Here is a 72,089-nt window from a genome sequence, read left to right as displayed (position 1 = left end):
TTGCTGCACACCAATTAATGTCAGTAATCTAGTGCCAACATTCCTATACTTTTCTGGTTTAGTAAGAAATTCACATACATTGGAATCCATCAATATCCCAGAATATAATTTATACTTCAATTTGCTACTATTTTATTATGACACACATATCAAGAGTAGTTCTAATTCCTAAAAAGTTTCCATATACATTATACTTGTTAGAGAAATTTTTCAGGTGATTACTGAGGTTCTGTTGTTCATGAGGAAGAACATAAGACCCCTTTTGTTGCTGCCTTTTTGGTCTTATTTACTGTATAGCAGATGCAGAGATGTGCTGTTCAGATTCCCATGGACTTGCTGGCTAGGCACAGTGGCTCACACCTATAATCTCAGTACTTTGGGAGACCTAGATGGGAGGATTGCTTCAGCCCAGGAGTTCAGGACCAGAATGGGCAACACAGTGAGATAGCTAAATTTTAAAATTAGCTGGGCATGGTGGCTTACACTTGTAGTCCCAGCTACTTAGGAGGCTGAGGTGGGAGGATTACTTGAGCCCCGGAAGTTGCGGCTGCAGTGAGCTATGATTGCGCCATTATACTCTAGCCTGGTGACAGAGCAAAATCTCAAATAAAAAGAAAGAAAGAAAAGGACTTGCTTCCTGAGGCACAGAGTGTGGCTAACTCATAGCCTCCAGCTGCAGCTGCTTGGAGGTTTGCCTCAGCTTTGCTGAGTCATGCTGTTCTCAGGGCGGCCCTACCCGTTGCCCCTGCAAAGTTGTGGTAACAAGAAAGAACTGACTCTGCCCCACATGGGACTTCTCAAAGACGACCTTAGCTCTGGATCTCCCTGGCAGAGACTTTGTTTCATCATTTGTCATTGCTCTCTGCCAGCTCCCCTGCCCAATCCTGTGTCCTCCCTTTTTTTCTTAATAGGTGTCAGTCTCTAACAGAGTGAATCGGCTCTCAGCCTCCATCTGGGCATCTGCTTCCTGGAGAATCCAATCTGCAACCACCATCAAGTAAAGATAAATTAGGAATAGCTCAGAGGATGTTTATTTTATTGAATTATTTCAGACCCAAGGCTTCTCTCCAAAAACTGTTTTCAAGGAAATCTATTTTTCTGTGAGATTCTATAAGAATTGCCTCTTTTCTATTGCTTTGTTTTTATTCTTTTTTCTCACCACCAATATCAAGGGATAGGATGTGTAAAATGATTTAAAGAATGCATGTTAGTTTAGAACCTAAATTTCAAAGGATTTAAGTTTCTACTTCAATAATAATTATTACTATTTATAGAGATTAACTCCTCCACACATTTCTAAGTGAAATAAAAGTCAGCTCTAAAGAAGTACTACAAGTTGGAAGAGACATGTTACCTTTACGTTATCACATCATCAAAGCAATGTGGCTTTCATTTTATAAACCTTATTAAGTTTGCGTGCCTTTTCATATTAGCATTTATTACAATGCTGGGTAATGTTACTTGGCGAAACTTGTACTTTCTGTCTGCCAAAATCTACATTACAAGATCTACATAAGCACCATTGTACGTAGTGTTTTCACACTCCCAAGAAGTATTAATATTTGGGACTTGAGAATAAGAAGCTGGAATTCCTGAGAATTCTAGGGAATCCCTGAAATTGTAAGTTAGTCTTTATTTTTTAGTAATATTTTATATAAATATTTTAAATTATGAGTGATCATACTAATAAATAGTAAATCATTTTTAATAGTGCAATAATAAAACTTTCAGAAACTTTCTGCAAACAAAATATATAATAGCAAATGCATGGTTTATTATGATTATGAAGTGATGTACTGCTGACAAGATGAAATATTTTCATAACTGCAAGAATGATCTCTTTTTGATAGAACCATTCAATAATAGAAAACATTAAGAGAACTTTAACACAAAATATACACCAAATAAAAAATATTTAAAAGTGGAAAGATATTATGAAAATATTAAATATCTAAAAGTTGCCATTCTTAAAAATAACATTTTAAAACACTCAAAACATCAATTGCCATGTGCAATAGTTTTGATCCATGTTTTGTAACAAATACCCAAGATGCACACCGTTTTTTTCTATTTCATGTCGAGTTGGTCGAATTATAAATGTACCTCCAAAAGCACCCTCAATTTGGTTATTCGGGGGCATGTTGCTTGTCTCCTATTTTAACAGTGAAAATATTTTGTCTGCTGGTCTTCGTTTTGGTTTTGCCTTCAAAAGCCATCTTACTTTTGCTAATTTGAATTTTATATCAATTTCTGATTTCATGTAGAAGTATTCCACATTGATGTTCTATCTTTGCATTTCTCCTATTAAAGTATTCACAAAGAACTGTAGCCTCTAGTAAATATTCAAACATTGGAAAATGCTAGAGAATATCTTGGGGTATTATTCCCATAATGTAACACTTGGATCTCCCAGCATTTTTAACAGAACTACACAGAATCATGGCAGTGTTGCCAATTTAAGGATTTATTTTGCTTCCAAAATTTGTTATTTCTTGGAACGCCAGTCATAGGATTTGTGTAAAGTGTACTCTGTGTATAAAGGTATTAATATTTATTTTGTTTGAAACAATGACACACCATTTGCAGCAGACAGGGCCAGAACACACTCTTACAGTAACAGCTATGAGCAAAACCAACTGATTACATTACCCTGCTTCTCAGTTCTTTGCCCCGACCTGATTTCCAGAAAGTTTGACCCTAATGTTGGACTCTACATAAGACATTTTCTGCTCTTGTTTTTTAACTTGAATCAGTGGCTTCCTCTGAACCAATAATGTCTTGATTGCTAACTCTATTTCTTGTAGGAACATGATGGTAGTTCCTCCAGTTTTCCTGTTTTCACAACTTATTTTTCTTAGCACTTGGGATTCAGAAATACATACATTCCCTGAGAAAAGCAGGAAAGGAATCCTGCACAGAAACATCGATGGTTATCTTTTGTTGAGTGATGGAGTCTGTTGGGAATTCCAGCAGGAGAAGAAGACTGGGTTTTTCTCCCTTGATGCTCTGCAATGATGGGAAAGTGCTCCTGCAGAAATCGGAAGTATTTACCGACGGGGGAAATGGTGTCTCTGCACCTCTTTGCACCTCAGTTGGGCTTGTGGCAATCACAATTAATGCTACCTTATGATGCCAAAGCAGCTAAGATTAAATTCTTGTTCTTTTTTGGTCAACCAAACTAATTAAAAAACAATCAAAAGGGTTGAGCTAGAAAGGGGAGTGGGATGATTAGCAAATTGACAGTATCAAGGAGAATTGCTCTGACAGAGGAAGCATTCAGTAGAAACTCTTGTCAGTGCTGTAGGGAAGAGAGGAAGAATTTGGCAATTTGGTGAGACGGGGTGGCAAGGACTGTTAGGGGAGGCTCAAACCCTAGGCATTTGCCCTTTCACGGTCCAAGCTTTTCCTGAACCAACACAGTGTCCTCCCAGCACAAGAGGAAAAAGGAAGATGATGAGTGAGTCCACACTGGAAACTACTTCCTGAGGTGAGAGCTACAAGGTACGGGACACTCCTTATCCAAGGCATGGCTCACTTAACCTCATCCCACACAAACAAGAGCTTGCCCAGCAAGGCCCTCCTGAAGGGTTGAGAAAATATTCTCCTTTGATATAACATACATGTGTCAATAAAAGAAAAGGCAACTTCTTCTGAGCTCCACAGACGCTGTCTTATTGTAGTTCAAGTGTGACCTCATAGTCATGTGCTTGCCTACCAGGCAGACCTTCCAGAAAGGTTCTGATTGCCCACATGTGTGTGCACGATTCTTATATGTTAGAAAATTGAATTTTTGAAACCCAGTATCTCAAAAGATACTCAGGAAAATGTCTCTGTGAGTTGGACGAATGGCGCTCTGGAACGGATGTATTCTTTTTTCTACTTGGGTCTTGGAGCTTTTCCTCATCATTCTGAAACCAAATGTCATTGGAATTTTCTGATAGGTAAATGTATTTTTGCACATTTAGATCACATCCTACAGTCACACATTTATAAAATCAACATGTATATATGAGGTAAGGCTGATATTCATTTTAAAGTGGTTTGTTGGCCCATTAGTATGAAGTTATTTGAGTCAATACACTGTAATTACGAGTCACATACATGGGTTGGTAGAATATATATTAGACAGTTGATTAAATTACCCCAAATATAACAGGCTAATTTGCCATATACTGTATTATAGTGATGCAGTATTGGAGGTGATGATATGTTTGTGAACATGTAGAAAGCACATTTTTTGCTTGCAACTAGTAATTTACTGCTCACTCAAATGCCATAAATACTGGTTTTAGCAAGGGAGAAATCATGGACTTCATCTCTGGTCTAAACTGTGACTTGAATTTTAGACCAGAAGGCATTTTTCTATCTTTGCGAATTATAGTCAAACTGGTTACTCTCATGAGTCCACCCAGGCTGTAACTTTCCTGAGTGACAGTGCCAGAAGAACTGGACCCTGGTTCTGGCTTTGGGATGACTTTGCCCTGTGGCTTTGAGCCCAGCACTTGGCCTTCCTGGGCCTCTGCTTCATCTGCTGGTGTTCAGAAGATCTCCGTGTTCCTTCCATTTCATCAATTTTGCAGTTCTCTGATCTGAATTCTATCTTGGAGCAAACATCTCATTCCCCAGAAGATGAGCTTCTGCGATCCCAAGCCTTACCCCACACAATGTTTAAGAGGAAAGGAGGCTAACTGTAAATAAGCCACAGCAGCCGGCCCCGGGGTCGTTTTGTATCTGAGGCATATTCATGTAAATTATCTAACCAGACATTTACAAGCGTGTTTTCCAAACAACCTGTAACACACCGGGTAGCTCGCTTTGCACCTTTGTTTTTCCCAGCTCATGGGAATACTAATAAACACAGAAGCCCCTGGAACAGACACCTGCAGGGGCTTCCTCTTAGCCTTGGCTGTTTCCTGAGGCAGAAGAGCAGGGGCTAGTTTCTTGGCAGGAGTCGAGTGTCTCCTGCCTTTTCCTATCCTGGCCTCCAGAGAATGGTGTTCTCTGCAACGTGGTGTGAGCCAGGCCTGGGAGGGGCAGCTGGCCTGGACTGTGGATGCTGCCGACCTCTGGGGTCCAAAGAGGAAGACTTGAAATAGAACACATGCTTTATTCCAAAAGTCCATTCGTTTCGTGCCAAACCAGTTAAAAGTGGATTTTTAAAACAGATTATCTCTGACATATGATAGTTTCTCTCTAAGTGATTATATAGAACCACAAATCCATCCATCCGTTCATTTATTTGACAAATATTTATTGAGCACCTGCTAATGTCAGGTCCTCTGCTCAGCGATAGCCACAGAGGTTAAGAAGGGAGGGCCAACCCCTGCTGCAAGGGTTAATTTCATGTGTCAACATGACTGGGCCCATCTCACCCAGATGCTTGGCCAAATACCAGTCCAGATGCTGCTGTGAAGGTATTTTTAGATAAGATTAACATTTAGATCAGTAGACTTTGAGGAAAGCAGATGACCCTCTGCAGTGTGGGTGGGCCTCATCCAATCAGTTGAAGACTTTAAAAGAAAAAAAAAAAAACCTTGAGGTCTTCAGAGGAAGGGGGAATTCTGCCCCTAGAAGGCCTTTAGACTCAAGCTGTGACGTCAGCACTTCCCTGGGCCTGTCTTGCAGATCTTACCAGCCTCCAAATCACATGAGCCAATTCCTTAAAACCTCTCTCTCTCTCTTTTTTTTCCCCCTCTCTCTCTCTCCCATCCTATTTGCCCTGCTTTTCTGGAGAACTAATACACCTGCCCTCACAGAGCTTACTATCCGGAGAGGGAACAGAGAACTGAAGGCAGGCGTAGCAGGGATGGCGAGGTTTAGACACTCACACAGGTGTCCTGGATGAGTGACACCTCGGAAGAACCAGCAGAAATTGGCCACGCCCCACAGAGGGGACCAGTTTCCAGACAGAGGGAACAACACGGGGAAGATCTGGAAGACCAAGGAGAGCAGGGTGCCCAGCAAAGCAAGAAGCAGAGGAGGGAGGAGCGAGCAGTTCTGGAATCCCGAGCTCAAGGCCGCACTCCCTGGGTTTCTCCCTTTGAATGTGCGCCTGGGCTTCTGAGGGTTATAAATAACTGGTCCCTCTCAATAATAATGAAAACCACCGTACTAATAACAATAGCTCCTGTTAACGGAACAAATGACCCTCTGCCAAGCTGTTCCAGGGCCTTTACAAGCATTGCCTCATTTAATCCTAGGAAGTGTAGGGAGTCTCTTTTTAATGAGTGAGGAAACAGGTCTAGCGAGGTAACGTGACCTCTCCAAGCCAGTAACTGGCTGAGCTGAGGTAAGAATGCAGGGGGTCTCTCCGGCTGCAGAGCTGGAGCTTTGATGGATGGGTGCACGTTGCTGCTCTGTTTCTTCCGCTGCTGTTGCCGTGCTGAGTGGTGCCAGCCCTGCTGCCACAGAGCACCTGAGGTCCCACCCCTCTGTTACATCCATTTTCTCATCTGATTCTTGCAAGGACCCCAGCAAGTAGGAGGGACTGCTGGCATCATTCCCCATCTCATAAGTGAAGAAACTGAGGCCCAGAGAATGGAACGTGGCCGGTGCCAGGTCTCAGGGCGGATGCTCACTGCGCCTGCGCCGGCTGTGTTTCCCGCCCCCCAGGCTGCTGCCGTACCTACCAAACCTTGCTGTGTGCGTTGAGATCAGAAAATGGGCAATTTTCACAGCTCCTCAGGCTCCAAGGTGCTGGCAACACGCGAAGGAGGTCAAATCGCCACCAATGGAATGAACACCCTTTTCACAGTTCTGCGTGAAGGAGGTCAAATCGCCACCAACGGAATGAACACACTTGTCACAGTTCTGCGTGAAGGAGGTCAAATCGCCACCAATAGAATGAACACACTTGTCACAGTTCTGCGTGAAGGAGGTCAAATCGCCACCAATAGAATGAACACACTTGTCACAGTTCTGCGCGAAGGAGGTCAAATCGCCACCAGTGGAATGAACACACTTGTCACCGTTCTGCGTGAAGGAGGTCGAATCGCCACCAGTGGAATGAACACACTTGTCACAGTTCTGCGTGAAGGAGGTTGAATCGCCACCAGTGGAATGAACACACTTGTCACAGTTCTGCGTGAAGGAGGTCGAATCGCCACCAGTGGAATGAACACACTTGTCACAGTTCTGTCTCTTCCAGCCAGCTGAGGATGTGGCTGCCAGGTCTGTTTTGGGGAATTTTCTTCCCTCTCGCTGTGCAGTTTCCCTCGTTGTGGGTTCAGCTTCACCATCCTTCTGGAGCCGTCCCTGCTGGTCCCTCCCTCTGGTCTTTCCTTCACATCAGCTTTTCTTAGTTGGAAGTCCCCTTTGACACAATGCTCATGTGGTTTGATGCTTTAAAAATTCTCAGCTATGGTGAGTTTCTTCTCCCTCCAAGAAGACTTCAGGGCTTTTTGAGGGCTCCCCAGAGTCTAGCTCAGAGCCTGGCACACGGAGGGAGGTGGAGTTTGTGTTTGTGGATTTAATGTGATTAATATGATTGAAAACATGGGTCAGTCAAATTTGGAAATGCCTTAGTCTCCTAATAGTGTTTCAAAGGGAGGTGGGCAGGGAGGCCCTTGGGGCCTGGTAAAGTACCCCAGTGGAATCCTTCCAGGCCCCTGCTGTGCACGTCCCTGATTCTTGTCCAGAGCACAATAGGGATTTTAGTGGGTGTGATAATGGCCCTGTGATTCAGAGGCTCAGCTTGAACACAAGCAATTTCCTCTATTCAGTTCCCCACCAGGGATGTTTCCTGGTGAGAACGTGGAGTTTGTTTGATCACACCTATCTTGATTTAGTACCTTTTTATTTAAACCCTGTGCAGGGAGTCTGAGCTCACAACTCCTCTCTTCTGGAAAGACTGCTGAAGCGCACCTGGATTTCTTTTGCAGCATTTGTAGAAAGGGGCCTAGCCATGGTCATTGCTATGTGGAATTGTGCGCTAGGGTAGGAAAGAAGGACTGATTGGTGTGCTTTGATGGCTGTGCATGGAGGAAAGGACAGCTGGGGGCTGGTCACTGCTGTGGACTGAGATGCGTCCCTTTTAAGTTATACGTTGAAGTCCCCGCCCCCAACATGGCTGTGTTTGGAGATAGGGCCTATAGGAGGTAATAAAGCTTAAATGAAGAGTTAAGGGTAGGACCTTCATCCTCCGGGACTGGTGTTCCTATAAGAGGAGACGCCAGCGTTCTCTTTCCATGCATGCACAGAGGAAAGGCCACATGAGGCCACAGGGAGAAGGTGGCTGTCTATAAGACAAGGCATCAGACCTTACCAGAAACTAAACTTGATCAGGGACTTCCAGCCTTCAGAATGGTGGCAAAGTAAATTTCTGCTGTTGAAGCCACCCATTTGTGGTATTTTGTTATGGCAGCCAGGACAAACAAACATGGTCGGTTAATCGTTGTTCTTGGGACAGTTGGACAGAACTTGTGAAACTAGAGGAGCAGTGAGAAAAGAAAGAAGCTATCAGTGTCGCTGGCCTATGTATTTGTGGCAGCACTGAGACCCTGGGATTCTCATCCTGGAGCTTTTAGAACAGGGGATTGGTAATCTGGAGATGGTCCATGAACTCTCAGGCCAGGCCTTCATGAGAGACGGGGAGATGGAGGCACAGGGCATGGACGAGGCTCCAGGCAGCCCCGGGCACTACCTGCCAGGGCCAGCTCCTTCCACTGCCCCCATGAAGGGCCAGCCCTTGAGTCATTGTTTGGCCTCCGATGAGCCAACTCTGAGTGCAGATTCAGAAAACCATCTGTAGTTTCTGCCCTCAATGACCTGAAGCCACACAGAAAGGAGAAATAATGATTCTACAGCTCACGTTTGTCGGGATTTTAGCTCACATTTACAGAGTGCTTTAGAATGTACTGAATGCCTTTCTTACACACTATCCATTTAGCCCTCCCAGAATCCTCTGTAGCTAGATAGGGGTGGACGATGCAGTCACTCAGGTCTGTCCTGCTCCCAAGGACATTGCCACTCACATTGCCTCCCACTTGGCACTAGGCTTTGTTAGACACACTCTCCTCTCCTATGAGGCCAAATCCTCATGTCTCAGTGAAACAACCTTCTAACCTGTCCTTTGGTCACTGGCTGCATCCATTGGCCCCGGAGTTTAGTTCAGTTACTCCTGCGGACTTTCCTGCATCATCTGTTGTGCCTCAGGGACCAGGTGGGAAGGTGCTTCCGGAGCCACAGTGCTGAGCCAGGTGCCTTTTCCCTCAGGGAGCTAAAAGGGCCCGCATAGCGCAATGGGAAATGGATTCCAGCTGCTGGGAGCTGGGAGCTTCTCAGGGAAGAGGCAGCGCAGGAATTGGTCCTTGATGAATAGCAGAATCTGAACGGCAATGGAGGAGAGACCAGAAGGTGAGAGTCCAGGAGGGGCACAGCATGGGCTGTGCACAGAGGCAAGGGACCCCTTGGGGTCCTGACTTGCCTGCTCCTCTTGGGTTGGTTCATGGGGTGAAGGGCTTGGGGCCTGGGCTCTCCTGTTGAACTGCAAAGAGGTTGAGCAGCATGGCAGCACTACAGGCCCTTCGCCTCTCCCAGCCCCCTCCAGTCATGCTCTCCCCTCTGCCCACAGTACCTCTCTCCTGCTCATCCTGTTTCAATGTTTTTTTGTTTTTGTTTTTGTTCTTTAATTTTAGTTTTGTTTTTAGAGACAGGGTCTTGCTCTCTTCCAGGCTGGAGTGCAGTGACGTGATCACAGCTCATTGCAGCCATGACTTCCATGGGCTTAAGCAATCCTCCTGCCTCAGCCTCCAGAGTAGCTGTGACCTCAGGTGTGTAGCAGTAAACTTGGCAACTTTTTTTTTTTTTTTTTGGTACAGACGGGGTCTTTTCATGTTGCCCAGGCTGGTCTCAAACTCCTGGCCTTGAGTGAGCCTCCCACCTTGGCCTCCCAAAGTGTAAGCCACCATGCCTGGTCTCTGTTTCAATCTTAATCCCAAAGCCCGGTCCGTCCTCTGTAGCCAGGAGCTCTTCTCTGCACCTTCAAGTTGGGATAAATAAATGCCACTGCTGTGCACTCACATCCACTGAGCACTTCCTACATTTCTGATATGGCAAATGCCAATTAGATAGTCAGGGTGCATGGGCCAAACAAGCTCGGCTGAACAGAACCTGTTTAAGTAGAGACTGGGTATAAAAAGTAACTTGAAGGAACTGTAATTCTGGCATCTTACGGGTACTGAATCCCAAAATGGATTTAAGGGCAACAGCAGTGTATGAAACAGTTGGGGTGAATGAATAAAACACAGCAAAGCAAATCGCCCCATGGCCTTAGTGTCAGACAGAACTGAGTGCACAGTCGGGTTCTTCTGCTTATTAACAAGAAGACTGTGAGAAACTTCTTTTTGTAGCCTTAGTTTTTTTTTACTTCATGGAATTCTTGGGTGTAGAGTGCCCGGCCACGGCTCCCTAAATGGATCTATTCCTACACGTATGGGCTGCTGTCTGTTTCTGCAGTGCCAGGATGCCTTCTTTCTGGCGCCTCCAGACGGTGACCTAAACCAGCCTGTGAACTGTGCTCAGTTATGTGGGGAACGTCCTGGAGCCAGTTATGTCTGGTGCACCGGCTGCTGGCCCAACTGTGATGAGGTTAAATATAACACTGATGACTTCACGGGAGCCTGCTGGAGCGGCTGTGCCTCCTGGCACGGCGCCTCTTCTGCCCACTGTCCTGTCCACTGGGCACAGAGCAGCCGGCCCGCGGGTGCAGCTCCTCATCTGCGGAGCCTGTAAAGGACCTTCCGGCTCTGAGATACCAGGACTCCCTCACAGGCTAACGGGAGAAGGCAGACATCAGAACCGCGGTTGCCATTTCTTCCCTTATTTCAGGCCCAAGTGTGTGGGCATCATGTCACATATGTTCCAAAGAGTGGTGTGGGCCTTCTGTGAGGGTTAGAAATGGCCGGTCCAGGGCAGTTCTGGAGCTTGGATATGGTGGTGGATGGCAGGGCTGGAACCAGAACCGGGTTTCCAGCCTCCTGGTCCTGTGCTGGCCAAGGCACAGTGCCAGGGCAATCCCACCTTGAGGGCACCATTTCTCACCCCTAGAGTTCACAGCACCAGCTCAGGGCTTCATCGTTGTTGCTGCCAGCATTCTGTGCCAGGAGGAGGGACACGGAATAGGCTCATGGGCAACTTCCTTCCTGGGAGACAGTTTTTTGAACAAGCTCAGCTGACCAGGAAGAGTCCCCCATGTGGTTCTTGGGGCTGAAATAAGTAAAATAATCCCCACCACTGGCCCCAGGAAAAACAAACAAACAAACAAAAAACAGGCAAAATACCCATTACAAAATCTAAAACCCTCCTTTCTTGAAAACGACACTCCTGCTCTTGCTGTTCAAGGACCACCTGTGTGCCCCTTGGGGCCCACGGAGCACCTGCCTTCATTCTCTCCTTCATTTACGGACTCGGTCCACCCACACAGCTCACAAACCCAGGTCGCCCAGGGCCCTGGATGATGGAGTCCACAGAATAAACCCCACATTCTCCTAGTTGCCACCACTCACCGCACCCTCCTGTCCTTATCTTTATTTGACTCAAGAGACCAGCAGTTACCGGGCAAGGTGCAGAGGTTGGTACCGTTGGCTTTTGGGCTTCTGTAATGTGTTAGTCTGGGTTCTGCAATTAGAGTCTAACTTCCGAGAGGATGGAGACTTCTTTCTGTATCCACATCCCACAGCTTCCCAATGAAGAGGGGTTTTATGAAATCTTTATTTAATGTTTTGATAACAATTACATAATAAACAAGAAACCTAAAAAAATTAAAAAACAGTGGTGCTGTATACATGATGCAAAGTTTTACCTGAGGAAAAGAAGCTTTATTTCTAGTGAAGAAAATAGTGTAATAGCCACAGCTACCATTTAATGTGACACACTCGTGACCTCTAATAATCTCAACAGTCCTGCAATATATGGATGATTATCCCATTTTAAAGATGAGGTATCTGAATTTCACACAGAGTAGCAAATACAGTGAGTTGTTGCACGTCTTCAGACCCCAAAGCCTGTGCTCTTTCCCTGAAGCCATGCTACTTATTATTTCGTTCTTTGTGTTCATCCACATTTAGATTTAACGTAAAAGATCAATGCACACATAATTATGGTGCGTACAGAAGCACAGATAGAAAAGCTAGATCTTATTCTCATGGGAAGGACACACACTCAGGGAGGGTGGTTAGCAAGTCAAGAGAGTAAATGACAAGCACTAAATGAGAAGGACAGAGAATGCGTGTTGTATAGAATCATTTTGTTGAATACTTGTGCTTTTTTTTTTTTTTTTGAGAGAGAGGATCTCACTTTGTTGCCCAGACTGGTTTTGAACTCTTGGCGTCAATCAATCCTCCCACCTCAGTCTCCCAAAGTGCTTGGATTACAGGTGTGAACCACTGCGCCTGGCATCTGTGCTTCTTTCTAAAACTAGTGGTGCAGCTAGAAACTGGTGCCAGGACTGTTTGCCAGAAGTGGATTTTCACGTTCCCTCTCTCTTGCAGGCAATTTTGACCTAGTGATCTTATAGTTTTATCTCAGAAATATGGCTATTATAATTTGCCCCACCCCATTCAGCTTGATTGTTTCAATTTTAGCTAATAGAACAAATCATTTTGAGAGAACTGATCTATACAGCTCTTGCTTTGGGAGTGGTGGGGTGCAGACGCTTGACCCAGGCTAAGCCAAGCCAGCATAATGAGAGACAACACTCATTAGATTTGCTGCTTTTCCTGAACTCTGATTCTAACAAAAAGGCAGGATAACATTAATGATTAGGGCATCCACTTTTACTAAATGAAATAGCCTCCCTAAGAGCTCTACGCATCAAAATCTTGGGAGTCGGAGGTCACACACCTGCACATCCTAATGAGATTCATTAACGCCAGGAGACCAAGGCGGTTTGCAAAGGGACGTTATTGTGGCTATTCTCTCCCTTGACAAAGGGGTGGCTTTGTCAATTTGCCTTCCTTCTGTCCATGCCTATCATTAAAATAGAAGTGGGGGCAGGGGCTGGAGGGAGAAACCCTCCACTAACTGCTTCCTGGAACTTGAAGAGGCTCAGCTGTTCCATGGACAAAAATGAATTCAGCACGTGGCACATGGCTGGATGGATATTCCTCACGACTTGGAGAGACTGCCAATTCAAGTGGAGTCTGCATCCTTCTAGAGGCACAGAACACTCAGGGAATGGTGGTGGCTGTTCTGACAGCATGTTCCTCTTTAGTGTGAAGCCTTCGTGTGAGTCTTTGAGAAGAGTGCACGCTCCCCGCAGCTGGTGTGAATGTGCTTCAAACATTGCTCTCTACCCATGAGGATGCATGGGACCCACTAGGGCATGTGACTGTGACCACGTCACACATGGCCAAAGAATGTAAGCCATTGGAACAAGCTGGGTGGTTTGCAGGCAAGGAGTATATGGTTTGTGTCTGTCTATGTTGAGGCTGTGACAGCACACCTCCATCTACCCAGCACTGTTAGAAAGTGTTCAGCCAAAGCGACCTATCCTGCCTTTGTGGATCTGATTGAGTTTGCCAAGTTAATATGGGAATGTCCTGACATTACTGTGTATGGGATTCCCGTAATATCAAAGATTTTCAGTTCCAGGGATGGCAGTGGAGTGGAACAAACAGACAACGCTGTTACTCACACTTTGTGTTTAAAAAGCTTTCAGGAGCTATTAGTCTTTTGACTGCTGTTATTTTTCTCTCCTATTTGTTTCTTTTTGTAATAAAAAAATCTTAAAAGTAATACATGCTCATGGCATATATTACTGTGAAAAGTTCAGAAAACTATGAAAAAATCCAAGAAAAAGTTATTTATGATCCCACCATCAAGAAAGGAACAACCATAATGAATGTTTTGGTTTATTTATTTCTAGTCTCTTGAAGAGGGAGTTGACGAAGCTGTGTATGTGTGAGTGTGTGTAAATCATTTTTACTATGGGTACAATTGTATTATTGATTTGAGTCCTGTTTTTGAGTAAGCCTTCCTATATTATTAAACAACTTTGCCAACATATTTTTTTTCTGGTTTAAAACATATATATTTTTTTCTGGTTTAAAATACCACTTTCCCTGCCACATGTTTATTTTGAGAGGAATTAAAAAGCAAACCTGCCTACCTTGATGGAAGCTTTAGTTTGAATGTAAACTAGCAAACTAGCATAGTTATTTTAAAGCAACTATTTTTTTTTTTTTTGGCCTAGGGAGAGGCTATTTGTTTTTGCTTACACGACATAAAATGTGTTATCCTTTTTTTGGCAGGGGAGCAGGGAGATGCAAGATTGTGAAATCCTAGTTTTATTTCATTCGATGATCCTTGTGGATGAAATTTTTAAATCAGTCTATTTTTTTGGATAAATGCATTACTGTTTCCCAAATCTAAACTTTATTTGAATTTCTTAATGGAACTCTCCGCATCTTATTTTCTGTTCTTCATCAAACTTTTCTTTTTTTAAAAAAAGTGATCGTTGTAGAACATAAATTCCCTTTATCATGTAACATGTCTAAAACCCAGGTAAGGCTTCTAAAACCCAGCAGAAGGGTGCACCTGCTCCTTCACCTTCTCCTGTGATACTTTACAGCCTTTTTCTCTCTTTTCTCCCTTACACACTTTTGGCTGGAGCATAATGTTTCCAAGCAGGTGTGTCCTAACCCAGAAGCCTTGGTTTAAGGATGCTTTCGTCATAACGAATGAGCAATAAGCATATTCAAGGCCGTGCAATTAGATTTCAAAATGGCAACTTTAGATTTTTAAAAATAAAAGATACCATCCCAATGGAAATGACATGATTCCAAATACAACTATGGTATAACATTTCTACATTAGTTAAAAAAAAATTAAAGCTACAGTTAAAGAAATATTGGCAAAGAGAAATGGAAAATAGTGCAATTTAGGCAAGAGCTAGCTCAAATAGAAAAATAATTGACCAGAGATAAAAACATTGAAAATGACCAGAGAAGAGTTTTCTCTTCTCCAGAAACACCTGCATAATAAATGCTAAGTAATGAGAAAAAGACAAAATAAGCCCCAGGATTAATCAGCTTTTATCTCTTTATTATAAAATAACACATTCATTGAAACAGAGTTTCCATAATAGGAGGCTTGTAGTCAGCGTGACCACACATCCTGGTTTGCCCAGCGTAGTCTCAGTTCTTGCCTCAAGTCCTTGAATAATTATTAATAGCATTGTCTTTCTCTCTCGACATGTAGCAGTTTGGACATTGAGTTATATGGTCCTCTGTAATAGCAAGACTGAAATGTTTGTGATATAAAAAATAACAAGTATGCTGGTTTCACACAAGGTGTTTGAAATGTAGGTGGAAGTGGCAAAAAAAAATCAACATATAACATCAACAGCTCAGGTCTGCAGTAACATTGAAAGGTTGACTGTGTGAGGATTTCAGCAGAGCGTGGGGTATAGAGCAGGGTGTAAATGAATAAGAAGAACAACTTGTATGATTATGATGTATTCCATTTATAGGGCAATAGACTTTGCATATACCTACACTGATGTGGTTTCCTTTCACTTCGGGTGGCCTAGGAGAAGGTGATATTAAGTTGATAGTGATGGCGGAGATGCCAGCTCACTCTCTAGTTTTGGTGGTGCCACACTAAAAATGAATGCCATGCGCTTACTGATTCTGGATGGGTGGAAATGAAAACAGACTGGAGCATGTTCAAAGAAGGATTGGGGCATCAGAGACAAAACTCTATTGGGAGATTCTTAGGTAACAAAATCTCATATCAATATTGACTCATAACTAATGGATACCAATAGCTGTAGCTTTGAAAACAACTTAGGGTCCCGCTTTTAGTGAAGATGAAAGGTTTACTCAGATTCGTAGAAAAAGGGCCAAACCCAGGAAAGTAGCTCCTCATGGGAATATTTTCAGATGATGGGACTGGTCATCAGGAAAAAGATGGCTGGTACCCAAATCCAGTGAATGTGTCTGTTGGAAAATTAAATTGTTTCTGTAGCATTTTTCTTATTTATTTTTGCTCTCTACCATCCAATCAGCCAACTGGTCTTTTTTCCCCCTACAGAAGTAGTTGAAACAAAAACATTCAAGTGCAGAGGGTTAACATTCACATGTTTACATGTGGGAGAGGGTATCAATTAGTTGTTGTCCAAGATGAGCAATTGCCCAAGTGACTAGGGTGTCAGTTACTACTAACTGGGAAGGGTTTTACTTTCCACTGGCGGATAGATAGGTTTGATTATCCGAATTTACTATGTTTGGAAATGGCTTCCTGGCAAGTGGTCCAGTGATGCTTGCATACCTCCCAAAAGAGCTTATATCCCTGGCAGTTTGCTACTTGATACTCTGGAGGAGAAATCAGGACAGACTGACACTGTGCATTCACTGGTGACTCAGTTTCTCTTTCTGAGTCATCCAGGAAGACTGCCTGAGAGGAAAGGAATGAGGGTGCAAAAGGAGGCATGAGGAAATCCATTCTGAATCACTGTTTAGAGAGAGCACTAGGAGAAAGACTGGAAATGCTGAAGGAGAAGTTTCTGAGGTTTCATCACACAATGTACAATGGAAACCATGTTCTGGGTCTCTCCACAAAATCATTAGCAGAATTTCTACCTTCCCCAATGGGATATTGGGGAAAAATGGAACTTAGTCTTGTTTTCTGGTTTCAGCCGTAGGAGGATGGGTTGAAAAGTTCAAATGAGCGAATGTATTTGGAGTCACTGAAGCTCTGCATAGAGCCTATCCTAGCTTTTGGTTCTGCTGCCTGTTGACCATGTCATTGCTGGTCTCATTGGCAGAGTCTTCAGGCTTTTTTCTTTCTTGGGCTACAGTAAGACTGCTGCAGAATGGAGGGAACCCTGAGGTCCGGGCCCTGAAGGCAACTGCAGTCTCTTCACTAGGAGTTCAGTGGTTCTTCTGATTTTAATTTCATGACTCACTCTGCATTAAAGCAGATTTTAGTACAATAGTTCAAGGTGGTCTGCTATACAAGTTTTAGAAGAAAGTTGAATGAGAATAAGCTGTAATAAGTAATATCAAACTTAGTTTTAAATTTCATGTTAGTCCAAACAAGTAGAACTGATTTTCTTAAGACACAAACCAAATTGTTTTACTCTTTTAATTAATGAGTTGATTAATAGACATTTCTGTCTATGCCTTACAATTTGAAATTTCTTGTTATCAGATTGTAGCAAGCTTCTGAATTTTCTAGACAACTCCTTGGAGGTAGAAATTTTGCTAAGGATTTTGTGGAGAGACCCAGAAAATGGTTTCCACTGTATATTGTGTGATGAAACCTCAGAAACTCCTCCTTCAACATTTCCAATCTTTCTCCTGGTGCTCTCTCTAAACAGCGATGGGGCCACGTTCTTTGTTTCGGAATGGATTTCCTCATGCCCCTTTTTGTACCCTCATTCCCCTCCTCTCAGGCAGCTGCTGCATTTGGCCAACCTGCACCTCCTCCTTCTTCCAGGTCTCTCCTTCGCATCTAGTCCTTCTACTTTTCATATGGAACAATCCAGTTCTTTCTTGACTTTTCAGTGTATTTCCTTCCAGCCCTCACCTTTGCTCCCTGTCTGTCTCAGAAAACAGAGGGCCATCCTTGGGACTTACTGCCTTGAGACTGGAAAAGGAGTATTTAAAATAATGAAGAATTTTTTTTTTTTTTTTTTTTTTGGAGACGGAGTTTTGCTCTTGTTGCCCAGGCTGGAGTGCAATGGCGTGATCTCCGCTCTCTGCAACCTCTGCCTCCCGGGTTCAAGTCATTCTCCTGCCTCAGCCACTCCAGTAGCTTGTATTACAGGCACCCACCACCATGCCCAGCTAATATTTTTTGTATTTTTAGTAGAGACAGGGTTTCGCCATGTTGGCCAGACTGGTCTCGTACTACTGGTCTCAAGTGATCCGCCTGCTTCACCCTCCCAAAGTGCTGGGATTACAAGCATGAGCCACTGCACCCGGCCAATAATGAAGAATTTTAAAAAAATTCCTCTTACAATAAAATGACTTGATGACATCGTTGACCTCCAGGACTGAGGAGCCATTTGTCCCAAATATCACAAAATGTAAAATTCTGTGGAATAAGAAAACCCTAATTGATATTGCAATTTTAAAACATTTTATTTATAAAAAGAGTGGGGAAGCGTTTATAACTGTTATTTACTTTCCTGGCCTTTGATAGATATTCTTTTTCTGGTTTCTTCTGGTGGTTTACAAAATTTTTTTTTATATTTCTACATGCCCCGAGTTAACAACTGTCTTTTAAATAGTATCTCCTGTCAAAAGCAGGTTGGGGAAATAGAGAAAGAGGGAGAGGAAGGAAGGAAGTATAGGTTTACAACACTCAGCATATAAATGACTCATAATTGAAATGCCAGCCGGGTGTGGTGGGTCATGCCTGTAATCTCAGTACTTTGGGAGGCCCAGGTAGGTGGATTGCTTCACCCCAGGAGTTTGAGATCGGCCTGGGTAACATGGTGAAAACTCATCTCTACAAAAAATAGAACAATAAGCTGGGCATGGTGGCACACACCTATAGTCCCAGCTACTCAGGAGGCTGAAATGGGAGGATTGCTTGATTCCAGGAGGTAGAGGTTACAATGAGCCATGATCGTGCCACTACACTTCAGCCTGGGCAACAGAGCAAGACCCTATCTCGAACAAAACAAAACAAAACAAAACAAAACAACAAAACAACCATAATTGAAATACCTCATGCACTATGTGATAGTGAAATTTATGGAAGTCAGTACCTCCTGTCCTTATGTAGGACTCAGTCTTGTGCTATGTGAGGCCACGTAGTGGAATGGTTTATAGGGTTCAAGAATGAAACTCCAGAGTTTGGATATCTCTTCAAACACTTAATGGCTTGTACCTCTCAGTTAACTACTTAATATCTCTCCTCCTCAGTTTCTTAAAAATGAAGATGACAGAATTACCAAGTTGTATGGCTTCAATAGGAAAATAGATTAAAATGCTTAGAAACATGTCCAGCACATTGTCAATGCTTAATAAATGTCAGCTGCCATTATTTTCATTATAGGATACAGCTTTAATGATATTTTCACAAAGCAAACTGAATGACATGCTTCGTAAGGCAGAACTGAAATGACAAGCACTAGATCTACATTATCTCCAGGTTTCTTGAAGAATTCCGGAACAGAGCCAGGCAGGGCACCTGTCAGTGGTGGAGCATGGGTTTAAGACATGTTTGAAAGCATGGGCAGGGCCCTGCACTGTGGAATTATTTGCTAAGCTTCAGTCTGGCATACCTTGCTCTATGAAAGTCACTCTGCAGCGCCTGTCCCTGCCCTGACATATTCAACAAAGATTTCAGTGTCCACTGTCCACCATGCACTTCTTTAGTGTAGAGACACAGAAGTGGTCAACATCTACCACATCTCATCTCAGCTCTCTTGCCACTTGCATTCTGGCAGTGGGCTTTGGGGAGACAGCAAGCAGACAACTATGAAGTCTGTGAATCTTTTGTGTTTTAAAAATTTATGCTATTTTTATTGAACTTTTTATTTTCAGAAAATTGTAGATTCCCATGCATTTGTAAGAAATAATACAGAAAAATCTCCTGTACCCTTGACACAATACATACATTTTAATTTCTCTGGGATTGATGCCCTACACTACAATTGCTGGGTGCATGGTAGGTGCAAGTTTAGTTTTATAAAAAACTGCTAAACTGTTTTCCAGTGTGGCTGTACAACTTTATATTATTACCAGCAACACATGAGTGATCCAGTTTCCCCACATTCTCTCCAGTATTTGGTGCTGTCACTATTTTTTTTAACTATTCTAATGGGTATGTAGTGATATTTCATTATGATTTTGTTTTGCATTCCCCTGATGGATAATGATGTTAAGCATCTTTTCATGTACTTACTTGCCATCCGTATGTTGGTTGCCGTGAAATATATGTTCATGGCTTTTGTACATTTTCTAATTGTATTTTTTCCCAGCCAGTAGCTTGTCTTTTTATCCTTTTAACAAGGCCTTTTACAGAGCAAAAGTTTGTACTTTCGATGACATCCATGTTTACCATTTTTTTCTTTTATAGATCATGCTTTTTGTGTCTAGTCTAAGAAATCTTTGCTTAGCCCAAGATCCTGAAATTTTCTCTTATTATTTCTATACATTATATAGCTCTGTTTTTACATTTAAACCTGTGATCTATTTGGAGTTAAATTTTGTATACGCTGTGAAGTTTAGGTTGAAGATGTTGTGGGAATATACTTGATTTTTGCATGCTTATATTTTATCTCGAGACTTGCATATTAGTTATAGAAGATTTTTGGAGATACTTTGGAATTCTTGCCTATAGATGGCCGATTACTCTAGCACCATTTGTTTAAAAAAGCTACCCTTCCTCCATTGAATTGCTCCTATATCTTTGTCAAAAATCAGTTGGGTATATTTGTGTGTATCTGTTTCTCTATTTACTATTGTATTCCCTAGACTTATATGTCTTCCCCTCAACCAATACCACACAGTCATGATTACTGTGGTTATAAAATGTCTCGAAGTTGTATTGACTAATTATTTTCACTTCATATCTTTTCAAAATTATTTTAGCCATTATAGTTCCTTTGCATTTTCATATAAATGTTTTCATAATCTCGTCTATATCTACCACAAAATCTTGCTACAATTTTGATAGCAATTGCATTTAACCTTTATGTCAATCTGGGGAGAACTGACATCTTTACTGTGTTGAATCTTCTCATCCATGAACATGGTATGTCTTTCCATATATTTACATCTTCCTTGATTTATTTAATCAGTTTTTTTGGTAGTTTTCAGCCTACGAGTCTTTAATATATTTTGCTATATTTGCCATTAATAATATCCTATCTTTTGAGCAGTTGTTAATATTTTTAATTTCAGTGTCCACATGTTCATTGATAGTATACAGAAATATATTTGATTTTGATTATCGTGCATCTTGCAACCCTGCTGAGCTGATTAATTCTAGAACTTTATTTGAGATTCTTCTGGATTTTTACATAGATAATTATACTATCTGCAAATATGGGTAGTTTTATTTCTTCCTCTTTAATCTGTATGCCTTTATTTCTTTGCTTTATTCTATTGGCTGCCAATATTATGTTGAATAAGAGTCGTGAGAGTGGACATACTGGCCTTGTTCCCAGTCTTAGGGAACAAAAGCATTGTCTGTCGACATTAAGTATAATGCTAGCTTTTGCGTTTTTAAAAATAGATTTTCTTTGTCAAATTGAGGAAGTTTTCCTCTATTCTTATTTTACTGAGAGATTTTATCATAAATAGATGTTGGATTTTGTTAAATGATTCTTCTGCATCAATTGATACAATCTTGGAATTTCTCTAGATTGTTAATGTGGCAGATTATGTTGACTAATTTTTGAATGTTGAACATTCATGCATTCTGGTTGTGTATATCTGGAATAATTGGTTATGGTATCATAATTGGTTATGGTATATAATTTTCTTTATATATTGATGATCTCTATTTCCTTATATTTTGTTAAAGATTTTTTACACCTACGTTCAAGAGGAATATTGATTTGTAGTTTCCTTTTTTCCTGCTATCTTTGTATGGCTTTGTTATCAGGATAGTAGTAATAGCACCATAAAATGAATTAAAAAGTATTCTCTCCATTTTTTTTCTGGAAGAGATTGTATAGAATTGACTTTAGTTATTCTTTAACCACTTGGAAGAATTTTCTGGTGAAGCTATCTGGGCTTAGATATTTCTACTTTTGAAGTTTTAAAATTACATATTTAATTTCCTTAATAGTTTTAGTGCTAGTCAAAGTCTGTATTTGATATTGAGTGAATTATAGTTGTCTGTGCTTTTTCAGAAATGGGTTCATTTTATCTACATTTCTGCAGGGTTTGTAGTGACATGCCCAGTTTCATTACTGACATCAATTATTTATGTCTTCTATCTTGCTAGAGGCTTGTTAAATTTTACTGGTCTTTTCAAATAACTGTTTCTTTGCTTCATTAATTTTCTCTATGTTTTCTGCTTTCAATATCATGGATTTCTGCTCCAATCTTTAGTATTTCCTTCCCTTTCCTTGTTTTGAGCTTATTTTTCTCTTTCCTTTTTAGATTCCTGAGGTGAAAGCATATATTATTGGGTTGAGGCTTTTCCTGCTTTGCAATGTAAGCACTGAGTACTATAAATTTTTCTTCAGCACTGCTTCATCTATGTTCCACAAATTTCAATATGCTGCATTTCCATTTTATTCAGTTCAATGTTTTTATTTGTTTCTGTTTTAACTTTCTTTGAGACTTCCTCTCTGACACATGGGTTATTTAGAAGTCTGCTGTTTAGTTTCCAAGTTCTTGAATATTTTTCTGTTATATTTCTGTTATTGATTTCTGTTTTGATTCTATTGTGGTTGGGTTTATGGTCCAGAATATGATCTGTGTTGTTAATGTATGATAATTCCTAGAAAGTATGTGTTTTCTGCTGTTTTGGGCCAGAGTATTGTATAAATGTCTATTAGATACGTTTGATTAATGGTGTTATAGTTCTTATATATCCATAATGATATTCTGTCTAGTTCTAGCAACTGTCAAGAAAGAGGTGTTGAAGTTTTCAGCTATCTATTTTTCTCCTTTCAGTTCAATCAGTTCTTGCTTCACATATTTCACAACTTATTGTTTGATGCCCACACATTTTTTATTTGTATATCTTTTGGTGAATTAACCATTTGGTCATTGTATAATGTCCCTCTGTGTTCTTGGTAGTTTTATTAGCTCTAAAATCTACTTTTTGTTTGTCTTTTCTTTTTTTCTTCTTTTTCTTTTTTTGACAGAGTCTCACTCTGTCACCCAGGCTGGAGTGCAGGGGTGGGATCTCGGTTTGCTGCAAACTCTGCCTCCCAGGTTCAAGTGATTCTTCTGCCTCATCCTCCTGCGTAGCTGGGATTACAGGTGTGAGGTATCATGCCTGGCCCAATATTTACTTTATTTGATATTAATATAGCCACATCTGCTCACTTTTAAAATTAATGTCTGCATGGCATATTATTTCCATTCCTTAATTTCCAATTTACCTCTGTCATTATAGCTTACCCACTGATGTAGCTTCAGCAGCTGCTGCCCCAGTTCTAAAATATCCAGGCTAGCTTGGTGGCCCCTTTATCCATGGGTCATTTATTTAATCCACTCTGCCAATCTCTGCCCTTAATTAGTGTTTTTAAACCATTTACATTTAATGTAATTATTCATAGTTTAATCTGATGTCTGTTATTTTATTTTTTGTCTTCTCCTTATTTTCTGTTTCTTTTTTGATCTTGTCTATCTTGTCTTGTTTTTTCTCTTCTCTTTAACATTTTTTAGATGTCCTTTTGATTAATTTATAGAGTTTTTGAGTGTACCTCTTTGTATGAACATTTTAGTTATTGCTCAAATATCACATTTTATATTTATAACACAAGCTACTGATGTTGACATTTTAACAGTTCAAGTGAAGTGTAGAAATCTTACCCATTATCCTTCCCTATTAATAATATAATTGTCTTAAATATCTTTTCCTACATATATTTATAACAAGTATATGAGATAGCCTTATAATGTTTGCTTTAACTATCAATCATGAATTAGGAAACTCAAGAGAAAAGGGAAATGTATTTATTCATATTTTCACTCTTTTTAAAATGAATTTCATAAAACCTAGATTGGCAAATTTAGAAATAAAATTTCCAGTTCAAACACTCTGTAAAAAATTTCTTCTCAACAATTACAATGATGCCTGTACACTATTTGATCTATGTACAGTTATCTTACTGACAAGTCTCTTTTCCAGATCTGCACAGATGTAGTAAAATGACTTTTGTTATATCTCAACGTTTCTTCATCCCTCATCTCTTTTTTAGAGATGTTGCCTGACATATTAAGTAGGCCTATTTGCAAGTGAAAGGTGTTTAAATGCAACTGTCATATCTGCTGCCACTGGAAAAACATGGGTTATTCCACTTGAATTTTAATGATGTTTTTAAATCTAATGTATGTTTACCAACTGATAGTGATGACCAAGATGAGACCTGAACTGTAGGATGGAATTCTGGCACATTAGATTATTTGACCTTTTTTTTTTTCTTTTTTTAAATCTGATGTCTATTGTCTGGTGTGTGATGAGAACATCTCTGAACTTCATCATTCACAGATGATTCTGTGATTTTTACAATAATGATACTCAGGTTCAGCTGAAAAACATTTGAAAACACTGTCCCAAGCCTCAGTTATTTATCTCTCATTACCTCTATTGGAGTGTACAAGTTGATCATTTTTCAGTGTTTCTGCCTGAATAAATCAAAGTCATCAACCTTTCTCCCTTGGGGTTTAGTCAGTTACCTTTGCTGATTCTTTGACGGCAGCACATGCAGATATAGAATCAGCTGAGTTCAGCGATATCTGGAAAGGTGGCTGGCATACCCATTCTTACCATCTCCCACGCGAGAGGCAGCCAGGATGACCCCATGTGAGGAGGAGCTGTCCTTGCTCAAACACCATGCCCTGCAGTGTGAATGGCTCTCCTCTCCTCTCCAGCCATTGGGTTTTCCCACTCCTGGAGCCAACATCCTTGAGGCACTAGAAGACACCAGGTGCCATGCTTAATTACATTTTCTCCCTTCCTCAATGTCTACCCTGGCTTTGAGGAAAAAACAAGTTTGAGTTTTATTGTATAGCATCAGTGAATAAATGGATAAAGAAAATTTGGTAATTATACATATTAAAATATTATTCAGCTCTAAGAATAGTACTAAATCTTATCCCATTTGCAGCGACATGGATGGAACTGAAAGTTATCATATTAAGTGAAATAAGTCAGGCACAGGGATATTGCATGTTCTCATTCATATGTGGAAGCTAAAAAAGTTGATTTCATGGAAGCAGAGAGTAAAATGATAGAGGCTGAGAAGTGTAGGGGGGATGAAGACAGGTTTGTTAGCGGGTATGAACATAGAGTTAGAAAGAATAAGTTCTAGTGTTCAATAGCACAGTCAGGTGAATAGAGTTAACAATATTGTGTATTGTGTGTGTGTCTATATATATACATATATAATGATTATTATTATTTGAGATGGAGTCTCGCTGTGTTGCCCAGGTTGGAGTGCAGTGGCACAATTCTGGCTCACTGCAATCTCCGCCTCCCAGGATCAAGAGATTCTCCTGCCTCAGCCTCCTGAGTAACTGGGATTATAGGCATGCCACTACGCCTGGCTAATTTTGTCTTTTTAGTAGAGACAGGGTTTCTCACCATATTGGCCAGGCTGGTCTCAAACTCCTGACCTTAAGTGTTCCACCTGCCTTGGCCTCCCAAAGTGCTGGGATTATAGGCATGAGTCACTATGCCTAGCCCCAATATATTGTATATTTCCTAATAGGCAGAAGAAAAGATTTGAAGTGTTTCCGACACACATAAATGATAAATGCTCAAGGTGATGGATATGTTAATTACCCTGATTCGATCATTGCACATTTTATGTGTGTATCAAAGTACCACATGTGCCCCATAAATAAGTACAATTATGATGTATCAATAAACACACACACAATAAACCTGCTGTATGCCTTTGTGAACCAAATTTGAAATGGAGATTAAGAAGCATACTTCTAGGATAAAACCAGAATTGTGATTTGAAAGTCCCTGAAGAGAAACTTGGCTTTGAATCAGCTTCTGCATTTTTCTACTTCCATATAATGTGATGATAACATTTCCCTCCCATGATTATGTGAGGATTAAGTGTAAAAGCTGACACTTACTACATGATGATGCATCACTAGTACTGCCTGAAGACCTTTAGTATCCACAACAACTGACATGTTGTGTTGAGCACACTCATACTTCATTGGATTGAATGGACTTAGAGCCTACTTTACTGACACAGGGGCTTCTTAACAGGGGCTTTCAGGATGTCCCCTGACATTGTATGGTGATTTATATATTTTAAAATATGAACCTATAGTTATTGCCTTAAAACACTTTAAATAAAACAAGTACGAAGTAGGTTTTTTTTTTTTTTTTTGTAACTGTGGCCTATTCATTTGTCAGATTATTTGTGAGTCAGCTCACAAATAATAATTCACAAATTAGCTCACAAATAATTCACAAATCAGCTCACAATTAATAATTCACAAACTAGCTCACAAATAATAAACAAGCTATGAATCCATAAATTCATAGAATATGAATGTAGTAATTCTTTAAAGAAAAGATTCTTAAAGTTAGAAAGGACCTTAATCTTTTCTCTTAAGCCATCTCTAATTTGAAGCAGGAATTAGAATTTGTCATTTTCAGGCACTGCTTCAATACATGCTTCATTCTTGTATTCATTCACTCAATGAGTATTGACTGTGCATCTACTATATCCACGTGATTCGTTAGGCACTGGGTAAAAAGGTCCCTAAGAAATTTAAAATCATGTGAAAGAGCATTTAAAGGTGGCAGGACCTACATTGAGTGTGGTCATGTCTAACACTTATTGTCTGCTTATTCTATGCCAGGAAACGCTCCAAGTCTGTTACCTGGATTCATTCGTTTGATTTTCATAACAAACTGGGGAGCAGGGTATTCAGAATGCTGAACTCTCCCCATGCCTGTTCTACAGCTGAGGAAGGGGAGACTCGGAGCAATTCACTGCGACAGAGTTCCCACCCAGGCAGCCTGAATCCAGAATCTGGGCTTTTAATAAGGATGCCATAGAAGTTGCTAGAACGTAGTGAAGAAGTACCCAATTCAGCAAAGGGGGCTGGGGGCTGTGAACTGTCACAGCTTGCTTCTTATAAGGTGGCAGCCAGAAGCCAGGTATGGGGAACACGCCTTATACAAACAGGGCATTGGCCTTGGGTAGTTCATGAATGTATTCCTGAAAAATAAGAAAACAAAATGGAAAGCTTCTAAATGTTATAAAAAGAGGGGAGGAAGGGAGTGGGTGCGAGGAGCCCACAGAACAGTACCCTGTGGGGAGATAAGAGAGCAGTCAGTGAGAATGGCAGGTTCTCTTTCTCATTTCCGTGACGATGTCATTGAGACATATGCTCCAGCCGTTTCCATTCCTGCCGTTTGCCAAGATCCACCCGCTCCGCCCACCGGCCCCCACGCAGGCGTTTCTCTCCGCTGACGCCCTCACGCTCCTAGCCTGGCGACACTGTCCTCCTCTCAGCCCTGTTTCCTGGGGAGCAGATCCTGGCCCCCCGACTGCGTGGATCCCTCCATTGCACATTTTCCTAGCACCCGCGGGTTTTCCCTCCCAGCACTCCCTGTAACTGTCATGAAGTCACCATTTGCTAAGTGCCTGTTAATCGACTGACTGGTCCTTCCTCCAGATTCCGAACTCTATAAGGACAAGCGCTGTCTGTCTTTTGTTGACCACTGCCCACCTGTCACCTAGGATAGGGCCAAGTTCAAAGTAAGTGCCTGCTGTCGGTTGGAATGTGGCCCCTCTGCCCATCCCACCAAAAAAAAAAAAGAAAAAAAAAAGAAAAAGAAAAACAGATATGTTGGAGTCCTAAACCCTGGCACCTTAGAATATGACCTTATTTGGATATAAGGTATTTACACCAAGTTAAGGTAAGGGCATTAGAGTGGCCCCAATCCAGGATGACTAGTGTCCTTCTAAAAAGGGGAAATTTGAATACAGGCACACACACAGGAGGGAGCCGTGTGAAGATGAAGGCTGAGATCCGGGTGATGCTTCTATAAGCCCAGGAACACTGAAGGCGGCCAGCAAAGCACCAGGGCTTGGGGAGAGGCCCAGGACAGAGTCTCCTTCACAGCCTGAGAGGGAACCAACCCTGCCCACACCTTGATCTTGGACTTTTGGCCTCCAGACCATGAGATGGTGCATTTCTGTTGTTAAGCACCCGGTTTGTGGGACGTCATTGTAGCAGCCCTAGAAAGACAGCACAGTGTCTTCTAACTATTTATGGGATGCAAGAAGGAAGAAATGCTGGGTGGAATCACTCAGCCCTTCCCCTTACTTAGAAGAAAGGTGCATAGTCAATGTTTGTTGCTAATGCGATGCTTAGCACGTGCCATGTTTGTCGGTTTGTTTGCTTTATTTCTCCTTGTTAATTTCAAAACCGGAAGAGTTTAACTACCTTTAGCTCTCAAAAACCCCAAAATGATGTGTAACCTCCACAATGTTTTGATTATTTTTCACCCTGCTGGGTTTTTGACCCGAGAGAAGGAAGCAGAAAAAAGATTGTGGTGTCTCCTGAGACCATGTGTGACACCAGGTATAATCATAAAATCTCAAAAATCACATATCGTAGGACCAGCATGCAACTGTAAGGGGAAAATGTGAATCATCCAAGCATTTGGGATGATCTTGTCATGCATGGATTGGTACCTGGCAGGCTTAGTTTTCTCTAGGATTTCTGCCACCAACTGTCACTACATACTTTTCAATTTGCGCTTCCCCATCACTGCCAAGAATGAAGTACCTCCATGCGACTTGTAATTACCGAACTGCTCCCACCGCCCCCTCCCCAAATCCCTGGAGGTTAAATTTGCACATTCTGACAAAGTAATTTCTTGATTTTGTTTTCTGTAGGAATCATTGAGGTTTCCTGAACGAGTGCTATTGTAAACAGAGAGTCAGTGTCAACACCAGAAAGTGCTTCCTCCTCTGGCAGTTTAATTGTTCTCCTGATTTCCATGCTTTTCACTCTTTATGAAATGTGATGTTTTCTCTACATCTTGTACAAATACAGGTATGAAAACATTGGGCTGGTTTATAAGTTAGAGCTAAAGTGTAGTTAAATGGCGAAGGTGATTTTTGCAAATAGATACGTAGCTTCTTTAAAGCCAGCTTCGAGGTTTCTCAGGCATTCCTGAATGGCTTGAGATTGATGTTCCAGGAGGCAGAACATTAAGGGAAGGCAGGGGATTCTCTGAAACGTTATTCAGTGGACCTGAGCACTCAACTGCCACATGAAACGTTAGTTCGTTGTTGGCCCTTTGGCCAATGGCACAAGTACCTCGGCTGCCCTGGGGGCTGCCTTTCAGCTACATTAACCTACTTTATGGTTCATAACGAGTCTTGGTGATTGAAGTCCACATAGCCACTGTGGGTTCACCTCTTGTCCAAGACACAGCCATGTCTCTCGACTCCCTGACCTCCCATTCTCTGAGTTCTTGCTTTGCCACCTACGTCTGTTCTGTATCTTCAGATTCCCACCTCTGGCTTTTCCCTGGACTCTTGATCTCAGCCTGTCAGCATATTTAAATATACACCATCCTTAAAACAATAAAACAAAATCCTTTTAACAAGACTCCTCCTTGAAGGACAGCCCTCTTCTCTCATTTTCGTTCTTGCAGAAGCCTGCACAATGGACACTTCTCATCTTCTCTTTCCCACTTTCCATTCACATTGGCTACCACCCTGCCACCAACTGTCACTACATACTTTTCATGCATTCATACTTTTCATACATACCTGCTCTCATTACTAAAAGGCTGTCACTCCTCATCCTCCTTGGCTTCTGAAGCACCCGACAGTGTTGACTGAGCAGCTGTGTGCTGAGCTAAGACAAGGGAGTTTCGTAGCTAGTAAAAGGACAAATGGGTATCTGAGGTCAATGAATGGTTCTGAGGTCAAGTATAATTCCCTGCTGGGAATCACTGACAGACTCGACTTCTTCTCTTTTCCCCTGAACTGGCAGTTATTTTAGGATTTGTACTCATATCTTTCTCTTCTCTTCTTCATTTTCTTCTCTCATCTTATCTTCTCTACTTACTTATGTGTTCTTCCTGGGTGACATCATCATTTTTTTTTCCAGCTTCGAGTATACCTTGACTTCCAAATCTTTATTTTTACTGAAGCTGTTGGCTGAACTATAAACCTATATTTTCAAATGCTCATTGGACATAACTCCAGTAAAGTCTTATAGGCATTTCAACTTAACACACAAAAGGAACTTGATAATATCTTCAAGTTTGTTCCTCTCTTTATATTCCTTTTTCGTTCGAGATGGAGTCTTGCTCTGTTGCCCAGGCTGGAGTGCAGTGGTACAATATCCACTCACTGCAACCTCTACCTCCCAGGTTCAAGTGATCCTCCTGCCTCAGCCTCCCAAAGTGCTGGGATTACAGGCATGAACCACCATGCCCAGCCCCTAACCTTATATTCTTCATTTCAGACAAATGGCAGTGCCACTTTCCAGTATTCTAAGCTAGAATCTTGCATTTTCCCCAGTTTTTCTTCTATTTTATTTCTTACCTTCAATGTCATCAAGTTTGGTCAATTCTTCCTCATACACAACTCTTAAAAAGTTCATTGTTGCTTTTCCATTTGCACTGCCGTAGTTTTGGTTCTGCCCTTAGCATCTGATATGATTTAGCTCTGTGTCTCCACCCAGATCTCATGTTGACTTGTAATCCCCATGTGTCAGGGGAGAGACCAGGTTGGAGGTGATTGGATCATGGGGGCGGATTTCTCCCTTGCTGTTCTCGTGATAGTGAATGAGTTCTCCTGAGATCTAATGGTTTAAAAGTGTGGCACTTTCCCCTTCACTCTCTCTCTCTCCTGCTGCCTTGTAAAGTTATGCCTTGCTTCCCCTTTACCTTCAGCCATGATTGTAAGTTTCCTGAGGCCTCCCTAGCCATGCAGAACTGTGAGTCAATTAAACCTCTTTTCTGTATAAATTACCCAGTCTCAGGTAGTTCTTTATATCCGTGTGAGAACAAACTAATACAGCATCTCTAAGGCCTGATAACCAAAATCTAGCCCAGCACTTTTTTCTTCAAGGAAGTGCAAATCCCTTGAGCGTCTTGTTCAAATGTGGATCCTGACTTCGAAGGTCTGTGTGGGGCTTGAGATTCTGCAATCTGGCAAGCTCCTAAGGGCTGCTTCTTGTTCCTGGACCTCACCATGAACAGTAATGACCTCAACAACTACTACCCTTCTCTCAGGCTTCATTCCCTCTGCTTTACCACTCGCCCACCCTCTATTCCCACCCCAGCCTCCACCCTGCAAACTGCTCCTGCACTCCCAAGTCATTCTCTATAATCATGACAATCTTCTAAATTCTTAAAGGGGAAATATGATAATGTCACTGTCCTGTGTTAACAGCTTTAATGGGGGTCCCATAGCCTTCAGGATAAAGTACAAGCTGCTTGATAGGAAATGCAGGGTGACTTTGATTATCTAAAATCCACCTGTGTCTTATCCCCCATGCCCTCTCAGTCTGCAGAAAAATGTATGCACTTTTTGTTTTAAGAGAAAAGGATCAAATAATGTGTTGGATTCTCAGAGTCTTATTTAGCTTTGAGAAGAGGAATGACCACAGTCCTTTATGCATTAGGAAATTTTATAGATGAGGAAACAGTAGCCCACATAGATTAGACAATTTCCCTGAATTTATAAAACTCAGACAGTGCCAGAGACTAGACTAGACCTTGAATCTTTGGGACTCTTGTTCATTACTGTTTGCACTGAACCATGAAGCACCATCCTTCCTTAGCAAGGAGAGATGGGGTCAAAGTGAGATGTGACAATGAGGAAGTGTGGCAAGTTAAAGCAGCAACAAAGCTACGTGCGTCAGCTTCTGGGGTTCTTCCTCCTCCAGTATTTCACTTCAGGGGAAGATGTGGCGGTGCTTAGATGCTAATAGAAAGAACAGGAGACACAGAGCCGGTGTGGCGATGCAGAAAAGGCCCGTGGATTGTGGCTGGAAGAGGTGACCAGGAGTGCCACATGTCAAGGTGGTGGCCTGTAAGCCACAGGTGGAGGAATGTAGCTTTGTAGCCTGGTGAAGAGGGGACAGGGCTGGGGACATGTCCGACATGTCCAAGGAGTCGTGTTGGTTGCTTTCCAATATTTTGCTGCACTGATGAAGTGACAGGGAAGTGAGTTTCTGCCCAGCATTGAGGCATCACTCACAATTCTGTTGTACAGGAATGAGAGAAGATGCACTGTGCTGTGGGAGGCTTTGCTCCAGGACTCCAGCCGAGTTTCTATGACTATGGAGTATGGATATGGAGGACGCGATTCCTCCATAGTACAGGAGACTGATCAGATGACCTTGGGTTCCTCCTTCTGCCCCCATTGCCAAGACCATATGTGCTTAAGTGAGGAAGCTGTGAATAAGGAGTGCTTCCCTCAGGGCCAATTCAGGGCTCATAGATGTAGGTGAGGAGGTACCATGGATGACAGCCAGGATCAGGGAGGGCATTTTTAACCAGGCTGCCTCCCCTGAATCTGCTGTAAAGGTGGGACTATTTTTTCCCTGTTATTTTATAGGATCTTTTATGGCTAACTCATAGATTAAGCCAGGATTGTCAAAATGTTTCTGTAAAGGGTTAGAAAGTAAATTGTAGCCTTTGTGGGCCATAAATTTTCTGTGTTAACAACTCAACCACATTGTTGTAGCACAAAAGCAGCCCACAATCTGTGAATGGATGGGTATGGCTGGGTGTCAATAAAACTTTATTTAGTTTTAAACAAAACAGACGGCAGGTAGAGTTTGGCTCAAGGGATTAAATTATCTTATGGAGCAATTGGCTTTGTATTTAATTTGATACATTGGTTGAAAAACAGAAAATGGATTCTGCATGTATTGATTTTCTACAATGTGCATCTGACTATATGTGTTTATTCGTATGATCTTTGTAAGTCCTAGAAATAAAAAAGGCTTCCATGTGAGTGCTAGTTTAGGCTTTGGCTAATGTATTGAAACATTGCCTCAATGTCTGGTCAGTCTTGGTCAAGAGGACAAGGGCTACTAGTTCCTGCAAGAGGCTTCAAAACCTGCCAGCATGGTGAAGGGAGGGATATGTGTTGACTTCCAAAGCTGTAAATTTACTATCAGGATTATTCATCTTTAAAGACACTGATTTATCTTTTGGGGACATTTTTAAAATGTCAAAATAAATAGCACTCGACATTTAAAAAAATAGTATTGAGCACTCAGAGAGGGTGAGTAGGAGAAGCATCTGGACATGTGGAGGCTGGGTTCCTCGTACCCCTGTTCATTACTCTTTTTGGAATGATGGCAAAAGGTGGCCATCAGTACATCTTTGGATCTGCTTAATCTCCAGCTGTGAATATGTGATCAATCATCTCTTGGACAACAAAAGACTTTTCCCAGGATAAGCAATGATTTCCATGTGGTTGCAAGGGCTTTATGTATGTGCGGTTCTGACGGGTCGGCCCTGATGATGTCATCTCTTGACTTGGCGTGACTTACAGTGAGCATGATTCAATGGCCTGCAAAGGAGATCCTGCACTTACCACTTCTACTATTGACTTTAACTAACTTATTGTCTTGGGTGGGTTGTGCCCCAGTTTTCTTCCTAATAGAAATCAGAAAAATAATACTTACAAGTTTGCAAAGCTCCCTGAAATTTCAAGTGTTACATACTATCAAAGTGAAAATTATTATAATCCCTTCTCAGTTGCTGCCTTCTATTTACAAACAGCTGACTTCTGCCTCCCACTTCTGGATGAGACATAGAACCAGCACCCAAAGCAAACTCAAAAGTTTTTAAAGGAAACGTGTGTTCCATGGAACATGGAAAATTAGGAGTGCAACTTTCAGAGTGTAAGGAAACCGAGATTACCTGCTGAAGACGTTTCAAGCTATTTGGCTAAAATTCCTTCATGGATGGCAATGTATAGGTTGAATTTAGCTCAGCAAATAAACACTTTTCAATTCAAATGTGAAACTAGGGAGCTATCTAAGGCAAAACCATTTTTGAAGAATCTTTATTCTCTATAGTTTCTTGGAATTAAAATTTCTTGAAGGAATTTTATTTTATTTTTATCCATTTTAAAGCATATCATTGCAAGTACATAAAATCCACCTTTAGAATCCCCACTTCTACCATTTTCAAAATGGATAGGGCTGGCTGAGCCCTGGCATGACATTTGTGGGGGTTTTCTAAGTTGCATTCTGTCATGTGCTTGGTGAAATATGGCAAAGCATATGGACGGTGGGTGATTCATCTCCATGTAAGATTTCCTGGGAAAAGCTGGGATGCATTCAGTTTGCAGAATTTCCCCCATGGTAACCCACTGAAGCTTTTGCCTTAACAAAATAGAAGTATTTGCTCTTTCCAATTTTCAAGTGAATGATCCCCAGTGTGCTTTTTAAATGAATGTTTTTCTCATTTTTTGACTTTGTGTGACCCCATCTCCTTTTCCAGTCTTAATCATGAGGGCATCACCGAATTCAGGCAGCTGGAAGGGGTCTTTTAGTTTACATGTTCAGTGGAGGTGTTGGGGACCAGTATCGGGTCTCTTGCAGTTATAGGTGTCCCGAAGTGAAAGGACATTATTAAAACTGGAAGAATATTTCAACAAATAGACTGCAGCATATAGCTTAGTGATGGCAGAAGGTAAATATTTAGGCAGCACAAGCTGTTGACTGCAAAAACTAATTCTGTGGGAGATCGGGGTCAAGTGCACATACTAACAGGCTTTGATTTATAAGTGTTATTCAAAAATCGAGCTTAATTTACAAAATGCTAAGTGGTCATGTTTGCTCTTGCCTTGAAGTGCACAGCTTTTATATTTGACTTCAAAGCATCAGAGCCATGACTGGAAGAAGCTTGAGATGTGGATGTTTTTCACAAAAATATGAAAATGCAAAAAAGCAGAAAATTTTTCTTTAAGTAGTTTGCTATAAATAAGCATTTATTTTACATTCATAAAATGCAAAATGACGAACCGTTAAAATTGTTTCGTTTAATTTGTTTACTTTAAGCTTTAAAAATGTTTAATGTCAGAGGAATTCATGCTCTTTGGTTCAATGAAAAAATCAGGATACAAATATGTACATTATGTTTCTATGTCTATAAATTTATCAACAATATGAGGTTAAGCCATATGAAATTGCTATTTTGTATGCCAATAAGTAATATCAAATGGTTCAAACTATATGGACAAGAGAAAAATGCACACACACAGAAGAGAAATACCAAAAGTTTGGGATGATGATTATAGGCAACTTAAATATTTTTTCACTTTCTTATCTATACTTTCTAGAATAAATGTGTATTGCTTTTTTATAAGAATTTTTTTTTTTTTAGATATTCCAGTGGCAAACCTTTCATTGCAAAAAGAAAGGGACCAGGAGTTTATTCATGTTGTTTATCAGTGAATTTAAGGGTTTTTGGTCTCTGGTCTCCGGAGTTCTTTAGAAATTACCAGACTTAGTGAAAACACCTTCCCTTTCATGCCCTTCCCTTCTTTTCCCTAAGTCGACTCCCCCAACTTAACTATGAGACACAAGCATCTGGCCCTAAGCAGGTGTTCAACTGATACTTGTGAATGATTGGAGGAGTGAATACACGATGGGAAGAGGGATTAAATAAATATTATGTAATACTTTCTGAAGTTTTGCTGATTTCCTCCCAATTAAACCAACTGGCTTGTCCTAAGAATAGGCTGTGGCTGGATCATAAGTCCATATACAAGTAACGTTAAGAAGAAAATCAGGCCTATAGAAAAAGATGAAAGCAAAAAAGACCTCCGATTTAGTTTAGAAGTCTCTTCACAATTCTTTTGGATAGGATATTATATACTGGGGTAAAAATCACAGCTCATTATGAATTTCTGGAAGATGTTAGCATTCCTGGCCCCTTACCATAGAGGCATTTTGAAAACAGCTTGACCTACAGGGCAAGTGAAGGGTGCCTGGCCTGAGCCCCTACTCCACTTTTGGGTCCTCCACAGACTTGCACACACACACACACACACACGCACACACACACACACATTTAGAACTTCAGCTGCTAAGAGAAGCACTTAAAAATACCCCTTCCCAGAGGTAAGTGTTAACTGATATTTTATATGTCCAGTTTTCCTTTCAATGACTATTCACTTCTACTTTGGAAGGAGAATGGAGGGGAAAAAAGATAGAAAGGGAGAAAGAGAGGAAGGAAGGAAAGAAGGGAGGGAGGGAGGGAGGGAGGAAGGGGAGAGGAGGGAAGAGGACGGTGGGAGGAAGGAAGGAAAGAAAGACGGAAGGAAGGAGTAAATAATAGGAAGAGAAAAAGAAGGCAGGGGGAGATTTTTAGCCATGTGAAATCGTTCAGTCTTTTCTTTTAGCAAGTGGTAGTAACAAAAGTCTAAATGGTAGATATTGATTATTTACCAGGTCACATGATCGGTAGAGTATTATTTCCATCCTGTGATTACCTCTAGGTGACGCAGGCCAGCCTAGATGGTTCTAAGCCTCTGAGTAGAGCATGTCCTGAAATTAACTTGAATAACCTAATTTCTACCTTCAAGTCGATCTCTTCCTACACACTGTGCTAAGGGCAAAACAGAAGTGAAATAAGAAAGATTAACAAGATCTGTGCCAGCTATTAGAGGAGAAGTCATTGTTTGTCTGCATTTAAGGAGAAAAGGACACTATTTGGCAGCGTGGGGTGCCTCTGCGCCGGCTGGAGCTAATGATCATCGTCAGGATTGAGCTGGGAGGCGGGGTGCCCATCGCCTGGCCCTGACTGCTCTTACTGACAGGTGCTAATGGGAGGGGCAGGACACAGCTGCCTGAGCAGGAATCCCATTATCCTTTGCTGAGTATTGATTCACCCTGTGGGATGCTTCCTTTCTGGCTGTGTTAATTTTCACAATGCACATTTACCTCATCCTCGGCACACAGAGAGAGTCAGAGGTGCTTGGGGTAAACGTAATGGGCTCTGCCTTCCAGTCTGCAGAGGTTTTGTCTGTTGGGACGTAGGCTTTCTCTAATTATAGTGCCTGCTTGGGGACGAGGTCTGGAAGAATAGTGTTGCCACTAATACGATTGCTCGAGGTGCATAGCAAATTAATCTAATGACATGAGGTGCATTTGGACAGTTGAGGTATTTTTTGTATCCATAAACAGTAGTTCTTATTTTAAAACTTGATGTTTTGCACAGAAAATTCAGGAAGTGATCCAACAGTTGAAATCTTAGCCATCTACAGTCATCTGAAAATGTTCACTCTCTTCTTTGTTTACAATTAAGCCTTCTAAAAAAATTTTTAGAGCTAATTTAGAGATGATCTGTGCCTTTGGCCATGTTCTGGAATTTAGTGGTTTGTGTTGAAGGGCAAAATATGGGTGGGTTGGGTTTATTGCAGTTAAAAATTACTAAGTCTAATGTTTAAAGATGTATTCTCACATAGATAAGGCAGATTCTACTCGGAAGAATTACTTACTGCAGACTCACCTCTGGGAACTAAAGCGGCATTCCACTTACCTTCCCTAACTCTCCCTAGCATCAGCCAGTCCATATCATTTACAGAATTTCTACTCGTTAAAGAACTCCTTCTTATATTGAGCAAAATCCTGTATTTCTATAGATTTTATGTGAGTGTGTGTGTGTGTGTGTGTGTGTGTTTTGTATGAAGACAGTGACAGGTAAGTTTAAGACCATGTTTAAATATTTGTACGTTTAGTTTAGTTCTCGAATTGTCTCAGTTTCTTTCAGCTTATGTGTCTGCTTTCTTAGGATACAGAAAGTGCATGAGGACTTACTTTTGAGGGGATGCCAGTCACATGGGCTGCCTTTGTTTTCCAACCTCAATCTGGTCATTTCTCTGTGAGTTATTCCACCCTCAGCGTTGTGCTTGTATTTCTGCATTAGTGATGGACTAGGGCTCTTTTGATTCCTTTATAAAGACAAAGTGATACAAAGCAAGGAGAGATGGGCCCAGGATCTTGAGAGGAGGCTGTGCTAGCCCTGCCGGCTGTGAGTTCTGATCTCTGGAAATACATCCCTTGTTCATTTGCCCTGCTTCTGCTTAATGAGGTAAATTCATTCCAGAGGTTTAACTATGTAAAAAGCAGATTTGCTAGGAATAGAACAATGTATATGAGAAGGTCAGAAATGTTTTTTTATAACGATGGCATGAACTCCTTCTACTTCCCAGAAAGCTCCAGGTATTTCATATGCAATATTTCCTAGCTTTCTGGAAGAGTTCTAAAGTGATTGGATTTCAGCTTTGCACGCCATTGATTCAATTAGGGCTGTGGAAGCAGAGCATGTCCACTCAAGAGCTGGAGGAAGAGCCAGTCATGGATTTGATGACAATGTCTGTGTCTCCCTAGAACTTGCTGACATAAGAGGCCCGTCTTTTTTAATGCATCATGTTTTTCTGGTTATATAAGTTATTATGTAGCTATTGCAGGAAATTTTTAAAAATGACAATCATCTATAATTCTGCTATTCAAGAAATAATAACCATCATTACTATTTTGATAATTTCTGCCCATTTCTAATCATATGATTTTTGTATCCTTTTTATCATTTGCTATTTTGCCAAAAAACATTTCCCTACCACATTAAAAACTCTTAGAGGGTAGAAGTACCAATGACTGAGTAACATTCAGAGCAAGGAAGAACATTGGGGGAGGTTGTTGCATCTCCATGAACTCTGAGCACAGTGGGCGGAAGAAGGAGTTCTCTACGGCAAGTGGGAAATACTGATGGACAAGCTTTGGGAGCCTCTTGACTTTTAGATTTCTGCCCTCCATTCGATTTTATGAAATGGAAGGGGTGGTGGAAGTGAATGAGGAGCTGTATAGAGTTAGCATCTCTGAAAAAAGCCGATGATTAGTGTAGATGGATGGAAGGGAAGTGCAGCTAATGGTCCTTAGAGCTGAAAATAAAGTTGATCTAAAGCCTGAGACATGTGGGCCATAGAAGTGCCAGGTCTCTGGTGGAGTGAGTTGTTGAGAAAGAGCTCAGAGGTGATGAACTGAGGTTTAGAGTTCCAACTCTTGAGGCTCAATCTGCTTCCCCTCTCCAACACAATCCTGCAAGTAGATGATTCATTCAAAGAGAAATAGTCATTAAAATGCATGGGACCTATGCAAACTTACTCCTATAAGAATAGAGAATTAGAATGTGAAAAGTAAAGGATATATATATATATATGCATGTGTGTATACATGTATATATATGTGTATATGTGTATGTATACACAATATATGTGTATGTGTGTATATATATAGATATAGATATATCAGGAAAAAAACGGTGCCATAAAGATTAAGAAATGTATGAACACATAGTTCTCTGTGGATTCAAACATATTAATAAAAATGTGATCTTTCTGAGATAAGAACTCAAGGAGAAACATAGGGCCTCTAAGTAGAGATAAGGAAACAAAGAAATTAAATGAGAAAAAATCATTATGGAAATGAGAAACTTATTATAAGAAGTTAAAAAGACATACCTGGCTAAAATACATGCTGGGATATAAGGAGCAATTTGGAGAGACTGGACAAAATGCAGCAGAAAAAGAAGCGCATTGCAAAGGGTTATAGTCGAAAGCATTGGTAGTTAAGGCAGACCTGGGATATCTCATAGAATCACAATCCTACTCGGAAAAGTGAAGGGAGAAACTGTGTAAGGTAAACATCTTTAAATGCTGATTTTAAATTTTTGAAAATTTCTTAAAAGATCAGAGTCCACACATGGAAAGGTGACACGCTCCAGATAAAACAAATTCAGAACAAAACTACTCTAACATATTTTACTAAAACTAACAGAAATATTTCTATGGCACACAGGGAAGAATCAAATTTTCCTTAAGGAGAACAAGGCAGGTTAGCCTCAGACCTTTTTATAGCACTCAAATGTGGAAGAAAGTGGAATAGTATTTACAAAATTCTTAGAGGATGGAAGTACAAATAAAAATGTTTATATACAACCTCCCTGCTATCCAAGTATACAAACAACAGACCTGTCTCCTGAGGCATTTATACTCTGCATACTCTCCAGAGTATACACTCTCAGTAGCCCCACCAGAAAAAAAAAAAAAAAAAAGCCAAAAGTATGAGAGAATAAACTAGACAAACAGAAGATGAATAGATATGTTAAGGTGAAGGAGGAGAAGGAGTAACAGGAAGAGGGTAAAGAAGAAGTAAGAGAATGAAGGAGGGAAGGGAGGAGAGAAGAGGGGAAGGAGGGAAAAGGGAGGAAAAGGGAGGGAGGATGGAAGAAAGAAAAAAAGGAAAAGACTGGTGGTAACATTGAATTCACTGAAATGAAACATGAGGTTTTATGACCATGGACAGTGTGATTACAGAGTAGGATGCAAATATTACAAAATATTATAATAAGAAATTAAAAGAACATTGAGCTTGGGCAAGGAGAGAAGATGGAGAGATCTGAGGAATAAATAGATGCAAACAACGAGACATAACTGCAACAGAAAGGGCGGTGATGTGCGCAGGAAATGCAAATAAAAATACAATAGAATTGTAAAATTAGTATCTAGCAAGTTTTAACAATAAGCAAAAAACATGAAGCAAAGATAAATACTATATTATGAAAAAAGTTTACAATTTGTAATGGAGATTAATCATGAACATTAAGGCACCAAATGTGAAAAAAGTCATATGGGAAACTCAACAAAACAAGCAAACTTTAATGTATCTTTGTTAGCTCATGCTGTACCAAATAAATGAAAAAAAGCAAAAATATAGAAGACCAAATAATAATTATAAGGTACATAAAATACATTTGTATTGATGGATCATATGTCAGGCCACAAAGGAGAAACATTGTGAATGTAGAAACAGTTCGGGTGTTGGCTGAAGACAGTGCTGTGGAAGCTGGAAGTGAGCAGCTGTGGTAGCTGCTGCTCAGGACCTCTGCATAGTCATTTTTTTCTGCTGGCCTTTTTGGTGGAACCTCTGTTTTATTTGGGTGGCAACAGTTGCAGCTGGGCCGCCATCTGACACAATTCTGACCAGTGAGAAGCTTCTGGAAAGCTTTCGCGTTCTTGATGCAGGGCTAGCCCCCAACGCTCTCTCCACTTTTGGTTTCTTCCTGCTTGGACAGCAAATGTGACACCTGGAGGGTGCAGCCACCTTGTGACTAGAAAATGAAAGACACGAGGAAAAGTGGCTGCACGCCCACATCTCCAGCACAGCCCAGGGAAGCAATGAGGAGGGGCTTTGTCCTGGGCAAGGCGGCCCTGTCCTCACGTGAGTTTAAGGCAACACTGAACTGTGGTTTTCTGTATTGCAGTCGAATGATAACTGGCAGAATAATCCGATGAAAAACAAACCCCTTACTACCTAGAAACAAAAAAAAACAAAACCTAAAATGGCAGAATATTTAAAAAATAATTATTATGGAAATACTGTATTTCAGAATTCTGATAAAATGGTGAATGAGGTACTCAGACCAACCTTCTTTTTAAAAGTGACTAAATATCCTAACTAAAAATATTTTTTTAAAAAACTGCTGCTTCTTAAGTATATAGATGAGCTGGTAGAAAAAAATTTTTTTTAGGCTAGAAAAATAAGCAGGGAGAAAATCTAGGTAAGCCGAGTCAAGCAGTTGGATTTTACCCTGAGAGTGTCTGCTGAACCCGGAGAATCTGAACTTTAGTTTTCATGGCATGGGGTACTAAGAATAGGAGACAAGACCTGGACTCACCCAAGACAGGCCATGTAATAGGAATTTCCTCTCTCATAAACCTAGGACCATTAAAGGAAGATCTTTCAAATGTGTGAGGACGAAACAAAAAGAGGTCCCCTTGCCCAGTTGTATAACTATTTCATTATGTATTACAATGTAATAATAATAAAAATGAAGTGCAGTTTATTTCTAATAAATGTATATATATACACATTTATTTCTAAACGTAAATAATAAATGTAATGCACTTGAATCAACCTGAAACCATTCCCCCACCTCCTGGTCTGTAGAAAAATTGTCTTCCACAAAACTAGTCCCTGATGCCAAAAAGGCTGGGGACCACTGCCTTAAAGGATATAATTATAAAAATGAAAATTAACAAAATGCGAGCAAAGGTAGGAGCCACAACTTCGAACTATGAAGATTAAAAAAAACCAATTTAATTAAAATATAATTATTATTGAAAAATTATGAAAACAGAAATAATTCATTATGGTTCAAAACTTTGAAACAATCAAACAAATGTGGGAACATTTTTTTTCACTTGGAGGTATATGAGAGAAAGAACTAATTTCTTATCTAAAGTAACAGATCATTTTAATAACAGTGTCAATCATTGAATCAATGTTGGTCTTGAAAGATATCTAATGCAATAAATTCAATTACAAACCTTAATTAATATGCCAAATTTGGATAGTCACTCAGTGTAATTTAGCAAGGTTGTCAGTCAGGAGAGCTGCAGCTTGACTGAGATGTTAAGCCAATAAGAAAAGCTTTGCAGAACCTTCTGGGCTGTTGTCAGAAGATGGAACCTCCAGTATATGAAAGCCCCTGGTCCAGCCTTCCTATCTCCTGCCGTTTCATACCATTGCAGTATAATTTAATAGATCTGAGAGATAAAGACTGAAATTATACTTTATCGAATACCTTCCTTGTGTAAGAAACTTGCGTCAAGCATTTACATGTCACATCACGTCATTTTCACACCAAAACTATGAGGTAGTGTTATTATCCTCATTGTATAGTTGAAGAAAAGAGGTTATCTGCCTAACACGACCCGGTTAGTGGTAAGGCTGGAATTCAAAATGAGATATTTTTTCACTTAGAAATTCATTTACAAACATCATATAGCTGTCTGCTGATATCATGGAGCTTTGATTTTGAGCAAAGTCAGGAACAATCTCATATTATTCTGCAATCAATTATTGCCAATGGGCTTATTCAAGCTTTGGAGTGAATTATCCCATCATTGGCCTAACGTGCGGCAAAGAATTTTGCATCCTATCACATGTTTATTAACACTATCTTTTCTCTCCCTCTCCACTTACTTCTCCTTATCTCATCAAATTGGTTAATCATCAGTGACCAAGACCCAGGCTGTATGTTCCTAGATGCCTTTCCCTCCCAAGTTTCTCCCACTATGCTTCGTATTCCCATTGCCTTCCTGTTCTCATACCATCTATTCGTTAATGCCATTCCCCTTCTTCAAAATCTTCTAGTGGTTCCTTGTGGACTCACAAATACATTAGCATTTTATTCAATGTCCTTCATAATCCATCACAATCCATATTTTTAGTTTTCAAGCCCACAACTCACAATCTATTAATCCCTTAGTATATATCAAATACTTTGTAAGCACTTTGTAAATTAATGTATTTAATTATTGTAGTAGGCCTATATTATAGATATTATTATCTCCATTTTATGGATGAGGAAACTGAGACCAAGAATAAGTCACTTGCCCAAGGTCAGACAGCAAGTATGTGTCAAAGCCAGGGTGTGAACTATGGAACTATTATCTCCAAGCCCCTATTGTTAAGTATTATTTATACTACTTTTATGTGTTTAAAATAATACAACAATTCTTTGCATTTGTACATTATTTTACCATTCACAAAACCATCTTTATACATTTAAAAAAATCTCATCTTCCCAGCACTTTGGGAGGCTGAGGTGGGCAGATCATGAGGTCAAGAGACCGAGACCATCCTGGCCAACGTGGTGAAACCCCATCTCTACTAAAAATACAAAAATTAGCTGGGTCTGGTGGCACGTGTCTGTAGTCCTAGCTACTCGGGAGGCTGAGGCAGGAGAATCGCTTGAACCCGGGAAGCAGAGGTTGCGGTGAACCAAGATCGCGCCACTGCACTCCAGCCTTCGTGACAAAGCGAGACTCTGTCACAACAACAACAACAACAACAACAACAACAACAACAACAACAACAAAAATCCATTTGGTCTCTTAAAAGTCTTTTTTAAAAATTTGATCTCCAAATAATCCTTCAAGGAAATTATTAGCTCCATTTTTCCCCCAGGGCAGAAACTGAGTCTTAGACCTGAATTTAGGGCAACACTAAGAGGTGTCAGAGGTCAGAATATTATCATTTCCTCTAATGGAAACTTTTAACTTTCTACCATTCAGATTTCAGCATGTCTTGGAAGAACTGACCTAAAATAAAAGCCTATATAAAATATATATATAGAAGAAGACATCCTCAAAATGTGAAAACCAGTGCTGAATTGAAGGAAGGTGAAATCAGCATTGAAGGTGGAGGAATATTTAACACAAAACAATAAACAAAGCAAAAAAATTAATTGTTCTTTAGTGACAGGGATAAAATGATAACCCAATGAACCAATGCATTACTTCTATTAAATTCAAAAGTTAGGTTCTTTGGAATCATTGCTAGAAGATTGTGCGTGTGTGTGTGTGCATGTGTGTGCATGCGTGTGAAAGAGAGAGTGATGGCAAGAAAGGTAACAAAAGAGATGCTTTCCAGGTATAATTTAATTTTGGGCTGTGCATCAAAAGAATGCAGACTTACTGGCATTGTTACATGCAAGGACTATGGAAACTATCCTGTAATCCTCTGACAAGGGCAGATGTGTGAACAACAGCTTACAATAATACATCACAGAAAGGTGTAAATGCAGCTAGGAGAAAATGATTAATTCTAGGAAAACTTTGGAATGCTGCATGGAAGAGAGGCATTTTTTTTTGTCTATATTCATGAGGGATATTGGTGTGTAGTTTTTTTTTAAATGCCTTTTTCTAGTTTTGGTGTCATAGCAATGCAAGCCTCACAAAATGAGTTGGGATGTGCTCCTTCCTTTTTATATTTTGTAAGAGTTTATGTAGAATTGATATTATTTTTTCTATACATGGTTGATGAAATTCTTGAATAAAACCATCTGAGCCTGGAGTTTCATTGGTGGGAAAGTATTTTTATTGTAAATGTAATGTCAACTACAATTTGAATATAGGACTTCAAATAAAGGGTTAATATAAAGTTCAAATATTATTTCTTCTCCTTTCAAAACTGGTCATTTGTAATTTTCCAGAAATTTGTCCATTTCGTCTAGGCTGTCAAATTTATTGTCATGAAGTTATTCACAATATTTTCTTATTATCTTTTCTATGTCTGGAGTATCTGTAGTGATGTCTCCTCTTTCATTGCTGATATTGATACTATGTGCATTCTCTGTTTTTTTATTAGTCCGGCTAGAGATTTATCAAGTTTAATGATATTTTCATAAAACTAGTGTGTAATTTTACTCATTTTTTTGATCCTCAATTTTTAATTTTATTGACTCCTGCTTTACAATATTTTCTTATTTATTTGGGTTAAATTGGCTCTTTTTTTCTAGTTTCTTGAGGTAGAAGATGATATCATTTATTTTATTTAAGATCTTCCTTTCTAATATAAGCATTTGATGTTATAAAGTGTTCTTTAAATATTGTTTAAACTCTAAACTGCAATCCAGAAATCTTAATATATTGGGTTTTTCTATCAGTTCAAAATATTTCCTAATTTGTTTTTAATTTCTCCTTTGATTCATGGCTTATTTACAACTGTGTAATATAATTTCCAAATGTTTTGGAGTCTTTCAGTTACCTTTCTGTTACTGATTTCTACTTAAGTTAATTGTCATCAGAGAAGTTATTCTGTATAATTTTAATTATCTTCAATTTGATGAGATTTATTTTATGGCTCATCATCTATCTTTTGAATGTTTTATGTGCACCTCAAGAGACTGTAATACACTGTTGTTTGGTGAATGTCCTATGAATATCAATTAGGTGAACTTGGTTGACAGTTTTGTTTAGTATTCTATATTTTTATTGATTTCCTTTTAATTACTCTATAACTCACTGCAAAGGGAGTATTGAAATCTCCACCTATAATTATAGATTTGTTTATTTCTCATTCTGGCTCTATACATTTTGGCTTCATGCACATTGATACATTTTTATTATATGGCTACACATTTAGGATTTTTGTAGGTTCTTTATCATTATGATATATTCCTGTCTATCCCTGGAATCATCATTATGATATATTCCTTGTTTTGAAATACTACTTTAATAGTAACATAGCCACTCCAGTTTCTTCTGATTAGTGTTTGTAGTATATACTTTTTTTCACCCTTTTATCTTTGGTTTTGTATTTAGTTTAGATTTACTGTAGAATAGAATATGGTTGAATCTTTTTTTGTTGTTTTAATCCAATCTAATAATCTCTGCCTTTAATTGGGGAGTTTTTTTTTTTAATCTACATTTACTGAACTAATGAATACAATTGTGTTTTAAATTACTCTCTTGCTATTTGTTGACTATTTTTTCATCTATTCTTTACTATTCTTTGCATTTTATTAATTAATTGAGCTTTTAAAAAAATTATTCCATTTATCTCTACTGTTAGATTGATAATTGCACCTTTTTATTGTTCTTTTGTTTTGTTTTGTATTTTCTTTGTTTCAGTGGTTTTTCTAGGATTAACATTATGCAATTTTAATTTATCAAAGCCCATACTCAAATAATAATTTTCCACTTCAGTTTTAGGGTGAGAACCTTGCTACAGTATGCATTCAATAACCCCCTTCTTGTGACATCATTTTTATACCTTTTATTTATATGTATACCATAAACCTCACAATACATTGTTATTATTGTTTTAAACAAATATGGTTCCTAGATATTAAAAGTGGTTAAACGTATTTTTATTACTATCCACGTTTTTCATTCTTAACATTCTTCTTTCCTTTTTTTTGCATCCACATTTTCATTTTGGTATTATTTTCTTTCTTTTTGAAGAAACAGATTCTTTTTTTCTTTTTCTTGTAGAGCAGGTCTGATGGTAGAGAATTAGCTCAGATTTTGTCTCAAAAATATATCCATTTAATGTTCACTTTTGAAATATGTTTTTGCCGGTTAAGGAATTTTAGGTGAATACATGTTCAGTATTTTAAATGTGTTTCTACATTGTATTCTGGCTTGTGTAGTCTCTGGCGAGACGCCTACTATATTTGGTATCCTTGCTCTTTTTTACTTATTGTATCTTTTTTATCTTGCTGTTTTTAAGATATTCTTTTCATTTTTTTTAGACAGAGTTTCACTCTTGTCTCCCAGGCTGGAGTGCAATGGCATGACCTTTGGCTCACTGGCTCACTGCATCCTCTGCTATTCTGCTGCCTCAGCCTCCAGGGTAACTGGGATTACAGGCGTTCACCACCACACCCAGCTAATTTTTGCACTTTTAGTAGAAACAGGGTTTCACCATGTTGGGCACGCTGGTCTTCAACTCCTGATGTCAGGTGATCCACCTGCCTCTGTCTCTCAAAGTGCTGGGATTAAAGATTTCCTTTTCTTACTAGTTTCTAGTTTTCAGAAATATGTGACTTTGCACGCCTTTTTTTGTGCTTTTTGCTTGAGCTAGTTTAGCTTTTAAGAACTTCAGATTTCTAGTTTTCATCAAATTTGGTAACAAAAAAGCCTTGACACTGTCCCATAAGTCACTTACGATCTGTTTGCTTTTACTTTGTATTCCCTCTTTTTTCTTTTTAATTTTGAATAGTTTCTACTGCTATTTCCTTAAATTCACCTCTCTCTCCTTATGCAGTGTTTAATCTGCTTTTAATCAGGTGTGCTTATATCTCATTTAAGTTTTCTTTCTTTCTTTCTTTTTTTTTTTTTGACACAGTCTCACTCTCTGTTGCCCAGGCTAGAGTGCCGTGCTACCATCATGGCTCTCGGACCTCCAGGGCTCAAGTGATCTTCTTGCCCAGCCTCCCGCGTAGCTTTGACCACAGGCGTGTGCTACCACACCCGGCTAATTTTTGTGGGTTTTGTAAAGATGGGGTTTTGCCATGTTGCTCAGGCTGAAGTTTTTAAAACATTTCTCCAACTTTCATTTGGATTTTAAAAATATATATTTTATTTCCCTCCTCATAGTGGTCATATTTTCTTCTACCTTCTTGAACATATGGTATAAAGTTATATTCGCTTTTTAACATTTTAGCTAGTTCTCTCCTATCTGTCATGTCTGTGTCTGTTTCTATTATTTTTGCTTTTGGTTATGGAAAAACTTCAGCTTTTTTGCATGCCTGGTAAGTTTTTATTGGATGCTAGATATTGTGAATGTCATGTTGTTTGCTACAATTTGGGGGGTGTGTGTGTGTGTAATAGTGATGAATTTTTGTTTTTATATGCCATTAAGTTAGTTGATATTAGCTGGTATCATTTTGTGGCTTGCTGTTTCTTTTTTTTACTTGAACCATATGTTATATTTTGTTTAGTGATTTGCCATTGTAAACTCATGCAGATTTTTTTGTCTAGTTTTATATAAGTGTAGTATACACTAGAGATTTATATAAAGCAAGTTAGTTTTGTATTTTGAAAAAATCATTTAAGTGTATTTCAAAATACTCTTTAAATTTTACTTCAGTTTCAATCCTTAAAACTTGTAAAAATTTTGAAATAATCGTATTTTCACATGCAGTTGTAGGAAATAGTGTGAAGGGATTCCATGTGTTCCTTACACAGTTTCTCGTAAAGGTTGCAAAACCTCAGTACAATATCACAAATGGAATATTGACATCATCATAGTAATATACAGACTATTCCCAACCCATCTTCTTTGGGCTGTTTTAAATTGCCTCCTTGTTTTCCTTGTTAGCTATAGGGCTATCCAAATTATGCATTTCACTTTTGGTCAGTTGTGTTCATATATGCTTTTTGAGAAATTGGTTTATTTAACCTAAATTGTCAAATTTATGAATAAAGGATTGTTTTTAGTACTCACTGATATTTGACATCTGTGGTAACAGGCCCTCTATTAGTTCTGATGTTGGTGATTTATGACTTCTCTTTTTTTTGTCAGTCTTGCTAGAGATTTGCCAATTTTATCAATCTTTTCAAAGAAGCAGCCCTTTTACTGATTTTTCTCTGTTGTATTTCTAATTTCAATTTCACTGGATTCAGCTACTATCTTTAGTATTTTACTTCTTCTGCTTGCTTTGAGCATATTTTGCTCTTCTTTATCTGGGTTGAGGTGGGAGTTTAGATTATTGGTAAGTAAAGACATTTCTCTTTTCTAAAGCAAACGCCTAGTAATATAAATTCCTCTCTCAAAACTGCTTCAGTTGTTTGTCACAAAATTGTTACATTGTATCATTTTCATTCAGTTCAAAGTATTTTAATTATTTCCTTTAAGACTTACTCTTTGACCCATGAACTACGTAGAAATATGTTGTTTAGTTTCTAAGTCTGTCAAGATTTTACTCTCATCTGTTTGCTCCTGATTTCTGGTTTGATGCTATTGTGGGTAATTAACACACTATATGTGATTTCCCTTTTTAAAGTTTGGTAAGTTTATTTTCCCTCCCTCCCCTCCTCTCTTCCTCTCTTCCTTCTCTTTTCTTTCTTCAGTCCAGGATATAGTCTATGTTGGTTTATGTTCTGTGGATATTTAAAAATAATATGTGTGCTGTATGTTCTGTGGGTATTTAGAAGGAATGCATATGGGCCGGGCGTGGTGGCTCAAGCCTGTAATCCCAGCACTTTGGGAGGCCGAGGGGGGAGGATCACCTGAGGTCAGGAGTTCCAGACCAGCCGGGCCAAAATGGTGAAACCCTGTCTCTACTAAAAATACAAAAATTAGCTGGGCATGGTGGCAGGCGCTTGTAATCCCAGCTACTCGGGAGGCTGAGGCAGGAGAATTGATTGAGCCCGGGAGGCAGAAGTTGTAGTGAGCCGAGATTGTGCCATTGCACTCCAGCCTGGGTGACAAGAGGGAAACTCCATCTGAATAAAAAAAAGTGTGTGCTTTTTTTTCTTTTTCTTTTTGTAGGGGGGTAGGGAAGAGTGTTTTTGAAGTGCCAACTAGGTTCTGTTGGTGATTTTGTTGAGTTCATCTACATCCTTGCTGATATTCTATCTGCTTGTTCTAACAATCATTTATATTTGTTTACATATATCTATATGAAATGCCAGGATTTTACCAGTTTGAGTGAAGTGAAGAAATCTTATCTTCCTTTACGTCTCTTTACTATTCCCTATAATAATATAGTTGCCTTAAATATTTCTTCCACATAAATTTAGAAAGGCATCAAACTTTTTTATACATATATATTTTGTTTCAATTATCAACCATGACTGAAGAAACTCAAGAGGAGAAGACAAATGTATTTACCCATATTTCTACTCTTCCTGCGTTCTTCCTGATGATACAAGATTCATTCTTTTATCATTTCCTTTCCATTTGAGAACTTCCTTTGGCCATTCTTTTATGATAGTTTTCCTGACAAGTTATCTTCTTCTTCATCATCTTGTTTTAAGTTTAAATCTAGAATGTTCTAATGTCCCACTCCTTTCTTAGGAATGTTTTTGTTGTATATAGAATTCTGTGTTTACATTTTTTTCCCAGAACTTAAAAATGTTGCATCACCTCTCTTAGCTGTCCTTTTCTTAAAAAAAAAAAAAAAAAAAAAGGAGAGACAGAGAGAGAGACAGAGAGATAGAAATTGCTGTCATTCAAATTGTTTTTCTCCTGTAGGTGAGGTGTAGTTTGTATCTTGTTGTTTTTAAGATCTTTCTTAGACTGTGGTTTTCAGAAGTTAGACTGTGATGTGTCTTTGGATTTTTGTTTGCATTTATTCCATTTGGGGTTTGCTCAGCTAACTGGATATATAGGTTTGTCTCTTTTGCCAAATTTGAGTTTTTTTGCCTTTATTTCTTCAAGTACTTTTTCAGCTCCACACTGCTGCTTCACCCCGGGATGCTGATGTTGGGAGTGCGAGATCTTATGTTATAGTCACTTAGGTCCCAGAAGGTACGTTCATTTTTTAATTTTTGGTCTATTTGCTCTCTTGTTCATATTGTGTAGTTTCTATTTTTCTACCTTCAAGTTCACTGATTTTTTTTTCTATTTTTCCTCTATTCTGCAGTTGAGAAAATCCACTGATTTTTATTTGGTTGTTATTGTATTTTTCAGTTCAAGCATTTTCATTAGGTTCCTTTTTATGTCTTCTGTGTGTTTGCTGAGGCTTTCTATTTTTAATTTGTTCCAAGCATGCTCATAACTGCTTTTTAAGTTGTTTTTATAACGGCTGCTATAAAATCTTTGTCAGATAATTCTAATTTTTCTGTTGGAATCTATTGACTTTTTTTCTCACTCAGTTCGAAATCTTCCTGCTTCTTAGTATGATGAGTCATTTCTGATGAAAACCTGGACATTTGGAATATTATGGCATGAGGTTCTGGATCTTCTCTAAATCTTCTATTTTGTCTGGCTTCCTCTAACATACTCCTCCAGGAAAAGAGGTGGAGGGTGGCACCATCTCATTCCTGGCAAGGGGGGAATAGAAGTCAAGGATCCCCACTCAGCCTCCAGTGACACATGCATGAGGGAGGGGCTTTCCCCTCCCGTGAGTGTGGGTGGGCTTTCTGGCTGTCCAGCAAGCCGCCATGATGCCACCTGGGATGGGAGTGCTTCATGACTACTCCTCATGTGGCCTCCACTGATGTCAAGCATGGATGGCTTTTTAACCACTGGGCATTGCTAAGATTTCTGATTCGTCTCTAGGCCAACGTTGATGCCAACCCCCGGTGGGAAAGGGGAGAGGCACCCAGTTATGGTGGGGTGGGGGTGGAAGTCCAGGCTCCCCATGTGGTCTCCACTGATGCTGAAGGAGTTGAGGTAGGGGGCACAGAGCTCATTACCACCTGGCAGGATGAAAGTCCCTACTCTCCTCCTCAAGACAACCCCAGTCAGGGTTTGTGGGTGCTTGGTCACAGCCTGGAAAGTGTACAAGTCTAGAGCCTACTCTTGGCCTTTACTGTTGTGAGTGGGGTGGGACCCCATTTTTTCTGTGGTGTTTGGCTACAGTAGAGCAGGTAGTGTCTAAAAGTTTCTGTCTTTCTAGGCTGCCTTTTTCTCGAACCTCTGGAACTGTCTGATGTGAAAGCCTTGGTCTTTGTATAGCGTAGACATCAATTCTTTGTTAGCATATGCCTTGAAAACACTTTTTCTACTTTGCCATTTGTCTTAAAATGTTTGTTGTTTTACTGTTGTGTAAACATATTTATATACATAAAACCTGTATTTGAAGCTAAATATGTCATTCTTCCTTTATGTGTGCATCTTATTATTCAGGCATTTTTAGAAAGTCTTTCTGTGCCTAAAGGTTATAAAATATCACTCACATTTTCTTCTAGTGTGTTTCTTTCATTTTATGGTTTTTATATTTTAATCTGTGTCCTGCTAGAAAAATGCTGGCATAAGAAGGGGGCTAAAGATCTTGACTTCCTCTCCCACTTCCCAAATACTTGTCCGACATCATTTACTAAAGAATTATTTTCCGTTGATTTGGAAAGCCACATTTTTCACTATTAAATTTCTATTTATGCTTGAGACTGTGTCTGGGTTCAAGTTTCATATTAAATTCCTCCCTGAACCCTGCCCCTCCTGGTTCTGTGTCTTTACACAATGCCAGTGGCATCCTTCATTAACACCACAATGTCAGCATCCTTCAAAACATCTCTTTGTCATGAAACGAGACTATCCCTCCCCATCCACCCCACATGTGATTCATCTTATCTTACTTGAGGCCTCAAGGTCCTGCACTGCCAGAGCTATATGGGATCTGAGAGTTGTCCCGGTCATGCCACAGATGGGGAAACTGAGGACATAAAAATTAAACAACTTGCCTGGCAGCACACAACACATCAACAGCAGAACACAGGCAGGTAATTTATGCTTCCCCACAATGCACTTGGCCTCTGCTTCCTCTCCGTTTCTGCGGCGTCACCCATATCCGGGTCCTTGTCCTTCCCTTTGCTGTTTGTGCTGGTCCCCTGTCCTCATCCCACTGCCTTCTAGGATGGTCTTGGTAAAGCAGGAACTGTGCAAGAGAGAAGAGGGGACGGCGTGTTGCCTGTGTGGGAAGTTCTCCCATGTTGCAGCCTCTAGGCCTTTCCTGCACCACGTGGTGGGTAGTCAGGGCCACCCCAGCCCCAGCAGCCAGGCTCCGGAGGCTCTGCTGAAGAGCAACTTGAGGTGGGCCAGGGGCCTTCTCCCACTCACGGTGTGGGTCCCCAGGGATGCCAACTGCCTCAGAACCCATTGTGAGAATCCATGGAGCAATGCCGGCCTTAAGAAGCGGTGTCCAGTACTAAGGGCGGTGGGAATGCTGAAGCGGAAATGAACCGACCTGCACGGTGGCATGGAAAAAGGGCGAGGGCAGATGAGGAGCGACGTGTGCACGTGTTGTGGTGTGCTTCGGAGATCAGAGACACAGACTGTGTGCATGAAGGAGCTGCTGGAGCTGCGGATGTCTGTGCCTGCTGGAGAAGGCGTGGGAGAATGGGTTTGCAGCGGAGGCTACTGAGTGTGAAAGGTTCCCTTCCGGGAGGGGCCGGGGCGCGGGGCGGGATGGCGGTGGCTCTGTTACTGGGGAAATGCTTAGGGCCAAAGTCGGATGTGAAGGAGTTTGGAAACTGCGTATTACCCATAATGCCCTGACTCCTGGGCTATGGCCGGGGTAGACTTCGGGACTCACTGACCCCAGAGGCCATGACATGGGGCTTTCAGGACATTTTGGAGCAGGTTCCCACAGTGTTACCTTAAGGGGTGTTTGGCTCTGGAGAGGAAGACGGTGGTGGCTAAACATGGTTGACAGGATTTTCTTATGAAAGCTCGTATGAGATCTCCCCTGAGATCTTCTGGTAAGAAGAGAATTTTTCAGGGGGATTTAATTCTAGCTTCGTGGAATCGAAGCAATCACTGGAGCAGCAACTTTTCCTGATGATGTGACCTCGTGTTTCTTCTTCCAGACCCCATTTCTAATACCAAGTTGGCGTGGCTTGAGAAACTTTAGGTGATGTGAATTACTCCAGGTGGCCTTGAACCCTCGTGCATGCAACTCGTGTGACTCCGGCTGTGACTGGAGATGGGCACTGTTCCAAATATGCTTGCTTTGCCTCCAAATATCTGGCCTTTAGTTTTTCAAGGCTGAGGCCTGTCGGGAAAGGGAGTTGAGGAAAGTTGTGAGAAAGCTCGATAACCACGGGCAGAGAAGAGAGAATTCTTCCCAAACATGCTCTTCAGGCAGAGTCCCATGGAACTCATGCAAAGTCTGTCACAAAAACAGGAGCAGGTCTTTAGGGTGCTCCCGATTCTGGGGGCAAATGAGAAAATGAAAATTCGCAGTGGTTCTGTTTTGAGAGTACGTGTTTCTCTAAGTGTTAACACATGGGGATATTGACTAGAAATGGCTGCTTCTCCTAGTAGTGGTTCCCCTACAGAAACCTTAGAATTCCTAGCTTGGAGTGAAGAAAACAGGAGTAGTTCACCCCTCCCCAGGTGCTTAGAGCGGGGAGGTGGACTGTTGCCTTGGCTGGTTTACCATTTTTGTTTTCAGAGCACTATCATTTTAGTCATTGATCAGTAATACTGGCATGAAGTCACCAGTTAGAGTGAGTTCATGCATCATCTTGGAAAATACTTGCTGTTTTATCTACGCTGGAGAAATCTCACAGAAGCAGGCAGTTGCAGTGTCAGAGAAAGCTAGGTCCTGGGCTTGGCTTCCTCACCTAGCTAAGTGGGTGACCTAGATTCTCTCTGAACTTTTATTTTATCATCTGTAAATATATAGAGATGATAATACTGTCATCGTAGAACCTTTGTTCAGATTAGAACACACACACACACACACACACACACACACACCCCTAATGCATCCAGCTCCATATAATTGGTACATAGTTGAACCTCAACATATAATTCTTACTATTTATTGCTTTACAGAAATAAAGGGTATTTTGCATAGCTGCAAACTATGTGGTGGATATGCCATTTGAAAGGAGACATTTAGAAACTGGGCTTCAATTTGCTGGTACTAGATTTTGAATGGATTGAATTTGGAGGTAGTAGGATTTGATGTAGTTTTAGAATATTTGAATCTGGAAGCTAAAATGATAACATCCATTCTACTCTAGAGGTAACCTCTCTATAAAATCTACTATGAGTAATAAAGAAACATTGCTGCATATATCTTTTTCATTTTTTTGATGAACAGGGTGTGATGCCACTGTAATGGTATTTAGTAAATTATTATGCTCCCATTAAATTATAGTCCTGTAGCAAATAGTTGCGAATTCAATTACGCTGCTTAGCTTCCAGCAATCCTGAATATTCATCAAAAGCTTCTAAAGATGGCAGTAGCTCTAAATTTCAACCAGGAAAATGACATATTAGGTAAAACATGGGTCAAAAGTCAATCAGTTATTGCTCGGCTTATCAGAGTCTCAGATCAGCTTGGTCACTGCCATCGTCTTTCACTGCCATGAGCCTGCTCTGAGATGTTTTGTCCTAAGGAGACTGACTACCTTCTGTCCTGTTCTTTCCAACCCATCCCACTTTCCAGCTGCCAATGGAGAAGAAGCATGGCTGATCCTCCTCTCCTCCCATGTGGAAAGTGCTGCTGAGGGCAGACCTCCCTTGGGAAAAGGCAGGCTTTTATCTGCTGAGCTCAAGGTTAAGTCTGCTATGACATCTCAAGGGCAAATGATCACTCAGAGATTATAGAACTCAGTAACAGGAAATCTGAGCGTCGGCTTTCAGGGATTCATGTTTCTTTAGGGGAGAAGGTCTGAATTAAATAGCTTCCCCAAGGAGAGCTAAACATCCACTGTAGACAAAGAGGTCTTCAAAGCAAGGTCAAAGGCAATAAGCAATATTTGCATGATCCAAGGAAGCCACTGTCTGGAGATTGCAAGCTCTTTATAAGAGGGCCGAAGAGTGACATCAAATGAAATGAAAGAGGCTGTGGGAGAAGAAATGAAGTGTGTCTACTGACAGAAATATAACCAGAAAAAAGGACTTGGTCTGATGTCTTAGGGTAGTAATGCTAGCAGCAGCTTGGCAGAGTGGAAACACCCTTGGCTGTGGAGTTGCATTCACCCCAGGTTCAAATCCTCCTTTGGTGCTTACAAGTGGTGACCTTGGGCTAGGTCTGCATCTGTAAATGGAAACAGTGTCCCTTTTGTGTTTCTCTTGAGAGGTATCAACAACCTGCTGAAGGCATCCTGGTACAGTGAAAGAGATCAGAGTCTCTGAAGCCAAATGGCTGTGGTCTGAATCTTGTCTCCCCTACTTTCTAGCTGTGTGGTTTTGGGCACATTCATTGACTTCCCTGTGCCTCAGTTTCCTTATCTGAAATGGAGCACACAATAGTACTTATCTCAAAATGTTGAGTAATACATGAAGGATTGATTTTGGGATCCTCTGAAGATACCCAAATCCTCAGATGCTCAAGTCTGTGATTTAAAATGGTATAGTATTTGCATATAACCTACGCACATCCTCCCGTATACTTTAAATCATCTCTAGATTGCTTATAATACCTAATGCAATGTAAATGCTATGTAAATAGTTGTTATACTGTACAGTTTAGGGAATAATGGCAAGAAAAAGTCTGTACACATTCAGTACAGATTTTTTTTTCCTGTATATTTTCAACCCACAGTTGGTTGAATCACAGATGTGGAACCCACGGATGCAGAGAGTCTATGTATGTGCAATGTACTTGGAACAGTGCCTGGCATCTAATAATATGACTGTATAAGTCTTTGTTTTTATTGTGATTAGGAATATTATTGTTATGATTCCTTGAGGAAGTCATATAGTCCTCAGAGAATATTACTTAGGGGAATTACAGAGAAGGAAAAGATGCTTACAGATAATCGACAGCTGTTCTTCATTTCACAGTACACAGTGACCTGTAGTCCTTTTCTACCTGACAGAGGTGATATTTTCCAACACCATCCATCTAATTGTGATGCACAGTTGGGGACTGAGTTCCATTATGCTCCAGAACCCCCTCCTAAAACATCCATTGCTCTGCAACCAAGATAAAGCCTAACTCATGAACTCATTCCTTGTCTCCAAAAGTTGATTTATTACTGTTAAGGTCAATACAATACCAAAATACCTGGCCTTGAACCACCATTGGGAGTATTTGAGCAACCACGTAGCTGAGACCACACCAGCACAGAGGAGCCAACTGCTCCTTTATTGAGTGGGGAAAAAGAAATCGAGTGTCTGTAGACAGGAATAGGCACTGCTGATTCTAGAGCTGTATGGTAGGCATGACCTTCTTGCCAATATCTGGTTCTGTCAACAATTAGAGGCATGGGAGAAGTGTGTTCTGCCTTCTTCAAAGTTCACTGTGGGCCTGTGATTTGTTTTGGTAATGACCCAGAGAGCAGAGCCAGGTGGTGCATGTCAGTCCTGGGTGAAATCCCTCACTTGCTGGGGTGGGGGGTGGTGACTCTGAACCCACTCTTCCCTGCTTCTTGTGGCAGAAACACTTGTAGGCAAGGAGGGGACATAAGGGCAGGGCATCCAGAAATTCTGAGCTAACCAAAGAGGACTGTTAGCCTGCAGGGGAGATAAACTTCTCTTTGGTAGGCCACTGTTATTTTGGTCTTGTACTTCTTTTATTTTTTTTTTTCCCTTTTCCAAGTGGAAACATAAAGTGATCTATGTTGGCTGATGGCTTATAAATGAGCATGTATAAATAAAAAGGTGATCGTTAGGAATTGAAAGACATTTCCTCCATGCTGAATATAGGTCATTCTTTTTGATCATTGTGAAAGTAATGTTCACACTGTTACCTAGCTTTCCATCAGCTTCTTGAGAAAATGTTTATTACATGCTCATGTACAGGAAGGGAAAGTATGAGCTGGTTGCTACAAGAGGAAGGCGGGTTTTTGACACATTGGTTAATGTATTCAAATGAATCTGGTGAAACCCTGGTGAAGTGTCATGGTCCATTCTTTGCTTTCTACCTCCCAGCAACTTGATCAGTGACATCAGAGAAGACATTCAAAGCCACACTTACTACATTTTTGGATCATGAAAAATGGAATGCATGCACCCAGGATTTGTAATAATCTTGCCGTCTAAAATCAATTAGATTCAGACTGAACTGTGCCCGGTTGCATGTCGTGCTGTGCTTTTAATTTGATGGTGTAACATAACATTTCTGTTATCATTCAGTGTAATGCTATTTATTATCTCAAAAGATTGATGACCACTTAAGTGTCCAAGGGTAGGGGAATAGTTATATGCATTGTGATTTATGTCCACAGAGAACATTTAATATCATAAGGAATGCTAAAAATATAATGTTAAATTAAAAGATCAACTAAATATGAAGTTGTATACAGTATGATTCTAATGTGGTGTTAAAAGGAAAGGACCTGAGTACTAAAGGCAAGGTTTTCTTCTTTCTGTCTCTTTTTTATTTTCCAATAAATTTTTAGATGAGTTGGTATAATTTTTATAATAAGGATAACATGCTTTGTACAAGATAGTAAACTTTACGTAAGGATTTAGAAGTTAGGGAGAGGGTCGTCTTTCCCACATTTATTTAGGATCTGGACCAATCTCACTACCGCAGTTGGGTTTATCACGCCCATGATGAGGCAACAAATTTGGATATTTGCAGTGTTCTCAGTGCTACTGCTGGAGTTATGCCAGCTCTGATTTATGAGTTCCTATTCTAACATGGTTTAAGGTATTTTCCAGAAAACTGTATAATAAAATATAAGTGCCAGGCTGAACTGACATGGCAGTAGTTGGGGAAGACTTAGCATTCCATTTTGTTCTCTATCTAAATATAACCAATGTTTTCCTGACTTAAGGTATTCTTGAATATGCATTAAGAAAGAACACTTGGCCGGGTGTGGTGGCTCATGCTTGTAATCCCAGCACTTTGGGAGGCTGAGGCAGGCAGAACACCTGAGGTCAGGAGTTTGAGACCAGCCTAAACAACATGGAGAAAGCCCATCTCTACTAAAAATACAAAATTAGCTGGACATGGTGGTGCATGCCTGTAATCCCAGCTATTCGGGAGGCTGAGGCAGGAGAATCGCTTGAACCGTGGAGGCAGAGGTTGTGGTGAGCCAAGATGGCGCCATTGCACTCCAGCCTGGGCAACAAAAGCAAAACTCCGTCTCAAAAAAAAAAAAAAAAAAAAAAGAAAAAAAAAAAAAGAAAGAAAGTACACTTAAGCATTTATATTGTTTTAGATAAAATTAATAAGGACCTGAATTTTAAATGTATTTGGAAAGCATTTTTCAATCTAGACAAAAGAGCGTTTTCAGTAGTTTTTGTTGTTGTGTTGATTCTAATGCTGCATCTAATTTATCTTTTTCTACCTTTATATGCTTTTATAGGAAAATTAATATATAAATACTTCAAATGATATTTAACAATATGGTTCAGAGCTTGTTTGAAGATTGCCTACTCTATAACTTATGTGGTACAATGCTTGATTTAGCTCTTGCTATTGAATGTTCTTTACTTTAAAAACAGCATTAAATGCAAAAAATTCCACAATTATTCTATTTTTTTCATATAGCCTTATAACTGCCATTCTAAATGCAGTCTTCACTGGGCTATGTTGTACTGGAAAATACATATTGTAAAAGGTGGGTGAGTTAGCAGTATACTTTTGTTTCTGAGGAACTTGCTTGCATTTTAAATTTGGAATCTTCTAACAACCTTATTCATGGTTTACTCCATTCTCTTTAATAAAATGTATTTGGGAAAATTTACTTTGATTTTTAAAGAGACTCTTCTAATTTAACCTAATTGCTGTGTCATGTATATACTCTGACCCACTTGATTTTTTTTTTTTGTTTGTTTTTTTGATAGAGATGGGATCTCACCATGATGTCCAGGCTGATCTCAAATTCCTGGTCTCAAGCATCCCTCCTGCCCTAGCCTCCCAAAGTGCTGGGGTTATAGGTGTGCACCACTGCGCCTGAAATTTCTTTGTAACTCACGATTTGAAATAAATATGATTGATTAAAGAAAAGGATATTTCACAACAGGTATATAAAGAGCTTTATTGAAAAATATATTAGAGATAATTCCCTGAATTTTCTCAAATACTACCTACATTCTTTCATTCACACATTCATTCATTCTTTTGTTTGCTCCTTCAATACGCAATTATTGAGCACCTAGAGTGCTCAAGGCCTGGGATGCCCTAAGTCATTTTGTTAGCTCTTGAAGAAATGCAGATCTGATTCTCAACTACACTTGAGTGTTTGGAGGCACTGAGCTACAGCACTGAACTGTTTGTCACAATATTACTGTTAGTGTATTGTAACAATTACAGTGTGTTCATTCTTCTCTCTCCCCGTACTGATTTCCTTCCTTATGGCTGATGGTGGATTAAAGCAGACGCAGAGAGAAGAGGGCAGGATTGCAATCTCAGCCACTATGGGCAGGGAGGAAGGAGTGCTAGGTCAGATTCTACAGGGGCATATTTGAGAGACTTTGCATCATGCACCTCTGTCATGCACTTTTTGTCATGCACAAGAGTACACTTTTTCAAGAATGAAAAGCAAAGCAAAACAACATACACAGGTCAAGGATACAGGGTTTGTTTGATTTGGGTAGCTGTCTGGGAAACAGAGAATGCAAGTTAGAGGAACTTGGCTTGTTAAGGTGAGATGTGCATATTCATGCAACGATTAGGTTGGTGCAAAGTAATTGCACTAAAAGCAATGGCAAAAGCCGCAATGACTTTTGCACCAGCCTAATAGTTAATCAGTTCAAATCCTTAGGAAACCATGTCTACCTTCAACAGGAAATAATAATGGTTGTGAAAGTCTTAGGCAAACATGCTTCGGTGCAATGTAGTGAGATGGTTCTCAGGCTGTCTGGTGGGTAAAATGAAGTTCCCCTGCACCTTCCTTTTTCCACATGCAGGGCTCCTGAGTGGCATCCAAGGTCTTGCATACTGAACTGACTGAGCCTTTCACTTTTTGACTAATTGTTGCGGCCACAAGACAGAACATCAATTCATTCATCGTAGCTGCTTATAATATGCCAAAGTATAGTAGAGTGTGAAACAGGAACATCTTTATGGCAATGGGAGTTTCCATTCTTCCCTCTGCTCTGTGTTTTGTAGACAATTCGGAAAGTCACAAGTCATGGGAAAAAAAGGCTTTCCTAAACCTGTTGGGAAATATCTCTCCCTTGTATGACACATGAATTATTATTTGGAAAAACTGAAAGGCTAAAATATCTTCAGAATTAGAAAACTAGGCAATACTGCTTTTTTCCTTTATTGCCCATGGGGCTGCTGAAATAAATATATTTTATTAGAAATAAAATTTTAAAGAATATTTTGCTTTTAAAAATAAGATGCCTCACCAAAATTCAGAAACTATAGAACACATTTTTTAAAGTAAAGGTTACCCTGATCTTCGTACTAGAAAGAATCACTGTTTATAAACAGAGACAATGAGAAAGAGATACATGCACATTTATAATCTCATATAAACATTATGTAATTCTGTATGATATCTCAACTAGGGATAGTTACAGAATATTTTGTATTTTTACTGTTCAAATAATTTTAGAAATAAAAATATTTTCTATTATTTTAAATGCAAATGTACATACCTTATTTTATAAACCTCATTTTATTGGCTGTATAATATTCCATTCTATATTCACAACAGTGCTTTTTTATAATGTAAAAATTCCCTTTTGGTATAAAATGATAGGTTGTTACTCTTTCTACCTACCAAAGCATTGTACAACTATAAGAAGATATTTGTTAGATCAATTCACTGTGCTAAAAAAAAATCCACAGAATTTGGCCAGCAATACGTATCATATTCACCCACTCTCGTCCAAAACTAGAAAGAGTTAACATATGTGCTGCCGCCACTGGCACAGTGTAGGAAGGAACACAGTCTCCTAGTTAACTGTTTTGTTTTTTTTTTTTTTTTAAATCACACCCATAATGCAGCTAGAAGTGAATGTCAGGCCAAGATAGAAGCATTTCTATATTCTAATGAAGACAGCAATAGGATTACAAACAAGACAACTCGGAACACAGAGAACCAAAAATGAAGGAAAGGATTCCGTTAGACGATCTGTGTCGACTATTCAACACCACCAAAATGCTGTCATTTTCTAATTAAATACAAAGAAACTATTCTCACTTGGTAAACTATATTTCATTCATATACATGATAGGAAACCTTGTAACTTAGAAGGAGAAACCATATGAATAGTTCCGGTTTGGATTTTCAACTCTGATTTTAAAGAATGACTAAGCTGTTTTGAATTCATAAATATATCTCACCTACTTAATTGTGTCCACAATAGATGAAGCTAAAGTCAGACCACTTGCTGGCTTTACTGATCGCCTGCACTTCCAAAATTAGAGCAATTGCTGTCTAGACCGGCTGACGGGTGTTCAGTTCAAGCTGCAATCTCCTTGGCCTGCAGGACCACTCTTTGTGAAAAATGCCATCCCCATTCAGGCTGGGGAGAGGCATTTAATCTTGGTGCTGTTTGCAGACAGACTTTAAAAAGCTGTCCCAAGAATACATCTTTGCCAGTAGTTTAGTATGTCAAACTGAGGAAGAGAACCGTGCTCTATTCTTAAGATGCAACTATTTGTGGATTGGGAAGATTAGCCAAAAAGAAAGCTGTAGGTCAGGAAGGCAGCCAGGCCTTGGTGTGGGAGCCCAGCCACCCCTGTGAGATTGGGGAAGGGCACTGTGGCCATGGAAAAGACCATGGGCCTGGTGTGGTGGCGCACACCTATAATCCCAGCACTTTGGGAGGCGGAGGTGGGTGGATCACTTGAGGTCGGGAGTTCGAGACCAGCCTGACCAACATGGAGAAACCCTGTCTGTACTAAAAATATAAAATTAGCTGGGCATGGTGGCACGCGCCTGTAATCCCAGCCACTTGGGAGGCAGAGGCAGGAGAGTCGCTTGAATCTGGGAGGCAGAGGTTGTGGTGCACCAAGATCACACCATTGCACTGCAGCCTGGGAAACGAGCAAAACTCCACCTCAAAAAAAGAAAGAAAAAAAAAGAGAAGCACTGTGAGGAAGGGCACACCCCAGGGTGACCATTTTGTGGCTTAGTGAGATGTGACTGTCCAGAGTCCTTTGTTTATTTAATAATTGTATACAATATTTTTTGTGGAAAATAATAACATCCTTATCGGAAGTTGGGGAGGGGGTCCTTGTGGAAAGCAGAGGCCTGAAGAATGAAGTTACAATATTCTTCCCCGAGAGGCTGGGTCTGGTGAGATGAGTGTGTCAGGTATAATGTGGTGTCTTGGAAACTTGGAAACGCTAAGTATGCCGTTACTTTTTTAAAAAGGCGTTCAGGCCAGGCGCAGTGGCACACGCCTGTAGTCCCAGCTACTCGGGAGGCTGAGGCAGGGGCATCGCTTGAACCCGGGAGGCAGAGGTTGCAGTGAGCTGAGATTGTGCCATTGCACTCCAGCCTGGGCAACAGAGTGAGACTCGGTCTCAGAAAAAAAAAAAAAAAAAAAAAAGGCGTTCACCATCATTGCCTTCCATTGCCCAGACAATGGAGTAGAGCACGGAGGGTGGGGGCCAGCCCCGGGTGGTGGAATGACCCGGTGCGTGTCTGGCTGTGACACGTGCGGCAGCCCAGTGGTCCACAAGCAATGCTGCCACAGGACCGAGCCTGAAGGTTGACTCAGGACTCGTCATGTGAGTCAAGAAAACTGAGGAGAGGATAATTTATGGCATGTGCTCTGAGATTCCCTTAAATAGAAAAGACCAGGCGTTCAGCCTTTCTCAGTGTGTCCGCTCTCTCCCGTGCCTCTCACTGAATGGCTGGGAAACACAGACCTACAAAAACCAGCAGGAAGAAATTCCGGTGCAAGCGCAATGTCCAGATTATCACACGGTCCCACGTTCCTTCCTACAGACGCCCACTCCGCAGAATGACTGCAAGGCTCAGGGAGGCGAGGGGCATGGAAACACCTGGCTCACTGTCTGGTGCCTGGCTGGGCCTCAGTCAATCTTCCTTTCCTTCCCCAGAGTGAAATGTGACCACTGATACCTCCCTTCATATACCAAAGAAGGAGCGTATTTAATAAACCCCAGGAAATAATTCACTTTAGAATGCACGCTAAACTATAATTTATACATATCTTATTTTAAAACTGAGCACTGCATTAAATTTTAACTTTGACCGAAATGAAAATTAATTAAATTCCTCAGTGTATACTGAGTAGATATTGAAAATGCTCAGAGTAAGGCTCTGGAAATTACGACATTTACAAAGGATAAAACACAACTGGAAGATGGCAAATGGGCTGTTACCAGGTGGGCTGACTGAATTCCCTGTAGTAACTCACTGGTTTAAAAGTGACACTTGTGGCCTCAGAAGATGCTGGAGTTAGACTCACAGACAATTGTTAGGTATGTTGGAGATAACACATATACAAATAATGTTTTAAAAAATCAAAATTGTACTGGATTTTCATTAAATCGGCTTTAATGAATTAAAACTGTTTGATAAAGTTATCACAGCTCCGCATCTACTTTCCTTAAAATCATAAATATTTTAAGGGCCGTATTGAACAACTTGCTGTCAACCCCGAAAAAGTAAACTTAAAGAGCCTTTGTGACCGGGTGCGGTGGCTCATGCCTGTAATCCCAACACATTGGGAGGCTGAGGCGGGTGGATCACGAGGTCAGGAGATTGAGACCATTCTGGCTAACACGGTGAAACCCCGTCTCTACTAAAAAATACAAAAAAAATTAGCCGGGCGTGGTGGCGGGCGCCTATAGTCCCAGCTACTAGGGAGGCTGAGACAGGAGAATGGCGTGAACCCGGGAGGTGGAGCTTGCAGTGAGCCAAGATCGCGCCACTGCACTCCAGCCTGGGACACAGAGCCAGACTCCGTCTCAAAAAGAAAAAAAAAAAAGCCCTTGTGTTTGGATGGAGAGGATAGATTGTGTGTGTGTGTGTGTGTGTGTGTGTGCGCGCGTGCACCTATAAGAGCAGTAGGATGATGTGCCAGAAAGTAGGGGGATTTAGGACCTAGGACCAAGCTCTCTATGGAACACACTCCGAGAGAGAGCTCAGAAACGATGTTCCACCCAGGTCAGACCTGGCAACTGAGAGGCCACTGAGCAAGCAGGGCCTGGAGACGAGGGTGTGGCGCACAGCAGATGCGTTCCCCAACCGCCTCGGCATCCCTCCTAGAGGGCAGAGTCATTTACAGTCTCCCACCAGGCCTCCTGCCCTCTTGCCGTAATAGACTGTGGACAGCGTCCATCTGATGGCCTGTTGTGGTACAAGCAGCCCTGGACAGAGACAGGAACTGTGATCAGGGCTCTCGCTGTCACTTCGAACACGTCACTTGTATTTTTCTGGATACATGGGTCTCCTCACTCACACAGGTGAGGGCTGGTGCTCTCATGGACAGGTGCTCTTGGAGCCGTGAATTGGGGGTGCTGACATTTGGCTGAAGAGCAAAGAAGTCAGGAATGGAATGAAACCTGTGTCTTTAGCATCATTTAGTGGCTCCTGTTGCCAGTTGAGTTAGAGAATACACAGAGAAAGTCCAGAGAGTTTTTACTGTAGCATTTTCCAGGCCTTTTCCAAGGCTCAGCTCTTAGCAACATCGCTCTCATTTGAATATCTACTTGGGCTAGAAACATTTTATTATCATTTAAAATACTTGGGAATTCATCATGTTAGGATTCGTATTTCCTGCAATGAGAAAGAAGGGAAGCCATTAGCCTCATTTAAGCACCTACTGTTTTCCAGATCTTGTTCTCAGCAATTTCGCGTGTATTTCTCTTTACAGCAAAGGGATGGGTGGTGGGGTGAGGGTGATCTCACAGCTCCAGCTTGCTCTTTCATTGACTCCCAGATTCGCACTGAGAATTCAAGTTGGGTATCTGAGAAACTCAAGGACAAAGGGTGAGAGGTTGTTGTGTAAGAGGAATTCTTAGGAGGAAGCGAAATGGTGAATCTTAGCTTCAGTGTAGAGAGAGGTGCAACAGCAAGACAAGCAGACAAACAAAAAAACAGAAGTGAAAACCGAGTTCAAAGGGCTGCAGGAGTATGCAGGAGGTGAGGGAAGCTCATGCTTCATTTGTGGAGAGGAGAGAAGTCTTCCTAGAGAGGTGAGCATTGAATTGGGCCTTATAATACAAATGAAGGGCATTCCAGCAGACAGACCATGACAGAAAGGGGTGTAGAGGTCAAAGTGAAGCCAGCGTTAGGGCATGAGGTGTTTGGGGAGCGAGATGGAGCCCCCTGGGCCTAGAGCCTAGAGTTGGGGTAGGCCATGCTTGGGAGAGTCCTGTGTCCTCCTGTGACTCGACCCTAACATAATGCAGCCGATTCCGCTGGTGGAGGGAGGGGGCCTAGAGAATTAGCAACCGGTTTCCCACTCCTGCTCAGTCAGTGCCCTGGGAGCACCCTGAAAGCTTCTCTGGACTTTGTAAGTGCACCTGAGGGAGCTTGAATCCTAGGAAGTTAAAGAGAAGAGCAGCTTCATTTTGTGTTGGGAAAAAAACTTTTAGAGCAGAATACTTCATATCTGTGTAACTAGTGTCTTCATTATACAGATTTTAAAGCATTTGAAAGCCCTTTCTGAGCAGTACCAGCGATGTATTTAGTGCTCTGTAGCAGAAAGCAGGAAAGTGTGTGCAGCCAGCCAGCAAAGAGTTTTCCTTGGAGTTAGATTAACTCAGCCTGTCCCAGGCAGCCCAGCAGCTGCCCAGGGCTGCCTTGGGGGCAAACTGTTATGGGGTAGAAGGCAGGGAGGGCTTCAAGGCAGAAACAGGAACTTGAACTGGGATTGGAGTGTGACAAAGTTTAGGTGGCTGAAGGCGAGGAGCAAAAGCATCCTATACAAGATGCTGCTGGAATTGAGGTTGTGAAACTGGAGACCAGCCCCCCAGCATGGCTGGGAGGGAGTTGGAACCAGAGAGGACATCGGGCTTAGACGATGGGAGAGTCAGATGGGTGAGCCTAAGTTTGCTGCATTGGCAGCAGCGTGGCAATGCACTGCATGGCAGTGCAAGTGCCATGATGAGTGTGGCTGTGCCAATGTCTTCAGGGCCGGGCAGCCCTCAGAACCTGGGCAGCGCCCCGTGCAGGGCAGCAGGGAGTGGTGAAGCCTCCGGAGAACCAGCGTGCAGTGGGGGGCACACAGACAGCAGACACAGATTTTCACTTTGTGCTGGGAAAACAGGGCTTTGCATGTGGTTGTGTTCATTGGACTATGAATTTTTCAACTCGTTTTTTTTCTAGGAAGAAATCATTTTAATATTGCAGACTCTCTCCAGAAATGAAATATAAGTGGTTTTAGGAAGTTACCTGATTCGAAGTCAGGAGACAGGCAGGGAGAAGTGGTCAGAGAAGAGGTGATTTCCAAATCCAGACACGAAGTGATAAGGTCTGGATGGGGAAGAGGTGTTCTGTAGGAAGGTGGCAGAAAGGTAAACTGAGAAACATAGGGAAGACATGAATGGAAGGGATAAGTTGAGGCAGGATCTGAAGAAGAGAGAATCTACCGGCACCCAGGTGGTATTCACATGCACAGCGAAGGGCCAGTGTTGAGAAGGAGGTTCTCAATGATGTTAGTCCATTGAGTGGAGCTGTTTTCTTAGCTTTCAGTGACGTGGGCCCAGAAAGCAGGCGACAGTCAAGGTTGTTCACACTCCGATTTTAAAGTCTTACAATTTCCCATCAACTAAGCCAGCAATTATAAAGCCAGAAGAGTGTTTTACAATTAAATGCTGGAATGTCAGAAAAATCAAAACAAAAGCCTAAAGCCCACCGTTTCTTATTATTGCATTTTATTATTTAAAACATAATTGTGTGCACAGCCACACAGTGTGATATTAGTGTATCTCCAGGAACTGTGAATGAGGTAAGTGAGAAATAAATAAATAAAAGAAGAAAAGTGGAATTCCAGTGAAGAAAAGTGAAGCATCTCTAGCTTCAAAACAAACAAAACATTTCTCATGATGATTAAAAATAGAAACCTGAGATAAAAATCCAAGAATTTTACCAATCCGTGTACTTTTTATTAAGTCCTCAAATAAAAACTTCCGCAAGCTCACAAAAGATTTCCCAAATGCTGGGAAGAGGGGTAAGGTATAAATAGACGTACGGGAGACGCGGATTCCGAGATGGCTCTGAGCATGTTGACAGTATGGTAAACAAACGAGCAGTTGCCTTCATGACACAAACACTGGGACTCGGCTAGTTTTGATTTCTAGCTCTGATTCTGTGTGACTGTGCCACCAAAATTAAGATTTCTCACTTTACATCTCACCATTCTTGATGGGGCCAGAGCTGGTACAACATTACATTCCGTCTAGAACGATTTCACCCTCGAAGCAAAACTGCAACATCTCATATGGCAACATAGCGTTGTTGTATTCATGACTGCCTTTTCTTTCTTCCTTTCTTCTTCTTTTTTTCTTTCGGTAGCAGGAAGATAATGTGGTTTGATGCAATGGCCCAACACAATAGAAGCTAATGAATAGAGCGTGTTGCACTCGAGAGACTGCCGTTCAATTACTGGTGGTGCCAATCAAGTCAGGAATATTAACCATGGTAACCGCAGATTTTCAGCTCTATAGATGTGTCGGGAAGGCAGTTGCCCTGGGAATCACTGGGGTCCTGGAAGGGAGAGGGGCTTGGAGGGACACAGCACCACTGAGCTGTGAATGGCGCTTTCACAGAGGTGGGCACTGACGGGTGACCACTCTGAGAAGTCCAGAGCTGTGTTCCCAGAGCACTTGCGGGAGTCCAGGAGCAGAGGCACAATGGTAGATAAATCTGTATTGAGAAGGAGCTGAATTGCATCCTCCTAAAATTCATATGTTGAGGTTCTAACAATGAGCGCTTTGGAATGGGACTGTTTTGGGAGATAGGCTGATTGCTGATGTAATTCCTGTAAATGAGATCATACTGGAGCTGGCGTGCCCCAAATCCAATATGACTGGTGTTCTTATGAGAAGGGGACATTCAGACACACACACACACACACACACACACACACACCCCACCATGTGAACATGAAGGCAGAGACTGGGGTGATGTCTCTATAAACCAAGACCACCAAAGATGACCAGCAAACTACCAGAGGCTAGAAGAGAGGAAGAGAGGCCTGGGACAGAGACTTTCTCACAGCCCCAGAAGAAACCAACCCGGCTGACACCTTAATCTTGGACTTCCAGCTTCTAGAGCTGTGAGAAAATGAAACCCTGTAGTTTAACAGCTCTCTGTGTGTGGTTCTTTGTTACAGGAGTTCCAGCAAACTAATACCACCCCGAGCCATTGAATCAGGAGCTCTGAAAGAAGGCCTGGGACCCTGTGTCCAAATTACCCCCAGGGAAGACCTGGTGCCCTCTCACATTTGAGAACTGACACTCTAAGCCACCCATCCCCTTTGGAATGACCTGGGGATGTCCTAAAAACACAGACTTTTATAATCTTCTTGTCATCCTCAGCCTCTGGCCCCAGACACACACGCCTAGGGTGATCCGTTCTGCTCCCTCTTGGAATAGCATTCTGAATCCCAGGGCCCAGGTTCCCCTACACTGGGAAGGCAATTTCTCTCTCAGTCACGAATCCTCACTTTTGTGTAGCGTTTCCCAGTTCCTAGCACACTTTGCCATGAATTTCTTATTTGATTCATTTTGGGTCTTGACCCCACAGTGGGGAAGAGAAGGAGCAACTTGATTGTTCAGTGGTTTCTTGGGAGCAAGGCCTGGGGCACACAGGCCCGGATCCCTCTGTCACCTTCGGGATTCCTGATTTCCTGGGCCGAGCCCTTCGCAGTCTACCTCCAACTTACTTTACCTGGTTTACTTTCCAGCCTTCCCTGCTCCCTACCCACACTCAGGCCTCGGCCGTGATGATAACACAGACATTCGTGAAGGGAGCACTTGCTCTGTACTGTTCACAGCTCTTCTCAAAGGTCCACGTGCATACAAATTACACATCCTCTGGGGTCAGGTTCAGAGTCAATGACTGCATCGGGCAGGGATTCTGCCTTTCTAATGAGCCCCCAGGTGCTGCTGATGGTGGGGGGTCACACACTGAGCAGCAGGTACTTAGTGTCTATTAACTGTTTCATCCTCACAGCAGATCATGAGGTTGGTATTATTATTATTTGTATTATTCTAAGTTCTGGGGTATATGTGCAGGATGTGTAGGGAGGTTGGTACTATTATTATCCCAGTTATACAGATGGGGAAACCAAGGCAGGGGAAGGTGAAGTGACTTGCCTAAGGTCACACAGCAAGTGAGTGATGGAGTTGGAAATTGAACCCAGGAGGTCTGGCTGTAAGATTCAATCTCTTGTTTAACACAAGTAGGGATAATAAACTATTTGTGGTTCCCAACAGCCCATGTTTTCTCTCCTCCATGCCTCTAGTGCAAGTTAATCAGCCTCTTGGGCCCTCAATGTATTCACCTGTGAAATGGGGCTACACCAACACCTACCTCATAGTGTAGTTGTGAGGATTGAACAATACAATCAATGAAACTTACTTTTCCTCTTCCTCCTCCTTATTTATCTTGTTCTGTGGTTAACGATGGGGACTTCCATCCCACTGCCTGTGTTTGGGCTGCCTCTGTGGCACTCCTTAGCTGTGTGATCTTTGGCATGTTACTAAATTTCTCTACAAGGAAATTTCTCTAAATTTCTCATGTATAAAATGGGGATAATAAAATTTCCTTCCTCATAGATTTATTTTGTGAAGGGGGAAATAGAGAATACATGTAAATCTCTTTAGGTAAGCCAAACACCTAGTCAGGTGTTCAAAAATGTGGATTATTATTATTTTCATTCAATAAACACACCTCTTTCAGCCACATCCACACATACTGTATTAGTCTGTTCTCAAGCTCCTAATAAAGACCCACCCGAGACTGGGCAATTTATAAAGGAAAGAGGTTTAATGGACTCACAGTTCAGCATGTCTGGGGAGGCCTCACAATCATGGCAGAAGACTAAGGAAGAGCAAAGAGATATCTTACATGGTGGTAGGCAAGAGAGAGCTGTGCAGGGGAACTCCCCTTTATAAAACCCTCAGATCCTGTGAGACTTATTCACTACCATGAGGACAGAATGGGGGAAACCGTCACCATGATTCAATTATCTCCACCTGGCCCCGCCCTTGACATATGGGGATTATTACAATTCGAGGTGAGATTTGGGTGGGGACACAGCCAAACCATATCACATTCTCATTCAACTAGTATTCAGAGCACTGTTACGTGTATAATTTTGTTTCAGTCTTACAAGACTCCTGTGAAATAGTCATTGTTTCCACTGTAAAGCTGAGGAACTGAGTCACAGAACCGATGTGACTCGCTTGGTGCCTTGCAGTCTGTTGATGGTGGGATAGACTTGAAAACCCCAATGTGTGCATCTGTTCCTATTTGCATGACACAATCAGTGGTGTGACCTTTGTGAAGAACAACCCGCCAAGTGCAGGACAAGAAGAGCACTGGTGTGTGTGAACTTCATCAAGGCTCTTGGCAACTCGTCTACTTCCCTGCTACCTACAGCCACTTATCTGGGAGCTCATTTGTGGCTTCCTAAATCCCTTTCCTTTAATTTTGTCTTGACATTGCTTGCTTGCTTTCACATACCTCTGTCCTCCTCCAACTCCAGCTGTGGCCCCCTTCATGATACCGGCCATGGTGGTGTGGGCTGGATAGGGCATGTCCAGCTTTGATAACCAATCTCTCCTTGGCCCATGTGGACAAATACTCTAGCCCCAGAGACAAGATGTTAGGGTGGAAGACAGGAATGGTTCAGCAACCCTGGCTCCTGATAGAATTTACTTCCCCTTTGTCTTCTGTGAAAACGGGAGTAGGAGCAGTTGATAGAACATTTGAAAACGACCTGCAGTTGACTTCAGTTCAGTATGCACTCATGTTCCATATGAACTCAGGTGATCTCAGTTCATCACCCCGGTCGGAGGTGAATCCTTTCCCTAAGCGAACCTTTCCTTTCCTGAGGATGGCCACTAGCTTATAGACACTCATTCATTTTAGAGTTAGGAGGTTTGGCTCTCCCCAAAGCATTAAGTGGCCTGTAGAAGTGTTATTTGTGAAATTTAAGTGAACTCAGATGAATTTGATTTTCACTGCAATAAGTATTTATCATAGGCCTACGACGTGTTTATCAATAGGACACATATTTGGGGGATTAAAGGGACCAGGACGCACACACTTCCACACATATTCGTGCATATATATATATATATGCATGCAATCTCTTATAAGATAGTCCCTGAACTCAAGAAGATTTGCTTCTAGCTTGGAGACCTTACAAAGGAAATAACTGGGGAATAGTCTGTGACATTTTCCAATTAAGGACCTAATGGAAGGTATGGCCAAATGCTAGATGATTTGTTAAGAGCTGGAAAGACTGCTTTTCATGAATGTATTTGGAGCACTTTGTCCCTCTGACTGAAGGGAGACTTTATTGGGAAGAGGATGGAGATGTGGAGAGCTATTTTTCTAGAATGGAAGTGGTAGTATTAGGGAAACAATATTGGACTTTCAGGCCAAACACTTGCATTTCAAATTTTGGTCTGAT

The sequence above is a fragment of the Hylobates moloch genome, unplaced genomic scaffold (assembly GCF_009828535.3).
Source record: "Hylobates moloch isolate HMO894 unplaced genomic scaffold, HMol_V3 SCAFFOLD_13, whole genome shotgun sequence".
NCBI lineage: Eukaryota > Metazoa > Chordata > Mammalia > Primates > Hylobatidae > Hylobates > Hylobates moloch.
The sequence above is the reverse complement of the archived record's forward strand: the minus strand, read 5'-3'. Positions refer to the sequence as shown.